At 33.8% G+C, this 54,192-nt stretch overlaps 9 protein-coding genes across 15 annotated transcripts; 6 read left to right on the plus strand and 3 right to left on the minus strand.

Annotated features, from left to right (window-relative positions):
* The first annotated feature begins 1,288 nt into the window (after positions 1-1,288).
* Positions 1,289-7,651, plus strand: LOC101215014 (protein REDUCED WALL ACETYLATION 3). Of its 2 annotated transcripts, none has more exons than XM_011659976.2 (17): positions 1,289-1,748; positions 1,883-1,934; positions 2,443-2,534; positions 2,740-2,883; positions 2,979-3,035; positions 3,120-3,192; positions 3,491-3,649; positions 4,231-4,380; positions 4,527-4,782; positions 5,421-5,536; positions 5,632-5,718; positions 5,817-5,905; positions 6,063-6,125; positions 6,226-6,282; positions 6,740-6,836; positions 6,936-7,094; positions 7,253-7,651. In XM_011659976.2, exons 2-16 carry the CDS (start codon positions 1,902-1,904, stop codon positions 7,089-7,091), a joined length of 1,629 nt encoding a protein of 542 aa, XP_011658278.1. In that variant the 5' UTR covers positions 1,289-1,748; positions 1,883-1,901; the 3' UTR covers positions 7,092-7,094; positions 7,253-7,651. The 2 variants fall into 2 exon arrangements, with proteins under 2 accessions (XP_011658278.1, XP_004134577.1); XM_004134529.3 differs by having other exon boundaries at positions 7,261-7,651.
* Positions 7,652-8,793: 1,142 nt separating this feature from the next.
* On the plus strand, positions 8,794-17,217 carry LOC101216214 (probable starch synthase 4, chloroplastic/amyloplastic). Of its 3 annotated transcripts, XM_011659977.2 has the most exons (16): positions 8,794-9,158; positions 10,889-11,084; positions 11,992-12,073; positions 12,164-13,214; positions 13,288-13,339; positions 13,756-13,878; positions 13,985-14,060; positions 14,134-14,318; positions 14,383-14,577; positions 14,651-14,722; positions 14,904-15,110; positions 15,638-15,763; positions 15,965-16,114; positions 16,309-16,370; positions 16,462-16,537; positions 16,628-17,217. In XM_011659977.2, the coding sequence occupies exons 1-16, from the start codon at positions 9,019-9,021 to the stop codon at positions 16,808-16,810; spliced, it is 2,976 nt and encodes a 991-aa protein (XP_011658279.1). In that variant the 5' UTR covers positions 8,794-9,018; the 3' UTR covers positions 16,811-17,217. The 3 variants fall into 3 exon arrangements, with proteins under 3 accessions (XP_011658279.1, XP_031743850.1, XP_011658280.1); XM_031887990.1 differs by lacking the exon at positions 8,794-9,158 and having other exon boundaries at positions 10,944-11,084; positions 11,468-12,073; XM_011659978.2 differs by lacking the exon at positions 8,794-9,158 and having other exon boundaries at positions 10,963-11,091.
* Positions 17,218-17,648: 431 nt separating this feature from the next.
* Positions 17,649-18,648, minus strand: LOC101221671 (chlorophyll a-b binding protein of LHCII type I, chloroplastic-like). The gene has a single exon (XM_011659979.2). The coding sequence runs from the start codon at positions 18,576-18,578 to the stop codon at positions 17,781-17,783; it is 798 nt and encodes a 265-aa protein (XP_011658281.1). The 5' UTR covers positions 18,579-18,648; the 3' UTR covers positions 17,649-17,780.
* Positions 18,649-20,043: 1,395 nt separating this feature from the next.
* Positions 20,044-21,108, plus strand: LOC101222687 (chlorophyll a-b binding protein of LHCII type I, chloroplastic-like). The gene has a single exon (XM_004134560.3). The coding sequence runs from the start codon at positions 20,160-20,162 to the stop codon at positions 20,955-20,957; it is 798 nt and encodes a 265-aa protein (XP_004134608.2). The 5' UTR covers positions 20,044-20,159; the 3' UTR covers positions 20,958-21,108.
* Positions 21,109-21,244: 136 nt separating this feature from the next.
* Positions 21,245-25,302, minus strand: LOC101215973 (LRR receptor-like serine/threonine-protein kinase FLS2). Its single transcript, XM_004134869.3, has 2 exons — positions 21,986-25,302; positions 21,245-21,716 (listed from the first exon to the last, which is right to left on the minus strand). Exons 1-2 carry the CDS (start codon positions 25,113-25,115, stop codon positions 21,376-21,378), a joined length of 3,471 nt encoding a protein of 1,156 aa, XP_004134917.1. The 5' UTR covers positions 25,116-25,302; the 3' UTR covers positions 21,245-21,375.
* Positions 25,303-27,840: 2,538 nt separating this feature from the next.
* Positions 27,841-31,490, plus strand: LOC101206908 (transcription factor bHLH144). 3 transcript variants are annotated; one of them, XM_004134580.3, is made up of 4 exons: positions 27,841-28,067; positions 28,640-28,779; positions 29,082-29,272; positions 29,933-31,490. In XM_004134580.3, the coding sequence occupies exon 4, from the start codon at positions 30,246-30,248 to the stop codon at positions 30,993-30,995; it is 750 nt and encodes a 249-aa protein (XP_004134628.1). In that variant the 5' UTR covers positions 27,841-28,067; positions 28,640-28,779; positions 29,082-29,272; positions 29,933-30,245; the 3' UTR covers positions 30,996-31,490. The 3 variants fall into 3 exon arrangements, with proteins under 3 accessions (XP_004134628.1, XP_031743511.1, XP_004134630.1); XM_031887651.1 differs by having other exon boundaries at positions 28,063-28,202; XM_004134582.3 differs by lacking the exon at positions 27,841-28,067 and adding an exon at positions 28,086-28,221.
* Positions 31,491-31,902: 412 nt separating this feature from the next.
* Positions 31,903-35,318, minus strand: LOC101214295 (probable beta-D-xylosidase 2). The gene is made up of 7 exons (XM_031887652.1): positions 34,643-35,318; positions 34,263-34,568; positions 33,999-34,168; positions 33,804-33,904; positions 33,351-33,692; positions 32,795-33,208; positions 31,903-32,711 (listed from the first exon to the last, which is right to left on the minus strand). Exons 1-7 carry the CDS (start codon positions 35,138-35,140, stop codon positions 32,104-32,106), a joined length of 2,439 nt encoding a protein of 812 aa, XP_031743512.1. The 5' UTR covers positions 35,141-35,318; the 3' UTR covers positions 31,903-32,103.
* Positions 35,319-36,315: 997 nt separating this feature from the next.
* LOC101209167 (mitochondrial inner membrane protease subunit 1) lies at positions 36,316-39,245 on the plus strand. Of its 2 annotated transcripts, XM_011659983.2 has the most exons (5): positions 36,316-36,524; positions 36,607-36,831; positions 36,995-37,105; positions 38,258-38,321; positions 38,900-39,245. In XM_011659983.2, the coding sequence occupies exons 1-4, from the start codon at positions 36,396-36,398 to the stop codon at positions 38,318-38,320; spliced, it is 528 nt and encodes a 175-aa protein (XP_011658285.1). In that variant the 5' UTR covers positions 36,316-36,395; the 3' UTR covers position 38,321; positions 38,900-39,245. The 2 variants fall into 2 exon arrangements, with proteins under 2 accessions (XP_011658285.1, XP_004134638.1); XM_004134590.3 differs by lacking the exon at positions 38,900-39,245 and having other exon boundaries at positions 38,258-38,631.
* A 134-nt stretch (positions 39,246-39,379) lies between these two features.
* Positions 39,380-42,433, plus strand: LOC101215731 (agamous-like MADS-box protein AGL29). Its single transcript, XM_011659984.2, has one exon. The coding sequence runs from the start codon at positions 41,263-41,265 to the stop codon at positions 42,133-42,135; it is 873 nt and encodes a 290-aa protein (XP_011658286.1). The 5' UTR covers positions 39,380-41,262; the 3' UTR covers positions 42,136-42,433.
* The last annotated feature ends 11,759 nt before the right edge of the window (positions 42,434-54,192 follow it).

The following is a 54,192-nucleotide window of genomic DNA, read 5'->3' on the forward strand; positions in this document are numbered from 1 at the left end:
AAGAATGTTGTATAATCTCTGTCGAAATGTATCGCAAATCAATCAATAATATATATTTTTTAATTATTAAAGAAATCTCGTAGCATGAGGTAGATTGAGAACAAATATTCTGAACGTTTCTTTTTAACATGCTAGTTTTACAAAAGAAAACTTAATTGTATTAGTACAAGTCAATTGCAATATGTATTAAATTATTATTATTTTTTTTTAAATTTTTTTATTATATAACATTCTTACACTATTTCTAGAACCGCAACACTATATTCTAACTTTATTCTATAAACCTTCAGACTATTACTTTGTTAGTAATGCTCATATTTATTTTTATCAACAGAACTTGTTTAACGTATTATGTTATTTCGTTTTAAAAAACAACGAAAGAATGTATATATTTTGAATAATTGGAAATAAATTATGGCACATACAGCTTCAATTAATTTTTGGAAAATCAATTATATGAATTTGTTATTTAAGTCATTATGCCCTACATGATGGTGCAATCATTGTCAATAATAAATAAGGAACAAATATATTTGATTGTTCCTCACATTCAATCTTAGTTATTAAGTGTTTATGAAATATTTATTTTCTTCTATATTTCAACAATAGTCATTCGTTTTTATTAAATATAAGAAAATAGAATATTGTCTCTCCAAATTACAACAGACATAATAAAATATTATAATAGTATATCGTAAATAAACTACGATATTTTTGTGTAGCTCTTTTTATATATGTATATTCAATAAGTTTGCTAACTACTATCGTGCTAGCATAAATATTGTTTACTCGAAATGCACACCTCATAATATTTAATGTATGCATTATTTGTTTTAATTCAAATAGGTGGAATATGATAGATTGGGTCAACGTAGATTAGATGAGAAATAAATATTTTACCCTCTAAACTGTTATTTTACTTTTAAAGCGTATACACTAAAATAAAGATTATTTTATATTAATTTTAAAAACGAAAAAACAAAAGAATTTTAAATAACTTTTATGTTTAATATTCCAACCCTAAAATTATTTTTTTAATTTAAAATCCAACCATAAAAATTGAAGAACTAAACATGAGAATTAAACTACAACACTAATTGTAATTTCTTATACAATTTTAAAAGAAGGTTTTGCAATAATAAAATAAATATATCTGAAATAAAAATAAAAAGAAAAATTGTCACAAAAGGTGATGAAGCTAAAAACCAAAAATGTAAATTTTGCGCATAAATTACGTTTGTTGTATTGTCACTTTCTTTTCAAGTTGCATTAATAACTTCTCAATCTGTAGCCGGAAAAAAACTTTTAAAAACTTTATTTAAAAAATCGCCGATTCGCCGGTGAGCTTTGGGAAAAGCGAAGCATTATATAAAATCTCAACTGTATATATTGTCGTCTTACCGGAACCGAATCGGTAATGGCGATCGCAAGATCTGTGGAACAGTGAAAACAACAAACCACCCACTGCAGAAACTACCGTCTCTCAACAACAACAACAATTACGACCCATTATCGACTTTCTTGGGGCCTAAAACATCAGTGGAGAACGACCCACCTTCCAACATCTTACTCAATCTTCAAGCAAAGGCATTCTCCTTACTTTTTCCTCTTCTTCTATATCACTGCGAGTGTTGGATTTCGATCTTTGCCCAACTACCCAACTAGGGTTTCTTGTTTTTTTCTCGCTAATTTGATCCCAGATGTGTTAGTCTCTCATTTCTGCATCTGATTGCGCTTTTGTATTCGTGGTATGTGCCATTCTCGATCTGCATTTCACTTCTGGGTCTTTTTCTGAATTTTATTGCTATTTTGGAGTTCGGGATTTTGTTTAATTCTATGTTCGGCGATGGATTCCTTTTCTTGATCAGTTTGAATTTTGCAGGTTTTATCAGGGATCTTTAATGGAGGATTTGGAGGGAATCAACCCCGGCCAGGTAGAATTTACCGCCATGCAATCTTCTTTAATTACTTTGTTGTTGAGTAGATTGATCGTTGAGAAGTTTTAATTCTTCACTCTGAATGAACTTTGAGTTCGTTGTTTCCGGGTGCTGATTAGTTGTATAATTGTCTATGTATGGTGTGATACTTATTCATTTTATCGGACGGGGAAGTATTTATTGTGTCTATGAATTGAGTTGGTGGTAATAATAATGTTTGAGAATTTGCAGTCATAGGTTCTACTTTTCAATTAGTGGGAAGTCTTCGCTTAATTTCTTCATCATGCGGATGGAATCAATGTATTTATACCAAACTTGGCGTGAACATTAGTTTAGATGCCACATGCAGAAGAACTAATTATGGGAACACTACAAACTACTCAACATGAACATACACTGAAAAAAATCCACGTCCTCTCCATATGTTTATGTTTATTATTACTATTTTATTTTAATCCGATACTTGCTTTTCTTAGTGATATGAAAAGCTATTGCTATGTTTCAGGTTTCTTTTTTGCTGGGCGTGATTCCAATTTTTGTTGCCTGGGTATATTCAGAGTTTCTAGAGTATCAGAAGTCTCCACTTCTTTCTAAAGTGTGAGTAGCTTTCTTCGTTGCCCACAATGAATGGTGATATAGATTGGTTCATTTATTCTTGAAATGCTGAGCTGGAACTTTGTTCTTTCTTTGTCACCAAATTTGAAATCATTGAATGACTAGGCTATTTCATATGTCAGTTTTAATGCTTTTATTGAATCATCTGGTTGTGGGGCTCTAAGTTTGGTGCTTTCTTTGATTACAGTCATTCAGACAATAATCTTGTTGAATTGGCCGAGGAGAAAGGAGATAAAGTTAAAGATGATGAGGCTGCTCTGCTGGAAGGAGGCCTTGCAAGATCAGCCTCTGTAAAGTTGAATAGTTCATCAATTAAAACAAACTTAATTAGGTCATTTCCTACTTCCTGCTATATACATATATTTTTTTATTTCATTTTCTCACACACCCTTCAAATACCATCCTTCTCAAATTTTTATAATTTAGGTTTTTGACATTGGACGAGTCCTTCTTGCTGGAAAACCGGGCTACATTGAGAGCATTGTAAGTTGTTAATTAAGCTTTTGGATGATGGTGACACAAAAACTGGTAGCTTACAACCATATACTCATTGACCATCATATGTAGGTCTGAATTTGGTGCAATTCTTTTCTATTTCTATGTATGTGACCGCACAAATATACTGGGAGATTCTACTAAGGTACTTGATCTTGATCTTACCTATTGTCCTATGGATTCCAATATCTGGATTTTATGTTTGCATCATGCATATAATCACCCGTCCTGCCTTTTTCTTGGTATTACTTGCACTAATTTTTTGCACCATGCACTGCTCAATTTATATTTGGACTTGATTTCAACCATTTGTTTTTTATATATATCCATATAATCTAACTGACAGCTTGAGAACAAGAAAGAATCTGACCGTACTTATTGATATATGGTTTTGATGGAATTTAGTTTAGCAAGCTAATCATCAATGGTTTTGTCTTGAGCAGAATTACAACCGGGATCTCTTCCTCTTTCTCTATATCCTTCTCATCATTGTTTCTGCAATGACGTCTTTGAAGAAACACACCGATAAGTCAGCATTTTCTGGAAAAGCAATACTTTACCTAAATCGGCATCAAACAGAGGAATGGAAAGGGTGGATGCAGGCAAGTTCTTTATGAACATGACTTTTTGAAACCATGGGTGCATAAGTTCTAAATGATTCTTTGTCATTTCTCGAATAGTTTAGCTGTCAAAAGATGTGCTCTTTCCTTAACTTAAGCTCATTTTTTTCTTTTTCTGAATGAGCAATATTCTTCTAGACCCTATAAGTATGCAAACATAAAAAATGCAGGATGATTAGTCTGGTTGGTTTCCCATCTCTTCTGTACAACGCTTCAACTTTTGTTAGGACAGTTTAGATGTTATTTCTATATTTATTTTTATAAGATAGATATGGGTTCGGATCTTTTAGGTCACAGCGTTATGGATAGGTATATCTTGAAGAGAAATTTCCACGCAATGGAAAATGAAAATGGTATTTTCCAAAGAGAAGTTACCATGTAATACAATTCAAATGATTATTTGTTCTTATTGCAGAACTTAAAACTTCAATATTTGTCTGATTTGACCTTGTGTCCGGGCATTTCTAGCATGTGCTTTTTGGTCTCTTTTGTACATATCAATCAGTTTCTTATGCTTGGCAACATTATGATGGCCTTCACACTGTTTTTTTGGGTTTTTGCAGGTTCTATTTTTAATGTACCATTATTTTGCTGCGACTGAAATTTATAATGCTATACGGGTATTTATTGCTGCTTATGTGTGGATGACTGGATTTGGAAACTTTTCCTACTATTATATTAGAAAGGATTTTAGCCTGGCACGCTTTGCTCAGGTAATTCCCTGCCTCCACTCCCACTGTTTCTCTTTTTCTAGAAAAAACCAGCACTGCAAAATCGTTTCACCAATCAAGTTTTTCTGGAACTTCCACCCCTAACTCCCAGGATACTGGCGCTTGACTTTTTCTAATTTGTCATGCAGATGATGTGGCGGCTAAATTTTTTTGTCGCATTTTGCTGTATTGTTCTTAATAATGATTACATGCTGTACTACATCTGTCCAATGCATACACTTTTTACTCTCATGGTGTATGGAGCTCTTGGAATCTTTAACAAGTACAATGAGATAAGATCAGTGATGATTGGAAAGATTATTGCTTGCTTCCTTGTGGTTATTGCCGTTTGGGAAATTCCTGGAGTTTTTTACATAATCTGGAGTCCATTTAAGTTCCTTTTAGGTTAGTTCCTGTTTTATTTATTTATTTTTTAATTCTTAAACAGATGAAGTATGAAGTTATTTTCCATTTAACGTGCTCATATTCTTCATTCATGGCATGTAAATTAATAGGGTGTGCAGGTACTAATTTGATAGAATCAAGTGTGAAGCTGTTCTGAATGTGGTTTCCTGTTTTGATTTTAAAGTTATTTTCAGATACTTGTGATTGAAATTACTATTCATTGCATGCAAAAGTTGATGTTTGCACGCATTGAAATTACTATTCATAAATCTATGATTTTGAAAATAATGAAACCCCATTCTTATGGAGAAAAAAAAAGGTGATTTCTGAGAATACACTGAAGGGAAAAAGAGAAACATTTGCTCAAGATATGTTTTCCCTTTCCATACATGGGTTGGTTAACTAGTCTTTTTTGTGTTATATGTAAGTTTTTCGTGAATTGTACCTAGGATTTAAAGTTGGTCTGGGCACTAACGAATATTAAAAATATTATTAATAATAAATTTTAGTGAATTGTGAACATATGGAATATGGTTGGTTTGGTATTCGAAGACAAATTTTGTTGCAAAGCAACTTATCCTGCTGATCTGACTATGTGAAGTATAATGAATCTTCTATTCTTTTTTTTTTAATGACAGGTTATACGGATCCTGCAAAAGTTGATCTCCCCAGACTGCATGAGTGGCATTTTAGATCTGGTCTAGATCGCTATATATGGATCATTGGCATGATATATGCATACTATCACCCCAATGTAAATTAGTAAACATTTGATGACATCAGAGTTTCATGGATCTTGTCTTCATTTGTTCCTCCAGAAGATAACTTTTGAATATTCTGAAATTCCAGGTTGAAAAATGGATGGAGAGATTGGAGGAAGCCGAAACAAGGAAGAGAATTTCGATCAAGACAAGCATTGTTACGGTTTCTGTAATAGTAAGTGGCATAATTTGGAGTGCTTTTATCTGCTCAGGTTTGATTGTCCGTTTTCGAACTATCAGTGCAATAGATCTTATTCTGATTTCCTTTACTAGGCTGGTTATATGTGGTACGAGTGCATTTACAAGCTAGACAAGGTGACTTACAATAAATATCATCCCTACACATCATGGATTCCCATAACGTGAGTTTTTCTTCTTTTTAAATTTTATTTATAATATTGTAATTACATTAATCAACTATAGTCATTTCTATCTTCTCATGATGGCTTGCAAAGACGGAATTTGGGTCCATTAAAATGGTCACTATCTTAATTTTTTTTTTGCTTTATGTGGTTTCAGTGTTTACATTTGCTTGCGAAACTTTACTCACCAATTGCGAAGCTACTCTTTGACCCTCTTTGCGTATGTATTCTCTCTTTTGTCTGTCAACTATAAAGCTCTGAGTTGATTGCATCAGTTCTCATTTTTGCACATTCATATAGTTGATCATTGTGTTGTTTAGATGGCTTGGCAAGATAACATTGGAGACGTATATTTCACAGTTCCATATCTGGTTAAGGTACATTAAGTGATTCTCTAACTACTCTGTCATTCACTTTTTTCACTGAAGCCTATAATCTTCATTAGATCCTGGAAAATACGAACTGTTCTATCATTATTCTACCTCTTAACTTGTTATCGCAGATAATTGACATTTGTTCACAAGTTCTTAATTTCACGCATTCAAGCAGTTACTACCACACTGTCAAAACCATCCTTTGTTTTGTTCACAAAAATCAACTTATTGAACTGCTAAAGTTTGTAAAGTGTTTAAATGTACGTTTTTTTTATTATAAGAAAATGTACGTGGTGATTTTTTCATTATTTCTTCAAGTTTGTAAAGTGTTTAAATGTCCTGCTTACCGTTCCACAGATATTGCTCAACTAAAAGGAAATAATATCGAGTGATAAGTTCTGAGGAATGTTCTGTATTTAGTTACTGTAGCTGCAGTCTAATTTATGCTCGTGGTGTACAGATCGAATGTGCCTAATGGGCAGCCAAAGTGGCTTCTCTCAATCATTCCAGAATACCCCATGCTCAACTTCATGCTTACAACTGCCATCTATGTCATAGTAAGAACGTTCTCAGTCTAATCTTCTCTTCCAGGGCCAGCATTGGTTGATACAACACTTGTGATGGAACTTGAATATGTTACCTTTTCTTTTTTGCAGGTGTCCCTCCGGATTTTTGAGCTAACCAATACACTAAAGACAATTTTTGTACCTACAAAAGATAATAGGCGGTTGTTGCATAATTTCATTGCTGGAGCTGCAATTTCTGTATGTTTATACTCCATGTCGCTGGTTATTCTTCTCATCCCTCATTAAATGGTAAGTCCATTTTCTACAATGCGTTCTCGTTTACTCTAAAAATCCATAAGGGTTGGATTTTGGATTTGTCAACGCATTCAAACTCCATATTCAGCTAGTTTTCGTTAAGAATTTGCGTATCCGCTGGTTGTGATGTGGGGCTCAGTATTGTTAATTAGTTTTACAGGCCAAACTAGTGAATGAAGACTGAAGACATATAGAAAGGAATTATATTGAATTTTTGCTTTTCGACCAAAAGGGAAGACTTATTGGAGGACATTGCTATTGCTTGCTGATAGATTATGAAAACAAGGACTCTGGTGCTTGAGGGAAAAAGACCCCTCAGTTGCTTCTAAGGCGGATGAGTTGCCAATTGTGTCTTCCTGTTGTTTCGTAGAGCCCTTTAATTTTATAGGAAAAGGTTTTGTAATATTGTCATCAATGTATCATTTCATTCTTTTGTTATCCCACCTCCCCCTCAAAACAAATGAAGAAAATGACGGTTTTGTGCATAGAGATGTGTTATCTGATGATCAGCTGAACTTTATTGTTTCTAATGCATTCATCATTTTCACTTTCCTCGTGCAAGCAGGAGAACGGTAAATTTAGGTTGTTTCAGAGACGAATATCTCATCACTATTACTTTACCATCTCTAGGATTTCACTGGCATCTTAACTCCCCTGGATGGTACTTCTACTGACTAGAGGGCTATCCGATCACCGACCATTGGATGTAAGCGATCGGATAGACGCTATGGTTAGAGATTGCCAACCATTGAATGTAAGTGACCCATAGCGAAAGGGGTTGGTCGTTTTTCATAGGTATGCGATCGTTATCATTTGATTAGCAATCACTTTACTATATTTTCAGGATAGCTAAGTTAAAGGGTATGTAATTGCTAAGCCAGTGACTAAACTTACTATAACGATCACTTTATTATATTGACTCAACTTACTCAATACCAAAAAAATTTCATATTTCAGGTGGAAACTCTTGATTTTGTTAATAAGTTGCTTAAAAATTTGGACTATTTGATATCTCAACAAATTACACAACACAAGCGAAAGCACAAAACTAACTTGTAGAGAAGTTGAAAGTGATGGATCGAGATGTTTACTTGTTCCATGCTTGTTATTAGTAATATTGACTGGTAATACAAAACGAAGAATAAATTTGAAAATTTGAAAATTTTTTATAAAGAGAAGAAAAAAATATTTTATATCCATCCAAATTCAAATTAGGACCAACACATCTCTCTCACTTTCCTTTTATTTAGATACAACATGTTAGACAGTTAAGTTGAACCATATCAATAAAAGGTCTTAACCAAATGAATGACCTTCCTAATATGTGCACGTGTATATGATTAAACTTTTAATAAACTATATGATAAAATCCACCAACTTCCTAAGGAAGTAAAATAACCTTCCTAATATTTGCTAAATTTGATTTACTTAATTTACTTAATCAGTCCTAACGGATTAATTAGTTAGGATCAAAGGTCTTAACAAAAAAAAAAAGAAAAAGAGAAAAGAATCAAAGGAATATATTCTGCAAATTGTCAAAATTTCTTTAGATCTCGCAAAACGCATCAGTACCGTTGGATTGAGATAAGGTTACTGATACTTTATGTTTGTTTTGGCCTTTGGGTTGGTGGCACGTGCGGAAGAGAAGTTTCTCACGTATGAGAATACTTTATATCTGTGCACTTTCTCGCTTACTCAAGTTTCTCGCTGTGATTCATTGGAAGTTGAAATGGAATGAACTGAACTCTCGCCGAACTGCTGGATCTTTCTCATCTCTATCGCAACTCTGAATGATCATTGAAGTATTGGCGAAGCAATTGTTTGATATTTCTATCTTTCTTTGAGGATTCATTGGAGTATTGATAATTGGAGGTGGAGATAGCAGAGAGAGCTTTTGGTTATTGGAAGTTTGAGCGTAATGGCAATGAAGCTCTCGACGTTGTTTCTGAGCTCTGGCTTTGGTTCTTTGAGTGGAAAAGCATTGGATAAACCACAATTTCCTTACTCTTCTCGTTGTTTGCTTAATACTTCATGTAAAATGCGGCCTCGCCGTCTCAGGTGCCGTTTTCCATCTCCTTTGCTTACTTATTCTTGTTTCTTTACTGATTTGGACGTCTGTAATTTGTTGGACGCAGGACTGGATTTCCTCTTGATTCTTACTGGATTCTTGATTTTCATTATAGTTTTGCTTGCTAACTTGCATTTATTTGCGTTTCTTGTTTATTTGAAAGTACTTAATCTTGTTTTCAATCTCCTTTGCTACTTAATCTTGTTTCTTGCTTTTCTTTTTCACTCTCTTTCTGAGTCAAATCAATTGGACAAGTCTCCTCTGAATGTCTTTGTCATTATTTTCTTTTGTAATTGCGGTTTTCACAAGAGTTCTTTATTTTCATTAAACGAGGCAAATCATAACGAATATCACATAGAGAAAACCACAGAATGGTTTCCAATATATTACTAAAAGAAGTTCGGCTACTATACTCTTTCCATGTAGGATTGAGTTTACTTCCTCCAGCGTCATCGAACCACGTTAGCAATCCAGAAGAACTGGAAGCTTGAAACGATTGGTGAAAGTTCTCCTTAGATTTTGCTTTTTCGTTAGATAACACACAATTCTTTAGATTTTTTAAAGCCTCGGGGGAGCTGCACTTGTGAAAATTTATTATTATTCTTCCTTTTATTTATTTATTTTTTATTTTCTAGTCATACATAATAGCTTTAGAAATGTAGCTATCGATTTCTTAATTCCAATAACCGATGATTTGATAATGCGTGTATTATGAACTACCTTGAAAATTTAAGGTAGAATAACATGTATAAGATTAGGAAGATCTAACCTGAGCAGAGTTCAATTACATGTGCATTTGGCATGGGGTCTTCAGTTTTGTTGTTATTTGATAGACATAAGATTTAGTAAGCTATATTTCAACACTACGTGTTCCTCAAGATAGTGCTTCTTTGAGTTCATTACTGATGAGGAGCATGTTGAGAAATGAAATTGGGGCTGGAGTTGATTGTTGGTGTCACCTTGTTGGTATAGGTCGTTTTTATGGTTCTCGACGTAGATTATTATTATTGCTTTTTGTTTGCTCTCATCGACTATGTACATTAATAAAATTCAAAACCATTTGATCCAACTATCTATCCAGTGTACCCATTATACATTCACCTTTGATCAAATTTCTTTGACATCAAAAGAGGCCTTAGCCTATTGGCTCTCGGCAATGTTTAGTTGATGTTCTTGGGGAGAAAATGGTTTGCAGATTTTGGTGGAGTTCCACTTTCACTTTAGACTCCCTACCTGATGGAATTGGTTCTCTTCCATTGGTGGTTGTCCTTTTTTCAACCATCAAGCTCTGTCATGAGGGTTCCACTAATAACATTTTGTTGTAAACCCTAAATGTGATTTGTTGATGAGAAGAATGCCGCCTTTTACAGCCTAAGCACTGGAATATCTATTAGTGGTGCAACTAACAGATGCCTAGCTAACCAAATAGCCAATTAACAGCTAGTATATCAACTGTTTAGGACTAACAGACAGCTTAACTATCCAGTAATTAACCAACTCAGCGTGCACACTGTATCAGGAAAGTTCATCGCACCAAGTATACCTCAAACTAGAGATGAAATATATATTTATATACATATAAGAAACAACTTTTTCCCAGTTCATCGCACCAAGTTGACTTCCGTTGTGCTCATCTGTATGTCTAAATGCAATGGATACATGGTTTTCCCAGTTTCTTGGACATTCTTTATTCAACTAATAGAATATAAACTTTGTACAGTTCTCGACGCAAGAGGAAATATTTGAAGAAAGCCTCGTATGAACATCTGTCGGTGCATGCTGATTTCCATCCAAATGATGACGACGACTCTGGCTCCGAAAATGTGGTGGAAGGAGTTCCAATTTTAAATCAGGAGAGCTTGTCTAGTGCTGTTTCCAACACTAGCTCAGCTGCTCAGCATAACACTGAGAAAGAAGTAAGTGGTATGATTGCTCCTGGTGAAATTGAACCTTCGATAAAGTAACTGCACTTGCTTATGACTATTGTCATGTTTACATCTTTGATCTTCCAACAGAATTGGTGCTTGAGAGAGGGGAATCTTAGGGGTAAAAAATTGTTGAGCCATGTATTGATTTCATTAGGAATTAATATAAGATTCCAACGTGATAGTTCTAATTAGGTTAATTTGAGAAAGTACTCAATAGATTTTGTAATGGATAACAAAAACCTTCGAGGGGAGCAGAGACCAGATGGACTTTTCATTTCTAAGTTTATATAAGATAATTCTTTTATTTCTTATCAATGTCTTATTTCGAAGGACATAACATTGGCAACATTTTCTGTGCTTAATAAATGAAGGTCTTGGATAAGAGAATCAGCAGAACCTTTTGATTTCTCTGCATACCTGGGTCACTCTGTTCAATAGCAACATGGAGAATTAGCTGCTTGTGGAACTTGTCTGATTTGTCTTCCAACAGTTCCCCTTGTACTCTCCTGGGAAGCAACTTTAATTCAAGGATCGGTTCTGAATTTTTTTTTCTTTTCGGTTTCAACCAAGTCTGAGTTCATTCCTCGCAGATCCTGGAAAAACCCTTACTGAGGAATTGCAGAGAGAGATGAATGCATGGAAATGAAATTAGTAGAAACTGATATCAAATTGAAGTTGGTGCCCAGGAGAAGGTACAAATGGAACTGCTTGAAAGCCTTCTGGAAAGTTGCAGAAGCAGCTGAATTTCAATGGTGGTACTGGATAGAGCGACCTTGATTGGTTTGCTGCTTGGAAATCAGAACAGTGTTCCTATGGGTTCTCCTATAAAAAAAAGTTCATTTATCGTCTTGTCTGGACATTTGATAAAGTTCCTATGGGTCTTCTGAAATTTCAGACCGGGGAAGTTGACACTGAAGGGCTGAATAAAGGCGTTCAACTTGAAGATTTGATTGGGATGATAAAAAATGCAGAGAAAAGTGAGTTTTTTCTCCCCTTTAATCTTAAAAACTTTTATTTGGCTCTGTTCTGTCTATTACATTCTGTATGAAACTGTTGATTTCTTACAGATATCCTTCTACTTAACCAAGCCCGGGTACGTGCCCTCGAAGATCTTGAAAAAATCCTTTCTGAGAAGGAGGAATTGCAGAGAGAAATCAATGGTTTGGAAATGAGATTGGCAGAAACTGATACTCGAATTGAAGTGGCTGCCCAAGAGAAGGTGCACGTGGAACAGTTGGAAGACCAATTCGAAGAGTTGCAGAAGCAGCTAAATTTCAGTAGTGGTACCGAACAGAGCATGAATGGAAATTTGAACGATGTTCCTATTGATTCTCTTACCAAAGAGCTTCATTTACTGAAATCAGAAAATATTGACCTAAAGAATGATATACAAACACTCAAGGAAGAGTTGAGCAATGTTAAGAATTCTGATCAACATCTGGCATTTTTGGAAGAAGAAAGGTCAGTTTTGGAGTCTTCGCTCAAGGACTTGGAGTCTAAGTTGTCAACCTCTCAGGAAGATGGTTCAAAATTGTCTGTCCTGAACGCTGAATGTATGGACTTAAGGAATAGAGTAGAGCACTTGCAAGTTTTGCTAGACAAGGCAACCGAGCAGGCAGATCAAGCTATTCGTGTTTTGCAACAAAACCAAGAGCTTCAAGAAAAGGTTGAGAAATTGGAAGAGTCTCTTGAAGAAGCTAACGCCTTCAAATTATCTTCTGAAAAGCTTCAGCAGGACAATGAATTAATGCAACAAAAGATAGGTTTATTGGAGGATCGCCTTCAAAGTTCCGACGAGGAACTACAATCTTATATCAAATTATATCAGGAATCTGTGAAGGATTTTCAAGATACACTCGATACTATCAAAGAAGCAAACAAGAAAACAGCTATAGATGAGCCTGTAAATGATATGCCTTTGGAGTTTTGGAGCCGTTTATTGCTATTGATAGATGGTTGGTTACTTGAGGAAAAGATATCGGGTGATGATGCTAAACTGTTGAAAGAGATGGCATGGAAGAGGGATGCACGAATTTATGATGCTTATATGGCTTGCAAGGAAAAAAATGAACTTGAGGCTGTGGCTTTGTTTCTGAATTTGACATCTTCTCCAAAACGGTACCTAACTGTAATTTTGAATATATTGCCTCAGAAGAAACTGTTGTTTAATCAGTATTCTTGTTATCTTTAGTTCGGGACTCTATGTCATCCACATTGCAGCAGAAATGGCACCAGTCGCTAAGGTGAATTGTTAGCTCAATAGCTCTTGGGTTTTAGCAAACTACAATGTGGTTTTCTGAACTTGAGAACAAAGTAGAAATTCTCTTTGCTTGCGCTCCTAAGTTTCCAGTTGCTCTATTCTATCTCTTTTCACAGCAAACAGGAAAGGAAATATCCTACTTTGGTTGCTGTGGAATGCGAACAGTTTGGCATTAAAGTAAATTTAAAATAGAGTGTCAATTTTCTCAAGGAGGAAAGGCTTTTAAAACGCATGAAATATTTATTACTGTTTTATCGAAGTTGTTTTTGTAATTTTGTTTTCTGTTTGTGGTTCAAATGTACTGTGCATTTTCAAATGAAATTCTGCATGTTTTAAATTGGTTTTTTATTTCTTATGTCAAGAGTAAAAGTAGTTTAAGGAATGAAAATTCTTTTGAAGGTTGGTGGTTTGGGAGACGTCATCACTGGTCTGAGCAAAGCGCTGCAAAGTAGAGGGCATCTTGTGGAAATTGTTCTTCCTAAATATGATTGCATGGAGTACAGTCGTATTAAAGATTTGAGGGTATGCCTGTGATTGAGACGTATGAAACTAATGAAGGGATAACCGTTTTCTCGTGTGCTACTTTGGTGTTTTATTAATGTTATATGGTACTTCCACTGCTTTACAGCTTTTGGATGCGGTACTCGAGTCCTACTTTGATGGGCGGCTGTTCAAAAACAAAATATGGGTTGGAACTGTTGAAGGTCAATATTTATCCTTTGTCTAATTTTTTATTTTTGTTAATGTTTTCTTAAATTGTCAATTTAACGTCTGCAGGTCTTCCTGTTTACTTTATCGAACCTCTTCACCCTGATAAGTTCTTCTGGAGGGCTCAATATTATGGGGAGCATGATGACTTCAGACGTTTTTCATATTTCAGCCGTGCTGCACTTGAGTTACTTACTCGGGCTGGCAAGAGACCTGATATAATACATTGCCACGATTGGCAAACTGCCTTCATTGTACGACTTTTAATGTCTGTTAATCATACTATCTTTTGGCAACTGACTTTAATTGCTTTCTCAGGCACCATTGTATTGGGATTTGTATTACCCGAAGGGATTGAATTCTGCAAGAATATGTTTTACTTGCCACAACTTTGAGTATCAGGGAACTGCCCCTGCTTCAGATTTGGGTTCTTGCGGTCTTGATGTTGACCAGCTAAACAGACAAGACAGATTACAGGATAATTCTTCTCATGAAAGGATCAATGCTGTAAAGGTATAGTGTTCACAGACTGTCCTATCTCTTTATTTATTGGCAAACTTTTATGATGATTGACATTGTTTTTCAGGGAGCAGTTGTGTTCTCTAATATAGTCACAACAGTATCACCTACCTATGCTCAAGAGGTGCGAAGAGCTGAGGTATGATTTGCATTAAAGACACCTCATATAAATAGAAATTTTAGGATGACCGTCAATCACAGAATTTATCGGTTCACTGCTATGGTTTTTGCTTAAATATAGTCGGGCGTGCAAAATTTTCTTTTGGTTTAAAGTTGCTAGTCTTCTGAGGCACTGAGATTGACATCCGTAAGGATTACAGGGAGGGCATGGTCTTCACTCAACGCTTAATTTTCATTCGAAAAAGTTCTTTGGCATTCTCAATGGAATTGATACCGAGGTGTGGAATCCTGCGACCGATTCATTTATCAAAGTCCAATATAATGCAAATGATCTTCAGGGGAAGGCAGAAAACAAAGACGCTTTAAGAAGGCATCTAGGGCTGTCATCTAATGTCAGAAAACCTCTGGTAATTACATTTTTTGAGAATGAATCATGTGATCGGTGTTTTCTATTTTCAAATATTTTGTAATCCCCGTTTGTTTTCTATTCAATCTAGGATTTAATTGTGCTTCATTTTCTACCTTGAGACTGACATAACAGTACGTCATTTCACGACATGTTATATGCATCATGATTATCTTTTCCCCTAGTGCTGGGTAAAATGGAGCTTCGCTTCACCCTTTTGGAAATTGAGCTAATTATTTTAATACAGTTGCGGTGTGGTATTCCAATTGTATTCGGCTCACCATTTTATGACTAATTCTGAATGTATATCATAATTCTGATTCCACTCGACTGTCAGCGTACATATTATAATTTAGCTTACCGACCTAGGACAGAATTATTGAAATAGTTTAGTTGTTGAGATATGATAACAAATCTGCACTCAAGTTTCGTTTCTGGTTTTCCATGAAATGGTAGCAGTGACGTAGGCTGCATAATGAAATTGGAGTTTTGATGGGTTTTTTTTTTCTTTTTTCTTTTTTGCAATAGGTGGGTTGCATAACGAGATTGGTACCCCAAAAGGGTATCCATCTTATCAGGTACGCAATATACAGAACGTTGGAGCTGGGAGGACAGTTTGTTCTTCTGGGTTCGAGCCCAGTTCCTCATATTCAGGTTATCTACTAACTTATGTGCCTCGTACAAAAAATTCAAATATAATTATTATCTGTTTATAGTGGGGGCTATGATCCGTTCACAATTGTTTCTCCCTACAAAAACGTAGATACTCTTTCTACTGGTTTCTTTGTCATTTGAGATTTTCGTGCACTCGTGTAATTAATGCCTCTTATAACGACTGCATTTTTGCCCATGCAGAGGGAATTTGAGGATATTGCGAATCATTTCCAGAGTCATGATCAAATTCGGTTAGTGTTGGCTTATGACGAGTCTCTTTCTCATTGGATTTACGCAGGATCTGATATGTTCATTATACCCTCTATCTTCGAGCCATGTGGCCTCACTCAGGTAAAAAGCTTGCATATCTTGCCTAGTTCGAGCTAACTAATAAGTTTTAACCAGAAACAACGAGGGTTGACCTGAGGGACAGTGAATGATGAATGTCTGCCCGCTCACATAGGATATAACACCGTTTGTGTCGCTTTGACAAATAATACATTGACCAAGTTAGAATTTGATAAAACTTTCCCCCTCTTTTGTAGATGATTGCAATGCGATACGGTTCTATTCCTATTGTGCGGAAAACTGGCGGACTAAATGACAGGTGCATGACCTTATCTTGTAAAATCTCTACTTATTTGAGTTTATTTCTTCGGAACTTTTTTGTTTTAATGACTTCAATGTTCATTGTGCAGTGTCTTTGACGTTGACGATGAAAGAACACCTACTGAGCTTCAAAACGGATATACGTTTTTAACTCCAGATGAACAGGTACCGCCTCAGAGAACGAATTTAACCGAACGTTATCTCATCATATGACCCCACGGGCCTTACCCTTGATAACTTATATTTATTTGGCAGGGGATGAATAGTGCACTAGAACGTGCCTTTAGCCACTACTTAAACAACCCAAGTAGTTGGAAGCAGCTGGTTCAGAAGGTCATGGACGTAGATTTCAGCTGGGAAACTTCAGCGGCACAATATGAGGAACTATATTCAAAGTCAGTAGCACGAGCAAAAGCAGCCGCCGCAGGTCGAACGTAAGGAAACTAATACTTCTTTATGTTCTTTCTTTCTGGGCAATCTGTTATCCATATTCTGAAGTTGCATGCGAGATTGCCTAAGCAATTATGGTGAATCCAATTCTCATTGGAAACTGAAGTTTAGACCAATTTGGTGGCTCAATCATATGCTTTTATGCTATATGCTTCCATGAAACCTCTGAATTGGTCAGTTGATAACATCATAGTTGTGGACACTGGACGGGACATTCATCCTCCCTTTCTTGCTATAAGGCCGCGGGAAACCTGCCATTTTTTCTTCCTATGTGTAGATAATATTTTGTTAAATAGTACTATACTCCGAAACTTTAATCTGAATATTGGAATATAATTTTTGTCCCATTTTTTTACACTTGTTCAATTTGACCTGCACGAGCAATTTTCTCATTATTTGGTTGAGTTTTTTTTTCCCCCAATTTGAGTTTTTTACACTTTAATCATTTCTCATTACACAAATAATCTTCTTCTTCTTTTTTTTTTTTTTTTGTTAATACTCAATGATTATATATTTTGAGTTTATCAACTTATGTAGGGGTGGGTGATTTCAATTTTGAATTCTATCTATTTGTCAAGAATGTGTGCTTAAACCATTTGAGTTGTGTTTAAATAATTGAAAGTGTGCCTTATTAATGAAAAAAAATTATATGTATTTGAGTTATTAGTAGTGATAGTATGGGTGTTTGTTTAGTTTTTATCTATAAAATGAGTAATGAGTAATGTCTATACAATTAACTAACTAACATAGTCCACTCGGTAAGAGTTCTTTTGGGGAATAATTCACCCTAAGAGTTAAATAAGAAGAAATGGTTGAACAAACGCAATTAGCAGCACAAAAGCACTTCATTCATTTTCAACTAATGTACAATACCACCGGTTCACCACAAATAATAATTCAACAGCATAGAAACTCTCTTTAGTCTCTCTCTCTCTCTCTTTCTTTCTACATATTTCTCTCACTTTCCAGGAACAAAGTTTGTAGCATAGGCCCAAGCATTGTTGTTGACTGGGTCAGCAAGGTGATCAGCCAAATTCTCCAATGGACCCTTTCCGGTAACGATAGCCTGAACAAAGAATCCAAACATGGAGAACATAGCTAACCTTCCATTCTTGAGCTCCTTAACCTTCAACTCAGCGAATGCCTCTGGGTCATCAGCCAAACCCAATGGGTCGAAGCTTCCACCTGGGTAGATGGGGTCAGTCACCTCTCCGAGTGGGCCACCAGCAATACGGTAACCCTCGACGGCACCCATCAACACAACTTGGCAAGCCCAGATGGCCAAAATGCTCTGAGCGTGGACCAAGCTGGGGTTGCCCAAGTAGTCAAGCCCGCCCTCGCTGAAGATCTGCGAACCAGCCTTGAACCACACAGCTTCACCAAACTTCACACCATTACGAGACAAAAGCTCAGGGAAAACACACCCCAAAGCTCCAAGCATGGCCCATCTGGAGTGGATCACTTCCAACTCACGGTTCTTGGCGAAGGTCTCGGGATCAGCTGAAAGTCCAGCAGTGTCCCAACCGTAGTCACCAGGGAACTCTCCGGTAAGGTAGGATGGTGGCTCACCAGAGAATGGGCCCAAGTACTTGACACGGTCAGGACCATACCACGGGCTGCCGGAAGAAACTGACTTGCTGGCAGTCTTCCTCATGGTGAATTTTGCATTGCCCTGAATTTCAGGGGCATTGGGGGAAAGTTTCACGGCTTGGCCGGCCAGAGTTGGGGAGGAGAGAGCCATTGTAGAAGCAGCCATTGTTGGAGGTCGAATAAGGCCTGTGATCAACGGTGGAATGTATTTTGTGGTGAGGAAGCTATGGGTGGGTTTGGTGAGTTTAAATAGTGGGCAAAGAGAATAGATTCTTATCCCTTGGTATCTGTATCTTCAATCCCATTGGAGTTCAAAGATTTTTCCTTTGTTTTGATGCATTCCTACATGGCTCATTCTCATCCACCAAATGCTTCAGATTCATATTAGTGTACACAGAAATCTAACGTCTACAGAGATTGTCCTTTCTTTAGATGAAAATTCATTTATGTGGCTTGAAAATTTAAGAGTTTGAGGTTTTGGTAACTGTAGATATTTTTGTTTGAGTTTGATGTGATGTATTTTCCTTTTGAGAGGCTACATTTTGAATAAACAGAAATTGATTACTTCCTAAGATTTCTTTGAGGAACTGTAAGGTAGATATGTGTAGGAATTGGGGCCCAATAATTAATCTTTGGGCTCTGTGAATTCACAAAGGTTGAGGATTTTAACCTTGTTTTACTCTACCAGGCAAATTAATTGCTATATAAGAAAAGAGAAGATGGGGAAGAAACTTTTTCTCTTTTTGGGGCAATTATTATCAATTAATGTCTCTGTCTTGATATTTAAATCTCTACAATTAGTGCAGAGTAAAGACATGATCAGTCTTCAGAGTCCTTATGTAACTCAAATATTGGCAAATTTAAAATTACTTCTATTATTGAATGAATTGAGAATGATTGAGAAGAGATTTTGGGCTTAAAATATTTAACAAATACATGTGTTTAATAGATCCATGAAATTGCAACTATGTGTCTAATAACTATGTGTCTAATAGATTCATGAAAGTATTCATTTAAAAAGAATAGTTGCTAGATATAAATTTGAATTTTAAGTCTAACAAATTTTAATTTTGTATTCAAATAATTTTAAAATATATCGAATATAAATTTTAAGTATAACAAATTTTAATTTTGTATTCAAATAATTTTAAAATATATCGAATAAGCCAATGGACAAAGAATAATAAAAAGTTACGGAATTTATTGCACATAAATTTCAGACTTTATAAACTTGTTGAGTGTAAAATTTTAAATTTTGAGATATATTAGACAGTTTTAAAGTTTATAAACAAATTTGATACAAGTCTAGAAGCTAAGAACTAAACTTGTAATTGAATTTACAAAAAACAAACTGGATTTACAAATATTGATAAAAAGGAACGTGTAATTCAATATCAAAACGCTCACAGTTATCCACAAATCAGCGAATGACAAGTGTATATCAAATTCTCAAAGGATATAGGAGCTATCAACAACACAGATGTCAAAATTTTATTGGAGAAAGAGGAGCCCAGGGAGTTTCCTAAGATTTTTAAGTGTTAAGTGGCTGAAGGGAAGCCAACTGGAATAAGGAAATCAACCATAGAAATTATTTCAACCAATAAGAAAGCTGATATTGATTTCCCTGGATAAGGACGCTTCTCCCAAATTAATGTATATTAAGCTCCATCATTCCTCTTCATCAAACTCATCCACCGCCTCTTCACTTAATTTCATACCCATTTCAACTTCTTTCTGAATCATTCCAATGGCTGCCTCTGCAATGGCTCTTTCCTCCCCAACTCTGGCCGGCCAAGCCGTGAAACTCTCCCCCACTGCCCCTGAAATTCAGGGCAATGCAAAATTCACCATGAGGAAGACTGCCAGCAAGTCAGTTTCCTCCGGCAGCCCGTGGTATGGTCCTGACCGTGTCAAGTACTTGGGCCCATTCTCTGGTGAGCCACCATCCTACCTTACCGGAGAGTTCCCTGGTGACTACGGTTGGGACACTGCTGGACTTTCAGCTGATCCCGAGACCTTCGCCAAGAACCGTGAGTTGGAAGTGATCCACTCCAGATGGGCCATGCTTGGAGCTTTGGGGTGTGTCTTCCCTGAGCTTTTGTCTCGCAATGGTGTGAAGTTTGGTGAGGCTGTTTGGTTCAAGGCTGGATCTCAGATCTTCAGCGAGGGCGGGCTTGACTACTTGGGCAACCCCAGCTTGGTCCATGCTCAGAGCATTTTGGCCATCTGGGCTTGCCAGGTTGTGTTGATGGGTGCCGTCGAGGGTTACCGTATTGCTGGCGGCCCACTCGGAGAGGTGACTGACCCCATCTACCCAGGTGGAAGCTTTGACCCATTGGGTTTGGCTGATGACCCAGAGGCCTTCGCTGAATTGAAGGTTAAGGAGTTGAAGAATGGAAGGTTGGCAATGTTTTCCATGTTTGGATTCTTCGTTCAAGCCATTGTTACTGGAAAGGGTCCTTTGGAAAACTTGGCTGACCACCTTGCTGACCCAGTCAACAACAATGCTTGGGCATATGCCACAAACTTTGTTCCCGGAAAGTGAGAGTCTTAGGATTCAGAGACTGAGAAAGGAACTTGTTTGGTTAAACCATTGATGGTGGTGTAAATTTCGGGTTTGAACAATTGAGTGTTTAATTTGAATGGATTTAATTCTGATTTTTCAGTAATAACACGAGACGATCTATTTAATGGAAGGGTGAGCACTAGAAGCTTATGCACTAATTTACATCGGCATTCCTCGAAATGAATAATGCATATAGTTTTGAAACTCTAGGAATCAATTCAACAATTGTAAAAGTATTAACTAAAAGCTTAATTTAAAAACTACTCTTGAGCATAAGAATCTATTGAATCCATTAGTCACTGGTTTATAACTAGAACTCGATAAGCTTGACTTGTTGCTCATTTACGAAAATACAATATAATACTGAATATAACTGTCAATACTACTACATTTAAATCTACAATTCATCCCTCTGCAGCTTCAGAAGGATGGACAGAACTCCATTCATGTCAGGTCTATTCTCAGGATTTTGGTCGGTACAGCTTAGTGCTAGTTTGAGCAGTTTTTCTAACCTCGTTTGCTCTTTCGAATCATTCAAGACCAACACAGGATCCAAAACTTGTCTAAGTTCCTCTTTTCCATTAGCTAGAGCTCTCTCTACCAGTTGCTGCAAGCTGATTGGGAGTCCATGGGCTTCAATGGTGGCAGTCGGCCTTTTCTTTGTCAGAAATTCCATCAGTATTACACCAAAACTGAACACATCTACTTTTGTTGTCACTTTCCCCATGTATGCAAACTCTGACAATACGGGATCAGATTCAAATATTTTACCAAAAAAAAAAAAGAAAGAAGAAAGAAAATAGTTTTATCTAATTCAAGTCATTGCTGAATCAACTGAAGTTGCTGCGGATTCAAATATCAAGAGAAGACACCGACCAAGTTCCCTCAATTCAGTTGGCTTATGCCGAATACATGAGACATGGAATGCCAGTTATGCGATTTATTATAATATTTTTGCATGTGGAGTAGTAGACCTTATAATATAGGAATGAACTTTAAAATAGTACCTGGAGCCAGATAACCGATAGTGCCTTCAAAAGCTGCTGAAGAGGAAATATTGCTTGTGTATTGGTTTTGCACCCCCAACACTCTGGCAGTTCCAAAATCGCTCACATGGGCTACCCAGTCTCCATCAAGAAGGATGTTTGAAGGTTTCAAGTCGCAGTGAATGATGGGGAAATCATATCCATGATGCAGGTATTGCATCCCACTAGCAATGGAAACACAAATATCAACCCTCTTTGACAATGGACAACTTATTTGATCTGTTCCGGAGTTATGTATTATCCTATCCAAGTTCCCATTTTCCATGTATTCAAGAACGATAGCCTTCAGCTTCTGACTTTCCCAAGCATACCCAAGTACTTTCACCAAATTCCTATGTCTAAGTTGACAAAGAATTTTGATTTCTCTATTGAAGTAATCATCTGATTCTGCAGCAAAATATTGCAAATTCAATCTTTTTACAGCTACAACCTGTCCATTGTCCAGTTGACCCTTGTAGACAGTGCTTAAAGTACTGGAACCTAGAATGTTTTTATTGGCGAAGTATTCTGTTGTGATCTCCATACCCTTCTTATCAAACCTCTTAAGGGTACATGCAGAATCCATTGATGGTTCAGGATTCTCAATACTTTTAGATTTCTCAAGCTTACAGTATCGTTTTAGAATTAAGAAAATTATAGCCAAGAGTACAAGAATAGACCCAACGGTTATGAGAATTAGTAAGTTCTTTTTTGTTAGAAGTCGCGAATCCTTCTTTCCACAAGGCGGTAAAGACTTGGATCCACAAAGAGCAGGATTTCCTTCCAAGCTAGAAGCATTTATTTTTTTAAATATTCCAGTGTCTGGAACAGGACCTTCTAATTGATTAAAGGAAAGGTTAACATACTTCAATGATGAAAGTTTTTGCGGGATTCTGCCATTGAACTGGTTTTGAGAGAGGTCCAAATAGTACAAATGCTCCAGATTTGCCAACTCTTCAGGGATTTCACCAGCTATTATGTTTCGTGAAAGGTTTAAGTTAGTGAGCATTTTCATTCCAGTAAAAGCATTCCCTGGAAGCCTACCAGAAAGATCATTTCCTGACAAATCAAGGAAGAACAAATTTCTACAACCTCCAATCGTTACTGGAATAGTCCCAATGAGATTGTTGTTTGAGAAGTCAATGGATTGAATCATTTGCAACAACCCAAGCTCAGCTGGAATACCTCCTACCAGGAAATTGTAGGACAAGTTCATATATAGCTGCATATCTTTCATACCTGAGATTAAAACCCCAGGAATTGATCCAGATAGATGGTTGTGGGACAAATCTAACATCACAAGTCGATGAAGATTCCCCATACTTTTAGGTACGGATCCGTTAAACATGTTTCCATGGAGATCCAAATAGGAAAGAAACTCTAGCTTTGAGATGGCATCTGGAATTGGACCTGTGAACTTGTTGTTCTGCAAATGAAGATGAACCAGTTGTTTCAGATCAAATATTTTTTCAGGAATCCTTCCTTCCAATGCATTGTCATGCAAAGAAAGAGCTTGAAGAAGAGAGAGCTTAGACAACTCCCCAGGAATTTGACCTGAAAATTTATTTTCTGCAAGTATTAAAGTGTTGAGTCTGCTTAAGTTGCCAATGTCCCCTGGAATCTCCCCAGAAAATGAATTTGATGCGGCTCTGAAAACTCGAATATTGGAAAGCTTGCCAATATTGGATTTTAACAATCCAGTGAAATTGTTTAGAGCTAGGTCTATGACCTCAAGAGATGAACAATCAAATAAGTCATCTGGGATTTCACCAAAAAACCTATTTGATCCAAGAAAGAGGGAAGTAAGATTTTCAAACTTCCCGAATCCCAGGGGTATTTTCCCTGTCAGCCTATTGGATGAAAGATCAATTATAGAAAGCTGGGTACAATTGGCAATACTAGACGGAATTGAACCCACTAAGAGATTGCTGCTCAATGTCAATCTCTTCAGATTATAAAGCAAACCTAAAGTGGATGGAATCTCACCAGTGAAAAAATTGTAGCTCAGAGACAAATGTGTTAAGTTAGACAAGTTTGTCAAAGATGAAGGAATCATCCCGGAAAATCTATTTGAGTGAAGGGTCAAAACCTGCAATGATCTCAGAGATTCAATATCAGAAGATATAGTTCCACTTAACTCGTTCTCTGATAGAAGCAAATGGGTTAAACCTTTCAACTGTAAGAGAGATTGTGGTATAGTGGAGTTTAACCTATTTTTATATAGACGCAAGGTTTGTAAATGAATCAGAGAGCCTAATTGTGAAGGAATTGGACCACTGAACTTATTGTTGTATAGTTCCAAAGAAAGAAGCTTCTCACATTTACCCATCTCCTCCGGAATCTTCCCAACCAAAGCATTCTCATACAATAAGAGATATTCCAAATTCAACAAATTCCCAATCTCCACTGGTATGTTCCCAGACAAGTTGTTCTGGCTAAGATCTAGACTTTGCAGTGCATCTAGTTTGCCAATAGAGAGGGGAATGGAACCTTCTAGCTTGTTGACATATGCAACCAGAATTTGAAGATTGACTAAGCTTCCTATGTTTGATGGGATTCTGCCGGTGAGATTATTAAATATCACACCGAATCCTAACAAGTTCGTGCAATTGCAAATGCTATCAGGAATGCTTCCCTTTAAGAAGTTATGACCCAAATCAACATATTGCAAGAACCCAAGGTTTCCCAACTGGGGTGGAATGTGGCCTGAAAGAAAGTTTCCGTAAAGAGTTAGCTGAGAAAGGTTGGAACACAAACCCAATTCACCTGGAATCGGCCCGGAAAACGAATTGTCCGATAAATCAAGAACCTGCAGAGCTGAGAGGTTCCCAATAAATGGAGAAATCTTGCCTTCAAGCTGCTGATCAATCAAAGTAATCGAAACGACCCTTTTGGATTCAGAATCACAGATAATGCCAGACCAATTGCAGTAGTGGTCGTTAAGGTCCGTCCAATCAGCAAGTGCTCCCAATGGGTCGAAATGGATGGAACTTTTGAAAGCCTTTAAGGCTTCCAATTCAACTTCCATGGCAGATTGGCGTTGGGCATATAGAACCCTGACTAGAACAAAACTAGCCATCATGAAAATGGCTAAACTAACGTAAGAAGCCATCGTTACTGTTTTCTGAAGGATGACTCTCTCTCTCGCTCTCTCTATACAGACACTTCTTAAGTTTATATACTACAACGACATAAAAATTTGACTTAGTGGAGTATCACATAGATCACAAGTATAGCTCATCAGAATCAAGCATTGACCACAGAGATACAAGAGAAATAGAATACGAAATTTCAAAGCATAAATACAAAAAAGTCGACGATTATGGAACTTACATAGAAAAGTCCAAGCTGTTTGAAATTGCTACTATGAATGTAAATCCAAATCATGGAGAGGTCGGCCATTCTTAGCAATCTGCAAGTAGGCAAGTCAATTGGTTGTAATATGAACCCCGGTTTTCAGTCAACTGCAAGAAGCTGCCAAAATTTGCGAACTCCATTGAAGAGTTTTGTCACCTTGCAGTTGCGGCAGTAGGTCATTGACTGATTTTTCCACGACGATGATTGAGACAATGGCTGCAAATTGGAGTTTATCTTTGCAGAACAGCGTATGTATCAATCAATTTCGGAAATGGTTTTGGTCACATTCATCTTTCAACAATACGTTAATAGAGTTATGAAACGGCAAAATGAAATATCATAATCCGTTATGAATTACGGGAGAGCGCGCCACGTTCCACATGTGTGTGCTTTTTTAATTAAAACTTAGGAGGAAAAATAAACTTTTATTCTTGTTGTTTTTATTAAACAAACAAAAAATAATTTAAGGACTTATTTGATATTAATTAGGGTTCTACACTTTTAGTTATTTTTTAAATTTTAAATTTGTGTTTTTCCTAAATTTTAATTGTGGTTTTTATTATTGTTAGATAAACATTATCGTTTTTAATCAAATCCTAAAAAAAAGAAAACACAATTTCATTTTTAAAAACTATACTTCTAAATTTAATGTTGTTTTAACAATGGTAGTAGGTAGAGAACGAAACATAAAAACGTTACACGAATTCATACATATAGTTTCTATTGTTTCTTTTTTTTTTTTTTTTTTTTTGCTAATACTGACTTTAGTGAAAATGTTTTAATATTGTCAAAATTTTAGTAAAAATAGATTAAATATTAAAGAATCATTGAAAATTAAAAGTTTGATAAAATATGTACAACAAATTTTTTTAGATTTTATCGAAATTAAATATACTTAGTTCCCTCGAACAAACAAATTAAAAATAAATTTTATTATACTTAGTTTTTGACTCAAAAGTCAAATAAATAATCTATGAAGTTGATGAAAACTATCACCAAAATATTATTATTATGATTTTCATTTGCCGACAAACAGACCCCGTGAACTTCCAACTCTCAGTTTGACCATAGAACGTAAACAAAAGTCTTCAAACTTTATAATTCTCAATTTTGAAATTATATTTGTCTCAAAACTCAAAGTCTTTGATCATTCAAAATGTCTTTCTTTTTACTGCTCCCCTCATCCAATCTCATAAGCATAAATTAAATTAAGAATTCATACAAATAATGTTAACAAAAGAAAGGCATGCATTCAATGAAACACGATTATTTAGACATGTTAAATGACACGTTTACGTTCGTATTTAATTGTTCAATCAGATTTATCATCTAATATTCTTTTTGTTATTATTTAAACAAAAGACTATCAATAAAATAAAATTTCAAAAAAATCGGAAATTCAGTTTTCTATCCATCATATTCTCAAATAACAAAATATACAAAATGTAACAAAGTCTATCATAAATAAACTTTAATGATGGATAGATTTTAATAAAATTTTATTATATTAATAAAATTTTAAAATGTAGTAAAAGTTTTGATACTTTAAATTTAATCAATATATTTACAATTCTAATAAAAACATCCCAACAAAAAAAAGTAATATTTTTTACTAAACTAATAGGGGAAAATGACCCATTGTTTAAACAAATTAGATATATCTAATAGACATCAATATTCTCTAATCTTTTAAAATCAATTAAACTGTGTTGGCCTACTAATTTAATAAAAAGTTATTAAAAACATATTATTTACTTTTTAAAGTATAGTTGAAAATAATACAGTTAAACACAAGTTGCAAATCTTTAAATTAAAATAAATTTAAAAGACAGTGTACAACAGTAGTTTGTTGTTTCAAATCACTCAATAAAAATATTGAATACGAAAACTATATATTTCAAAATTAAGAACAGTAGTAAACATAAAAATCATGCTGGAAGTAATGGTAGCATACTTAAAGTCCAACTCTCATGTGTATTAATGATAATATCCTATGGATATAAGTTGATAGAAGGAGAAAATATATGTATAATAAGAATATATATTAACCTGAAACAGGGAAGAATGGGTAAATGTGAGCAACAATGAATATAGGCATGCAGATGAAAGAGTGTTATGTGAAAGTAATAATAAGAAAAAGAATAGTGTAGTGAGTACTGAGTGCAATTAAACCTACTCCATATTCCAATACCTAAAAATGATCCATTTAGGGCCCAGGTTTAGTATTTAATATGGTGATTACAAAAAAGGATTAAGAAAGCATAGTCAAAACGGAAATGAAAAATTTGAATTAATTTAGAGTTTGATAAAGAAAAGAAAGAAAGAAAGAAAGAAAGAAAGAAAGGCCACACGAGGAGTTGTTTTCACGATACGCATTTGTCAAACTCCGTGGACCCCACTGCTCCATCCGATCACGCGTGATTGATCCAACGGTTGTAATAGCATCCCATAATATACGGAAATCATTTCCATCCAACGGCTCTCAGCTCTCTGGGTTTGACTATTGTCTGTCTCGCTATACATGATGCACAGATTCCAACAAAGAAAATTTTCTTAAATACTCTCTTACCCCTACTCTCTTTCTCTCTCCCATTCTTCCTGCCAGATCTTTACCTTGCAGACCAAATCTGGGCACTGATCTACCGAACTCTTACCAAAAATCGTCCGATCCTCTTCGTTTTTCTGCCTGATTCAGCTCTCCAATCACGTGGGTGAAATTTCTTGTTTCCTTTTTTCAGGAAACTTCGTTGATTTTCGATTCTTCTAGCTTGCTCTAATGGAGACCTAGGGCACCTTTGATTTGTTCCGCTTCTCTTAATTGCTGGGATGTGTACTGGGAGAAGTTAATTTTCGACTGATTTGTACTTCCTTCTGCTGTTTTTCTTTTTTCTTTTTCTTTAATTATTGTTCTTGTCTGGGGGGTTTTCTTTCCATTGTGCTTTCCTAAATTTAACTTGAAATTACTGTGTTATTGACTCTGATCTTTCTCTGTGTTTTTGGGTTGTTTTGTACTCGATTCCTTTTGTTATTGTGTATGATACTGAGAAAGTTAGATAATATGAATGATTTCGATGGTCGGTCAGGTTCTATTCAGGGGAGAGTGGACATCTAACCTAGATTAGCGAGTTCTTTTGTCTTTTAACTTGTAATTATGCATACAAACGTTGTTTGCTTAACTTTAATGCACTTTGTCTGTGGTCATTGGATGGGAGTTCGTGTTTTACATTTGTTAAACTGTACATAATGTTTCTCTTTTGCTTGCTTTCTTCTTCATTTTAGGATTGGGTTTGTCTTTGCAATTAAGTGGAATTGGAGAATAGAATCAAGATGCCGTGGACAGCCTCTTTGGTGAATTACAGCAGCAAGTGTGTTCGCTTGGTGGTCTTCTTTCGTGTCATTCTGTAATTTGTTTTGCATTGGTGAGATTTCTGGAACGAATCCAATTATGTTGATTACCGTACTTAAGTAGACGGTTAAGAAGTTGTGTAAGTCTTGGAGGTAGAATATTTCTTATTAGTATATCAAAACTATGATCATTCGTAGGCCTTGTATTCAATTTCCAAGGCTGAAAGTTGAGCTCTGATGGGCTTAACTTTTCGGTTTTCAAAGGTTAAGATCGCCCATGGAAAAATATGACTGATTTTTGTGTATTTGTCAATATTATTATCGTGCTTGTGAAATTTAGAAAGTGATTAAGCTATTTGCTTATGGTTATGTGCAGGGGGAAATTAAAACGTTGACTTTGTTAGTCTATCTTCCTTTTGCGGTTAATTCACTTTTATCTTACTGGTTGGAGGAGTGAGAATGTACATTGGTATTACGGGAAAGAGAAACAGAGCTGTTGAGGAGATTGGGAAAGTTAACATGAGTGTTGGAATCATTGCCTACTACCAAGTGATGCAAGTTTGCCAGGTAAACCACACTCTTTATATTTTACACTCCGGTGCTTTGTTTGCTGTCTACACTTCACATTACACATTTGAAGCGCCTGAATTTTGATGTTGTTAGCTGTCTCTTTGCTCGTGAAAAATATCTGTCAACTTCAAAGTTAAAATGATTAAGTACTTTCACCTTAGCTCCTATTTTTTCTCCAGCCTTTCTCCAGCCTTTCTCCAAGTAGCTATAGTTAACAAATAATAATTAATGACGAGGGGAGTTTTTACTTGCAACAATATTCTAGATACTGGTGTTTGTTTCTAATGTTCTTTCTTTTGATTGTTTAATAGCTAAACTAAGGCATTCCAAATATTAAGCAAGCATACACATGCATTTTGCCATTTCAAATTTAAGATTTTGTATTCTGATCCCATGTTTACTGTATCTCAAAGAAGTAACTTCGTTTCATAGCTGTTTGTTGCTACTTGTTTGGAATTGTAGTTTCAAAAATTGGTCACTGGTGAATTGTTCAATTTGCCGCAAATCCTTTTTATCCATCAGTAAATTCCCTGAGCACATTATTGAATAAACTAATACTTTATGTGAACATTTGATTGTCTTTACTGCTTCTGTTGGAGTACTAAAGTTCATCTTTAAGTTTCCTGTTATTGACGACTTTCAATTTGTTCCTTACAGGCTGAGTACTTCCGCCAGTTGCTAAAACCTGTCACGTAGGATAACATTGCAAAAAGTATTTGGACATTGGGGAGTTGGGTGGACTGGCCTCCAGTTGTGCTAGAGTGAAGAAATGAAATATTTCTTTCCTGTTTGTCTTTAATTTGATATAAAGATCTTGCTTAAATTTAAATGGCAACATATAGAGTTGCTGTGTAGTCTTCTCGTTAGTTAACATCCCATTTTAATTTTCGTAATATAATAGCAAGCTCTCCTGGGAGAAGACACGATAACCTGAAGTTTGGAGAGTTTCCCGTTTGTTTGTTTCTTTTCAATGGACTTCATGCAGAGTGACCTCAACTTTTACCTCAAGAAGGCAACGCATCCCACAGCAACCCAGGGGGACGATAATCATATGCAGATTCCTCTGTCATCTGCCTTTCCTTCTGTTTTGCCTCCTGGGAGAAAGAACTTGGGACCTTTCAATACTGTTGAGTTTCAACCTTCTGAAGTTTGTCCCCAAAATTTCATCATCTTTGACCACACTGACAATCGAAGCCAAATCATGTTTCATCCTGCACTTGCCAACAAACTCAGTGGTCCTACTGCAAATATGTGCTCAAAGTATATCCAAAAGAACTTCTGCGTCAATGACAAGCATCACGAAGATAGAGAAATATCATCTCCTTTGATGGAGGATTTGGACGATATCGATGCATTATTGAGCTTGGAAAACGAAAATCACGAGGACCTTGATGGATCTGAAGATGACGAGGTCAGCACTGCAAGATCTCATTTGAATTATGGAAATCAATCCCCCGATTCTTCATCCTCCTCCACTTACAGCTCAAAACCCAGGAAGAATCACTCATTTAATCCTGTCCACAAGTCGTCAAGCAGTGGAAGCAGCTGCAACAGCGACGTGAAACAGTTAAAACTGAAGAAAATGGTGAGAAAACTGAGAGAGATTCTCCCCGGTGGTTACCAAATGACAACAGTTGCTGTTCTAGACGAAGCTGTTAAATACCTGAAGTCTCTGAAGGACGAGGTGCAGAAACTCGGAGTCGGGGGCTTGGAGAACTAAGGCTCAAAGTACGCCTTATGGTTGCATCAGCTATAGAACTCTGTATGGATTCTCATATCCTGATTTTCTCTCTGCCACCTATTACAAAATAAAAAGGATTCCCATAATGTTTCACGTCACAAGAGATTACTATCTGTCTTCTGAATGTTTCGAGTTTCATACACCTGTGTGAATGTGGAACCAAGATTCCTTGTCAGGCTCCAGGACCTATGGTTTTCGTGTTTTTGCTTCCATCTCGAGAAGTTCTGGGATTGATCTGCTGTTTCTATTGGCATTTGTTGTGTTTGCCGAATGTTATCTTTGATTTAAGATTGCTGTGTACTTTCTATTTTGCTTTGAACGTCTGCCTATTATCTTGATATCTAATCCAGAATCCCTATCAATGGCTTCTTCATCTGTATTTGGAAAGATATTGAAAGATCCTCATCATAAATGTTACTCTTGTGGTTTCAGAGAATCTAGCTACAGAAAATTATAATATTTTGGCTCTTCTTATTCTGGAGATATTGATTTTTTATTGTTAAATTAATTTATTGCACTGTAGGTATTCGATTAATATAGAAAGAACTTCTGAACTGACTTATGAAAGGCGAAATTTTTTGATTAATTGAAATTATTGTTACTCAATTAAGATGAAGAACAAGATTCCGAACATAGTTATAAAAAAAAATCCCTTACTAAATTAATTATAATACCTTTCATACCAGTGATAGATGCCTTTATTTATGTTACAAATGGCTTAGGTTAGGACAGTGCGGAATTGAACTCCATCTCTTTGTTTGAACGAAGAACCTCGTGACTTCCAAACTAACATCCATTGCATATAACAAAATGCATATTGTTAATTTCATGGAATTATGAAGTCTGAAATTGTGTATGGTCTCAGTTTGTAAAGAGAAATAAAAAATAAAAAAATTCTATCAGAACAATATTTTATTTAACATCATCAATCACTGAAAAGAAAAGAAAATGGTGGGTACATCACAAGGTTACAAACTCGTCAGATCTAACCGTCTTCTTCTCATCTCTACGTCCATACCAAAAAACCTGACCTACCCTCTATGCAGAAACCCTAAACTCCCAGATACCAAATAACCTAACCCTAATTCTAATTAAAGCTAAGCTCCACTGGGAAAGATACTTCTCCATCTCCGACCACAATGGTGTGCCCACCCGCCGGCAGCAGATTGTACCCTGTAAAATCAACAAGCCCCAAGCTTTTACAAGCATTCAACTTAAACGTCACCGTTTCGCTATCCCCGGCTTTCAGAAACACCCTCTGGAATCCAACCACCTGCTTTATATGTGTCGAAGAAATTCCACCTGGCGGAACCGAGTACACTAGCAGCACCTGGCTGCCGTCTCTCTCGCCGGTGTTCTCAACTTCCATTTGGAATTCGATCTCCTCGGTGCAAGTCAGGTCGTCCACTAGGACGGCGGGGCATTCGGGCTTGAAGGTACCGTTGGTGTAGGCGATGTCGCGGCATTGAGTCCTGTTGCTGAGATCGATGGCGATGGACCGTTTGGCGGAAGTTAGGTTATGGAGGAAAAAGGTGTAGCTGAGGCCGTGGCCGAATGGATAGACGACGGGACCGTCGTAGAATTTGTAAGTTCTTCCTGGATATCCAAGGCTTTTCACTGGCCGGAGCGGCATTGATGTCATTGGAAGCTGGTACACGTAGTCGTTTTCATACCATGTCAATGGTAATCTTCCTCCTGAAATGAGACAACAAAATCTTAGCTCTAATTTCATTTATCTCCTTGGATTGATAAGTTAGGGTATATTTGATCTTTTTGACCTGGGTTGAATTTTCCGAATATGACGTCGGCAATGGCACGACCGCCCTCCTCGCCTGGATATCCAGCCCAGATAATGGCTTTGATGTTGGAGTTGTTCTTAGCAAAAGATACGTCAATACCGCCGGCGGACAAAATGACAAGAACAACTGGGCCCTTAGAGACAGTTGCAACTTGTTGAACGAGTTGAGTTTGGTATCCAGGAAGAAGAAGATCAACTCTGTCCAAGCTCTCTGCTTCAATGGACAAATCAATACCAACAAAAATCACAGTTGCATCAGAGGTCCTGGCTGCCTCCATGGCTCCAAATATGAAGGTATCGTTTTTGCAAGCAACACTATCACACCCCATTTGGTATTTCACTTTTGCATATTCTGATAGCCCATCCATTGGGGAATTCATTCTGCATGGCACTCCTGCAATAGAACAAAAACAGAACATTTAGATTATTACGAAATTCAAATGTTTTAAGTTAATGGGTTAGGATAAATTTCATATTTGATTGAAGAACATTGAGTTAGAGAAGGAAAAGGTAGAGTTTTGAGCTTATAATTTGACCTGCATAGTTGCCAAGCATGGCAGAAGTGGCATTGGCATGGGGCCCAACAACAGCTAGGGTTTTATAATTAGAAGGATCAAAAGGCAAAGTGTCATTATCGTTCTTGAGTAAAACAGTTCCTTGTCTAGCAGCTTCAGTGGCCAATTCAATGTGTTCATCAGAGCAAATATCTGGTTTTCCAAGTGATTCGAAACCAGTGTTTCCATCAAAGTACCCAAGTCTCATTAGAACAACGTAGAGATTGTTTAGAGCATTGTCAATGTTTCTCATCCCAACTTTCCCTTGCCTTACTGTGGATTCTGTGTAATTTGGGTAAATTTGACCACAATCCAAATCCAACCCTGAAATTTTACATTGGAATAGTTTAAATTTGATTCATGGGGTTTGATAAAAAAGCAGAAAAGGATCCACCCAGAAGAAGGGACTTAAAAGTGTAAGGTAGAAAAATTTACCTGCTTTGAGAGTTTGAGCAACGGCATCTTCATTTGTGTCTTGTAGATAATGTGCATCTTCTACCATAACTTTAACTGAGTCACAGTCTGAAACAATGTATCTGAAAAGAGAAGAAAATAGAAAAATATTATAATTCATCCACCGGAGTCTAAGGGACATTTATGTGGTTTGTTATCATCAATTAATTATTATACCCATGAAGACCCCAATTGCCTCTAATGGTGTCCTTCAAGAGAACTGGATCAGCACAAGTTGGAATGCCATTAACTCTGTTGTAAGAGCACATTACGCTGCTAACATCTCCCTCCTTAACACACATCTCGAATGGCTTATTGAATGTCTCCAACATATCTTGTTCAGTCACCTAATTCACATTGTTTGAAAACGTTAATATGGACATAAATTATGTTTATTGTTTCTTATCCATTTCTATTGATTTGTAACAAGTTTTTTCTTACCCTAGCATCAAAACTGTAACGTTCAACACCGAGCCAATTGTCAACATCATAAGCAGCATAGTGCTTGCAACACGAAGATACTTTTAGAGGCCTAGAGTTCAAATCTGTAACATTCTCAGATCCTTCCACATCTTGGAGACCTCTAACGTAATTCTTAGCATATTTGCCAACGACAAAAGGGTCCTCGCCGGGGGTTTCAACAGTTCGTCCCCATCTTGGGTCTCGAATCACATTGATGGTTGGACTCCAGTATGTCAATCCAGCTCTCCCTAGGTTGTACATTGCTCTTGCTTCCGTTGAAACTGCCTAATCAAACCAACACACCAAGTTTTCAGTCAAGCCATTAAACATGCTCTAAAGGTTGAGCGTTCCAACTTTACCTGCCCAATTGTTTTCCAAAGATCTTCATTGAAAGAAGATGCAGTGGTAATGACATTGGGGAAGCTTGTAGCACCTGGCACAACTTTGTCAAATTGGGTACCGGGACCGACGTTAGAGACGCCATGGAGAGCCTCACTCCACCAATTGTATGGTGGCAAGCCAAGGCGGTCTACTCCAGAAGCTACATGTCCAAGCTGAGCAGCTTTCTCAGACAATGTCATTCTATCTATAAGATCCTTAGCTCTCTCAGGGAAAGAGAGAGATGAATCGCAGAAGCCAAATGAAGAAAAGTCTAAGCCAAGTTTGTCATATCTAGAGGGATCACAAACAAAAGTGAAGTTGTTAACGGCAGGAGGATCATCAAGGAGACTTCTTCTTGGGAAAACTCTCGCATTGGCTGTGAAAATGAAGAACAGAGAAAGAACTGAAATCATCATGATTGGTGAGCTCGCCATTTTGGCTGTGTTTACTGTATAGACACAGAAAGAGTTCTCCATTTATAGTGAAGCTTCAGAAATAGTTTGTTATTTAGTTAAAGATTATTTTTTGTTGAGATTTCAATTTGGTTGTTATGATATCAAAGCTCAAAAATCGCTTACTTCTTAACTGAATAAAATTTTAGTTCTAAATTTTGGCTATATTATTTAAACAAATCCAACCCATGTTGATACATTCAACATACTCCATACACTAATTGGTGGAAAATACATGCAGAAAAAGCACCATCTATATATATAAGCATCAAAATCGAATAACTGTTTAATATATTTTTATATGCTTTAATAGTTTTTTTCTATATAGTTAACCAATTGACTCTCAAATATTGAAGAGGGTTGAGAAGAAAGCTTTGAATTTGAAGTTTTACAATGGAGGTAGGTAAAGTGGGACAAAGGTAGTGATAAACTATTTTTATGATTTTGTAGTTATTCTTTCACTTATCTTCGTATGCTTCACAAGATTTCAACAATTTAAAGATAGACAAAGATAGTGATAAACTATTTTCATGATTTTGTAGTTTATTTTTCATTTATAATCTTTGTATGTTTAACAAAGTTTCAACAATTTGGAGGTAGACAAAGTGAGACAAAGATAGTGATTAAGTGAGACAAAGATAGTGATTAATTATTTTTATGAATTTGTAGTTTATTTTTTATTTTTAGTAAGTATAGGGTTTATAGTTTTTTTTTTTTTTTTTTTTTTTTTTTTTTTTTTTTTTTTTTTTTTTTTTTTTGTAATCTACCCCATAAAGATAACTAAAAATTCACATTTATCAATTAATGTGTAACCTTAAATCTATACTAATTGGACCATCGGAGTATTAATAAATGCACATCTCAATTCCAACGGGAGGTTTGGTCATTTTTCTATTTTTTTTATGGATTTCTTACTTCCAGTTTTTTGGTTTATCAATTATTAAGGTTGGTTAGTTATTTATAAAAAGGTTTGCATATTGTAGTGTGGGTATTTATTACATTCAGAAATTATCAATTGGCTAATTAGTTTTCTAAACCTAAAATCAATTTGTCATTTTTTTTAATAATACTTTAACAATTGCTATTCGTCTGTAGCCCCTGGAAATTTTATTTGGGCCGATTTTGCCTTAGAAACCCAATTTGATTAATTGGGCCTACATTGGCCCAATAAAACCAACTGGGAAAGCAAAACCGTGACCAACCCCGACGCTGAGCTTTGACCAATGGTTACGATTCTTCTTCGTCTGTAGACTGCAAAAGCTAAGGTCGATAGTTAAAAATGGCGGGACTGAGAAAACTGGCGCGATTGAAACCCATAGTTAATGAAGCATTGGCCGGAACAATTTTTGTAGGGAAGTTATTCTGTGGCCTTCATGTCATCAACACTTACATCTGCACAGCCACTTTCGTAAGTTCAAACTTTTTGCCTCTGTGAAATCAATGTCTCAGAATCCTCATTTTGAGGGCTTAGTTGATTTTTCTATGTGTAGACCTACGGTCCCAGCATGCTTCCTACTCTTAACCTAACTGGTGATTTCGTCTTGGCCGAGCGACTCTCCACTCGCTTTGGCAGAGTCGGTGTTGGAGACATTGTCCTCGTTAGATCTCCTGAGAATCCTCGTAAAGTAGTGGGTAAGCGCTTGATTGGAATGGAGGGTGATTCTGTTACCTATGTTGTAGACCCGAAGAACAGTGATTGGAGCGAAACTGTTGTGGTATGGATTAGGTGATTAGAATTGTTATTCCGTGCCTGAATTTGGCTGAAGTTTCTTAAATTGTGCGTGTTTTTTTAATTAGTTTGCTAAGATTTGTGCCGTAATTTGGCTACTTTGGTATTAACTTTCACTTATAATATTGATGTGGAATGTCTTTTTGTAGGTTCCTAAGGGGCATGTTTGGATAGAGGGAGATAATATCTATGATTCGAGAGATTCAAGAAATTTTGGGGCCGTTCCATACAGTCTTCTACAAGGGAAAATATTTTGGAGGGTAAGTGGGATGAATTTCCTTTTTTCCTCATTTGGTTGCGTCTTGAAGGACAAATGTTATAATTCAGTGTCATCATGCAAAATGGTTGTTGATTCCGTAAGAGTGTGCACGGGTTTTATGGTTGCGTTCTGTTTGCATTCAGAGTATAAGGTGATAATGGAGTTGAAAGTGTGAAATGTTGGAAGAAGTCCTGGATGATGCATCCAATTGTACATTCAAAGATCAACACTAGAGGAATTACCCTATACTAATAACACTCATCATTTTTTGTCCTATTACGGGTTGTTTGGCCCACTGAATGGAGTTAATGTGTTAGATTTAGTCAGTTTATGTTTGGAATGTAGAGTTATAAGATGAAGTTCCTAAATATGTGAAAAGTATAAAAAGATAGGGAAATGAAGCTACAATGTGAAAAGTAGAAAAATCAAAGAAGATGATGTTACTCTATAATAGTGTTTACAATTGAAGCTAAGTTGTGTACATAACCTTAGATGTTGGGTGGCCCTTAATTGTTCGAAATGTAAATGGTCTAGTGGTAAAAAAGAGACTAGTCTCAATAACTAACTAAGAGGTCATGGGTTCAATCCATGGTAGTCTCTCATTTAGGAATTAATTTCCTACAAGTTTACGTGGACACCCAAATTTTGTACGAGAGAAGTTGGGTTTGTATGGGAGAATGTGAAACTGCTAGTGAAAACACTTTTCTTCTTTCAAAATTGCAATTAGAAACTTCGATTCGAAGGCATGTGTAAGTTGAAACTATCCCATTTGCAAGAAAATAATTTTGGAAAAAACGGTTGAATCGTTTGTTGTCTTGGAAATTCATGAAAACAAACTAAAAGTTGTAAGCGAAAACTAGTCCTCAGGGGTCTAAAAGTTAGCTCATTTGATGATATTTGCGCAATAGATGCATAGGAAACATTTGTAACTCACACAAACATCTTCCCTGTGTTATGTATACCACTACTCATATATCCAGCCCTATATTTCAGTGAAAATATGAAGGACACAGTAGTTTTTTACTTGTCAATCTTTTACGTATTGTTGCTTTAGTGTTTATCAATTTGATCATCGACTTTTTGTTGTAGTTATGTTAGTACATGTAATTGCTTACATAGTCTTAAAATAGCTGTCAAAATCTGGTTTGTGTAGATATGGCCACCAAAGAGTTTTGGACAGTTGGAGAAGAGAAAATCAAACGAGACAGTCTTATGAGGTGAGCTCAGCTGCTCTTCAACCATAGATGCGTTAACGTCCACTTGTTGTATATCTTTTTCATTTCGGATTTTTTCTCTGACATTCTCATCTCATGCTTCTTGTTGTTTGGGCTAAATATTTGAGCACTTGGCTGTATCAAATATGGCAGGCAGTTAGATTCTTGATCCTTTCAAAATATTTCAAATTTTATTTGAATTCTGGACAGAGAAATAGTTTGATAGGAACACTACTAAGGCTAGCTTGTTTATTGAAACTAAAGTATGTTACAACTATTATTCTATTTCAATCATGACTTTTATTATAGTAAACATAAAAATCAAGAACTAGGCAAACTCCCATTAAAACTTGTGAGAATTTGCTCTTTTCATCGAACCAAATTAGTAGAAATAGTTTTTTATCACATTTTTTTCCCTTTAGTTGCAAGTCAAAGGTATTCTCATTTGTTTGTTTGTGGAGGAGGGTGGGGTGGGGGGGAATAATAGAGATGGTTTCTTGTGCTCTGATGTTGGATAATAACACTTGGAAAGAAATTTCACAAGTGCTTTTTGTGCTCTTCTGTTTTTTCTCTATATTCAGAAGTTATGCTGATGTGGTCACTCAAGGTCGTCCTTGTCGATATTGATGATCCACGCAGTGAAGGTAAATTCTTCATTAAGCATTATTAACCTTTTGAAGGAGCTCCCTTTTATGGATCTTCATGCATTGGTTCTTTTCAGAAGTCTTTCTAGATTTCTTACTGTATACTATTGAAACTGAAGCTTTTGCTGACTAAACATTCCCAATCACTTCACTTCGGCATAACAAATCATCTCGTAAATGTTTTAAAGCTTTGAACAACAATTGAACGGAATTGATGAACAGATTCTTGAATAATGTTTACATGTTTCCATTTTTTAGTAAGAGGATGACAGTATTTTGAATCGATGGCAATGTATGATGTTTTTGGGTCATGAAAATTGGTAAATTACATGGAAGGTAAAAAGTTTTCTGAAAAAAAAAAAAAAACTATTTAATTCTTAAAGATATTTAAGTAAATTGTTTATGTTTTATGAAAGAAAAAATTTACTGATTACATCATAATTTTAAAACCGTGGGGGGATTACTACTAGCCCATAGAAAACAGCAGTATACAAGGATAAAGATTCCTTCTACGAGGAACAACTTTTATTTAAAAAAATAGGAAGAGGAAAATAACTTCTAAATTGAAATTGTGAATAAATAAAAATCAAATTATACTTGGCTTAGAGGTTTGTATCACTTAAAATTCTAAACAATTAGTTGCATGATCTTGTTTAGTAATAATTTCTATTTTTTTAGACACACTGTCTAATGTTACTTTGCTTCTATATTTCTTACTTGTTATTGACCTTCTACCAATATTTTAGAAAATCAAAGTTAATTATTTAGAACTAAAAAAAACAATAAAATTTATTTTAATTTTTGAAATTTGGCTAAAAGGGTTGATTTTCTTTAGTTTTCAAAATTGAACAACATTGGTAGAAAAATATCTAATAAAGTAAAGAATAATTCTGAGGTGGGAGGGATGCATATAAACATAATGACTTGATTATCAAAAATTAAAAATTGAAAATCAAATTGTCACCAAAACAATGCCTGAGGTATTAGGATTTATTTGTACTTGAAGGAATATTAGAGATAAAGGTTAGAATCTAATTGTCATCTTAGATTTAACATTTCCGTTTTACTAAAGTAAATCTTAAACTTGACTAATGAACTTTATATATATATATATATATATCTATATATATATTCGTAATCAAATGGTTAGAGTTCTTTGAATGAGTGGATGAAATTATTTTTGCATGTTAGTTAATTTATCAATTTTCTTTCTTCAATCACTGGGACAATATGAGTTGATGAATTCGAAAACGATACCTTTTGATTATAAGATAAATGTCATTTGACCAATATAGACTGTGTACATAAATTTCAATTATGCCAAAGAAATAACCATTTATTGTTAATAAAATATCAAATCATAAGTTTAATCAATGAAACTTTCATCATTCTGATTAATTAGCTATATCTCTAAATTAAAAAAAAAAAATCTAGCATCTTCAAATTTCTGTCTAAAAAATATTTGACATGTTCAACCTTCTACAAATGACCTAAATATTAAACATGACATCAAATGTTGTGATGAATATGGATATTCACCTTAAAATTCAAGTTTTCACATCAAAAACTTCAACACTATGTGTTCATTAGTTTTGTAAATTTGAGATTATGTCAAATTGTTAATTGAATACAAATATTGTTAAAGAGATTTTATAACAAACATTTTGGGGTGTTTGATGCATATTATTATAGTTTGAGTTATTATAATCTATATTTAGGAAAGTAAGAAACATTGAAAGGAGGGAGTGAAGTATAGTGATATATATAAGAGACGAGAGATGAAGAATAATGAAAAGGAGTGAGGAATAGAAGAAATAAGGAAAAAAGTAGAATTGTGATAATCTTTAGGACAAATATGGAGTGGGCTAAAACGACTCTTTAGGATTTTGAGACAACTTTAGACCCAAAATTTAAAATTTTAAAACTAAATTAGATACTTAGAATACACAAGCTTGTACAAAAACTAGATTTAATTTAACCTAGATTAATTAAGAAAATAAACAAAATGAGTGAAACATTTTGAATGGGTGGCTGCCCATTGTATAGAAAGAGAGGGCCAAATAGTATGAAAACCCACTAAGAAATTAGTGTAGAGTGTGAGGAAGAAGAGGCCAACTCAGATATTTAAATGCCTTAACGTTGTTACAACACAAACCTCACTCCTTTCCACTACTTGCTATATATGTCAATCCAAATCCAACACCAGAACATAAAGATAATATCATAACATTCAAACCAAAAGAATAATCCCTCAAATTCTCCATCCCCATCTTCCTCAAAACACAACTCTTGTTCCTCTCATGGACTCCTCCGCCCCAAACGCCCCCGTTGCCGGCAACAAGAAGCAAACAAAGGGACGACAAAAGATCGAAATGAAGAAGATCGTAAACGAAGACGATCGGTTAATTACATTTTCCAAACGGAGGTCAGGCATCTACAAGAAGGCAAGCGAATTAGCTACCTTATGTGGGGCTGAAGTTGGAGTTGTTGTGTTTTCGCCTGCAGGAAAGCCGTTCTCGTTTGCACATCCATGCATTGAAACCATCGCAAACAAATTTCTGAATGGCAACAAGAACAACAAGGGAAACAACGATGATAACAATAACAACGGCGATAGTAGCAGCAGCAACAACAACAACAACAATAGCAACAACAACAACAACAGCAACGCAGCGCACCCGCTCGTAGAGGCTCACCGACGAGTGAGAATCAACGAGTTGAACCAGCAACACAATCAACTTCTAAGCCAACTAGATGCAGAGAAAGAGAAAGGAAAAGCACTTGAGAAGCTAAAAAGGGTAAGAGGAAATGGGAGAGGTTGGTGGGAAACTCCTACAGAAGAATTGGGAATAGAGGAATTGCAAGAAGTGGATGCATCATTTGGAGAAATATATTCAAATGTGTGTCATCAACTGAAACAAAGAGGAGTTATTGGATGTTGTTCTTATAATAATTATAACAACAATATGAATAATTCCTCTATGGGATTTCCATTAACTAATGATCAATTAGGGGAAGAAACAATTCCTTTTAACATTTTGGCAGGAAACGTTCCTCCTCCTCTTTTTCCTCTTCCTCCCCCACCTCCTTATCTTCCTCCTCCTCCTCAATTTGATTTCGGAGAACAACAACAGCATCCTCATCCTCATCCTCCTCCTCATCCTCATCCATGAAGTGAAAACGGGAAGGATCACCATCAAATTTGTCAAAGTCTTCGTGTTTGGGTTTTTATTTCATGTATCAATAATAATCATGTTGTGTTTTCTTAATTGTGTGTTTGTGTCTTTGATCAGGTCTTCTATGAGTCTAAAAGTTGTTTACTTCTTTTGTGTGTTTGTGTGTCTGTGAGTGTTTTAGGGGAAAGGAGAGCTAGGGTTTGTGTTTTCATGACACCTTTTCTCTGTCTTCCCATTTGACTAATATGCACTATGAAACATCTTTGTTTTTCTATAAGCTAGTTTATTTGTGGTATCTACTTATCTACTTTAAATTTGTCGACTTGAACATAGCTTAACCGATCCTTTTTAACATATGTTGATCTTGACCTAAAAACATCCTTGAACTCTTATTTTGATGTAGTAGATTTGTGATTACACCAAATTCATTGTCAAATAACTAGGAAACATGAATGACCGAATCACATTTGAATGAGAAAGATCTCGAGGACATGAAAGTAATGTTAAAGTAAAACTTAAAATAATTAAAAGTTACTACCTATACCAATTAACAAGGTGGATTTTCCTTTTCGATAGCTTGATTATAGAAACTCAAAGTTAAGTACTCTTATCTTAGAATAATTCTATGTTGGGTGACCTTCTGGTAATTTTTCTAAAATAAATGTGAATGAGGGCAAAGTATGCTGAAATAACTCGTGTTGATTTGTGAGAAACTTTCACTTCAATAAGCTTTTGAAACACGTAAGGATGATGCTGTTAGGTAAGAGAGAATGACAGAAAAATTCCTCCTTCAAGTTGAGAGAGAAAGCTCTATATTATAAAGACTACGAGATCTCCTCTGTATTTTCTTTTACAGTTAAAGTGTGGAGATCAAACATCAAACTCCACTCCATCATACAATTTCCAAAGAGAAGAAAAAATGTTAGAGGTATTCATATTTTGGTTTTTTTTTTAAATGTATTTATATTATTCTAGTTTTTTTAGAGCAAATATTTATATATATTGTTGGTTGTTGTAGTTATAGCATTAATAAAATTAAGAAATGATGCTATATTTACATAACATATAATAACATATAAAAGAGTATCAATTTTTGCCAATTTTGAAATTTTTTAGGAGACTACAAATTTATCACAATGTTTGAATGCATAAATCATAAATGAAAGGAGTAAAATAGTATACATTTATAATGAAATGGTTGGGGCAATTATATACTTAAAAACACCTTTAAATGTTCTAAATAGATATAATTATTTCGAACGAGTGATATTACTAACTCGTTTGATAAAAGAGGAATTCTTACTCTTTTTAGGTAAACGATAATCGGCTAAAGTTATGTTTTGAATGTTCAAAAATAGAAAGAACATGACGACGACAAATTCACAACCATTCTAAAAAGTTGACGTTTACAAAATCTATTTGTATTACCATAATATACGTAAACCAAAAATCCTATTACGATACTTCCAAATTTCAACGTATGCTATACGTTAAAAGCTTGAATGATAACTAAAAAAAATCCAAAACATAATTCTTAATGCGATTTTCTTGAAAAATAGCTTTGGTGTCACTGATAATTATTAATTCATATATTATCTCGTGGATTTATTTGTTTAATTTAATTTAGATAATGATAGATATATTTGGTAACCGTTATGTTTGTGTTGTGGGTGTTAACACCTCCCGATTCCCGACACATTAAGTAATCCAAAGCCCCTGTCTGTATATATAAAATTTGAATGTATGACCTTTTTCTCTCTACTATTGGACCAGAAAAACCCTAACCAAAATTTCTGCAATGTCATCCATTTTTTTAAGTTTCAAATAAATGTGTTTTGTTCTTAATCATAACTTTTTTACATCAAAATTAAGGAAAGTCAAAATTTACAGCAAAGCAGTCTTAAATTTCTGTTGTGTTTATTCCTTCATGCACATATTTATCCCCTAATTCTCATTTTAGATTGTTGTCTTTTTAAATGATAATTATATTTATATTTTGATTATTTCATTAATTTTACTTTTTGATTTTAAACTATATCATAAAATTAAGAATGAGTTCTAAGTTCATTGTGATTGACATGGTTGAGTTTTATGCCGTAAAAATAATTTAATTGTCATTCAAATGTGCAATAAATTACTAATAAATTTACCTCATTTCAAACAATTGTCTCTATGTTGTTGAAAATTTGGTATTAAATTCATACCTTTGGAATAAGCTCTAACATCTTTCTGTGTCAATCAAACTCATAACATCCCTTTCAACATTATATATTGTATTGATGAACATAATTTAGATGAACTTATTCAGCAGTCGAGCACCTGGGAAAAGGAGGCAATATCAAAAAGTTTCGTCAGCTATTACGTACGAATGTTCAAGTCTATGTATTTTGGATTGAGTTAGATCGAAAATTATAATTATTATATATTTGTTGGCTCACTCATCTATGTGTTTCACTATTTTACATGGACTAAGGGATTAAGAAGGTAAATTAGGGTTTGCATTTACCTTTTGTTAGAACACTACCTTCAAATTAGATTTATTTTTTTAAAAGAATAGCTAAAAAATCCCTCATCATAAATTTTTCAAAACTTACTAAGTTGTAATTAACTATTTTGTTGCTACTTTCTTAACTAGTAAAAATAAACATTTTCTTTTCGGTTGGACAAAGGCTTCACCGAACCAACCTAAAAATAGAATTGAGTTGGGTTACCTTCACTCATAAGATTGATTGAATTGAATATTTTATCAACTTGAAACTTTGGTTATGCACACTTTAAAGTTTAAAGACAATATATAAACACCAATTTAGAGTTTTATAGATTAAACTTTAATCTTATGATAGAGAAGAGTGTGCTCCCTAACTCAAAGTTCTGGCTATGCCATTGACTCACTTGTGGTATAGTTTTTTTTTCTTAGAAAAAACATCACCCAAATACATCATCACTAAAATGAAAATGGAGTGAATTGAAATTAAATTTGAATTTGTTTTCGGTTTTTTTTTTTTTTTAATTACCCATTTGCATTCTTGGGAGGGAAAAAATGAACGTTAGAACTTCAATTTAACTCTCTTTGTTTTGCTTAAGCAATTGACTATATCCACAACAAATATATTCAACCAGTTTAACTTTGTTATGGAAATGAATTAACTTTTAATAATGACCATAGTAAAAATAATGCCATTTACAGATAATATACGTTTTTTAAAAAATTAAAAAGAAACTGTGATAATATATATAATATAGGAAAAATTGCAACGAAAAAGAATCATAATTGAAATCTATAGAAATTGCTGCAATATCACTTCAACCCAATTTTGAGTTTGATTAATTAACCTAATCTCTTTAATTACATAAATTTTTTGTGCTCTTAAATTAAAACAACCATAACCCAATATTTTTTATTTATAGGCTTTTGATAATATTGTAGCAAAAATTATCGTAATTAATGGGATACTTGTGTATTTTACCAGAGCTAATAAGTTGTGTAAAAATTCATAAACTTAGAGGTGTGATTGATCAAATTTTAATTTGAAGATCTACTTATTAATTTATTACCAACTTTTGAGAATAACTTTGACGTTTCACCTCTATTAAATCTATGTTTTTACTTAGTTTAAACTTTTAGAAGTGTTAAAAAAACATACCTTATGCTTTTTCAATTTTGTGTTTAGTAATAAGTGTATTTTAAATTTTGTGTTTTAATACATCTCTTAATTTTTTATTTTGTATCTACAAATAACGTAAATGACAATTGGATTGCATTATATACATTTTAAATTTCAATTTCATCTTTAGTAGATATGTGAATTTAAAACAAAATGTGTCAAACATCAGCAAATTGACTTATTGGATAAAATGTAGGAACTTGTTTGCTCCATGTTAAAACTTCTAAGTATAATGAATTTTGTATTTTAATGTTTTGTTTGAATAGTTTTTCAATTTTTTTATTTGAAATAAACCTCTCTTTTTTTAATTCATGATTTTAATTAACTTCAAATTATTAAAATATCATATACAAAAATCTTTGGTTTTCCATGAGGACAAATTGTCAAGATATGTTTATAATTCCTTGACTGAAACTAACGAAACCCTTTTAGAATATCTCATAATAACATTTCAAAAATATCTGAAAGTGATATAAATTATATTTAAAAAATCTAATTTCGGTAAGCAAGAATGAAAATATCTATTGATATCGATATATCCATAAATCAAAGTGTTCGACGTCGATGTTAAATATTTATGGATATCTCCACTACCTTTTAAAAATGTTTTCAAAACATTAAAAAAATGTCACTTGTTCTTAGTACAGTATAAATATGAACACATACAACCATATCAATAGTTTAGGGTTAGGGTTTGTTTAGAATCATTATAAAATAAAAACTGTTTTTAAAAAATCATTTTTATTTAAATTCTTCTAAGTTTCAAAAGTGATTTAATTGTTTTTCAAGTACTTAATTTAATTATTTTTCAAATTAAATATTTAGAAAAATTAAACAAAACACACCACTTTGAAATGGGAGTAAGGAATAACTTTAAATCTAAATAAATTATATAAAATTTCATGACTTATAAAATATTACTCGATATCTATATATCAATAACATTGAAATCGAGATAACAATATGGATATTTTAATTTTTCTTTTTTATGAGTGGCATACTCTCCAACTTTTTTTCCTATACTTTTTTAAATTTAAAAGAAACTTTAGCAAGGATTGTTTTTTTGTATATCTATTAATCTTTCAGGTTAAATATTTTATTATAATCAAAATCACGTAAGAACGTTGAAAATATAGTGAATTTTTTAATATATAATAAAAAATTTAATTAAGCCTCCAATAAATTCATCAACAAATTTAACATATTATTAGTTCTAGGTTTTCGAATTAGTTGTAATTACATAGCTAAAAAAAAATAATACTATATTATTATATATTCTCTAATCAATAGTTTAATAGTACAAAAAAATTTGAAAAATCCAACTTGTTTTACTATTTTCTTTGAAGAAAATTGATGATATATAATTTTTAAGTTTAAAGTATAATTAATTAATTGAGTTTTCTTTTCAATTCAAAGAACAGACAAAATAACCCACTTGATGCTGGAGTTCAATTCACTCCGTTCATACATCTTCCAAATAATAACAACAATATCCTTCAAATAATATTCTCCCAAAAATGAAAAGTTTAATTACTTTTTTTTATAAACAGTTTTAATGTAAATAAATTTTCAAAAGTGTCCAAATCAACTTACAACTTTTAAGTATTAAAAAACTTGTAAAAAATTAATTATTAGGTAAATGACTATCATAAATTGAACCATGATATATTCACTTATATAGATTTAGCAAAGAGTTTGGAAGATGTTTGAGTTCCCTTTAATTCTAAAAATTAGTCCAGGGATAGAACTGTGCTTGGTTCGTACCAAGGTGAACTCCTCTACTTACCAACAGACTTTCAAATTTGAATAGTTGTGTGTTTAAAATAATTATGTTGTTGAAATTGAGAAAAAGAAGGAATATAAATATGTGTGTGTGTATGTATGCAGTGTAAATGGAATATTGTATAATAAAACAAGGTGTCACAAATTCCAAAATTCATTCCCTACCTTTTCGGATTTTTGCAAGAAGCCATTGCATGCATGATACGTGTATTATTAAATTCCGTGTATGTATATATATTCTCTCTTTCTAGTTTTTGTTTTTATTATTTTTAGAGTGCTTGTTTAAATAATACCTTGATTATATAATAAGCAATTTGTTTGTAAACACGAATAAGCTTTGCAACAAATTACCAAAAGTAGAATTTAAATCAATGTGTTTAAAATATCGTTTTAATTCAAAATTTAAACAATATCGCCAATCATATTTAGTGGAGTGATGTAACTTCTCTTCTATTTTTCAAAAAATGGTTGATCTTATTGGATGCTTCCCCTAAATTTCCTCGTGTGCCGTTTTAAATACAACCTTTTTTTATAATAAATTATAAATTTACTTATTTACTCTATATGTCTATTTTATCCTTTAAATTAATTAATGGTCGAATTATGAGGTCACAAGAGAATATATCTGAAAACAAAAATTAAAATTCAAAATAAGTTTTTACCAAAAGCCCAACATAAAATTGCAAATTGCAATATTCAGTGGACAACACAACGAAAGAAAAGCAATACAGTGTGAAGCCTTTGCCCTTTAGAATCGAACTTTTTTAAAAAAGTAATTTTAGAGATTTATCTTTTTAGAATATTTATAAATTTGTTTCGGTTTTCCTTATAAGCAAATATTACGCCAGCTCAATTTAAGATCGGCAAAATTGATACATAGTAATTTTAAAAGGATTATATATCGATATTCTTAATATATAGCAATTATAGAGTTGATGGTTGGTTTAATTTATACATTACGATCTGCTTTATTAACTAATCGAGTTTTATTTGGGTATGATCAATATTATATTTAACCTCTAAAATTTTAAAACTAAGTCCGAGAAGTTATATAAATACTACTACTGGGATTTAATTAACATGAAACCAACGTCATGGTATCCGTTAGTCATCCTTTTTAAGAGAAATAAAATATTGTGCGATTTACCTACTCCTTTATAATAATTAAACACATATTTAACTCATATATATATATATTTTATTTTTCATTTCATATATTCTATATTTTGTGTGTGTATATATATATTTGGTTCATAGATGGACCAATAAATTTGTTTAATATAAATACGAAATAATTAATTAAAAGTTTTTTCAACGACTATAATTAACCTGCAAGTATTGCAATCTTTATTATTTAAAAAAATAATACTGAGATACTAAAATAAGGAAAACGTCTACAAAATAACTTCAATGTATATTCGATTAATGCTACCATTTTTTATAGAGTGAAGAAAGGGGAAAATGGTCCATGCAGGTGTATGCAAGTATGGTTTGAAAATACTTGAAAAGGAAATAGTACAAGAACAACATTAGATTTGAAAACAAAAAAAATTATTCCATATTTTTATATAGCTTTAGTGAGAGTAAAATGATAAGCAACTGTAAATAAACTAACTACCACAGATTGATAACTATATCTAATTATATCCCCTCAACTTGGATGATATAAATCAACAATTCCCAATAATTTGGACAAAATAGAAAAATGAGGGGAAGTTGCCAGGAACTCTGTGAAGATATCAGTTAACTGAGAGCTTAAATATACTGATAGTAGTTTTAGAGATCCATCAGCAAGTTTGTCTCGGATGAAGTGGCAATAGAATCTAATGTGTTTAATTGGTTCTTTTGTGGAAGGTGAGATGGCTGGCAAGGTGAATGCATGGCTGCTTGATTATCACAATATTGGATGGAAGCTAAGGTTGTTTTGTGGGTATGGAAAGGTCTTTGGAGTAAGGAGTTCAGGCGCAGGATCTTGAAACAACATTTTGCTTTTTGGATTTCCAAGATATTAGAGTTTCTTCCACTAAATTCAAGTTATCCTTTGGAACTTTTAACTTTAATGGTTTGAAATTATTAACCAAGTATTAATGATTCATTTAACAATGAAAAAAATAAATAAGTATTGATGATAAATTAAATATTGAAATAAAAGTATGAAGGAGAGAGAGAGAAAGAAGTAGGGAGCAGAATCATAGCCAGCGAAAATATAATTTTCTTCCCAAAGACTCAAAATCCACCCATCTCCAGCCGTCATCTCTCACGAATTTCGCACGGGCCCTACAAAATACAATTCTTCTCCAACATTATACCGCCACTCTCTTTTTTTATTTCTTTATTATTTCAATATATACACACACATATTTGCAATTACTCACAAGTTTACACCAATGATAAAATCTTAATCCATCATGGATAAAATTTGAATTCTCAAACTTATATAATTGGGATAATTTTTAAATTTAAATATTTTAAAAAATAAGTAATAGATTAAAATGTATTTTTTTCTTATTATTGTTATTGTCATGGTTAAATCTAACTATATCTTTTAAGTATTGATCTGTGTAGGCTTTTATTGAAAGCATGTAAAGTCAAAAGGCAAATTTAGGAAGGTATATGCACAATATAGATGATGTCTCAATTCAAAGGTTTGTAAAGATTTAAGTATTGTTGATTAAATAAACACTTATAATTTTTTGATACAATAATGGATTAAGCTTCTTAACCCCTAGAAATGGAACCCATTGTCATACCCAAACCAAACTCACTTTTGAGCTTTCATAAAATATGGTGTGTGTATATATAAATTAATTAAAATAAATTTTCATCATTGATTTGACCTAAAAAAGGATACGGTTGACATAATATTTGAAAACATATGATTGTATTTAAAATTAACTACCGCGTCGTTTATGTAATTCATCCAAACTTTATAAGGCCAACGAGTGGAAAGAGTAAAGAGTCTAAAAACTGGAAATAACAAATTCTACACATTTGACCAATCAAAATCGCGGAGACCGATCCAATAACACCCCGTCCAAACTCGAAATTACGAGAATACCCTCGACGAATATCAAGAAACTCTTCCAAATCCCCCCCGCGCACCCAATTCATTATTTAGGCATTTTCCTCACCATTTTCCTTTTTCTTTAGTATTGAACAGTGTTTAAAATATTGATATTGACTCGTAAGCCTCAAGCAAATGCCTCAACCTCCCACTTCCTCCTCTGTATAAATAAACAACCGTATTCAAACCGAGTTGATACCGAGTTCAAGAGAGAGAGAATCAGAAAGAGAGATTTTAGAGAGAGAACGGATGGATGATGCAATTGATAGGAAGAAAACAAAGACGATGAAGAAGAGAGTGTTCAGCTTCCAGAGGCTCAGAGATTCCTGGAAGTGGAAATTTCTTAAGAATTTCAAGTGGAAGCGATTGAATCTCCAGATGGGTTTCTTTGATGCTATAATTTTCCGAATCGTTTCTTTGTTTGAGACTGTTGCGTTGGTAGGCATCGCCAGTTTCTTCTTCCTCTGTTGTGGCGGTTGCCGCTTTTGATTATTCGATATGAAACTAACCGAATTCTGTATGTATTTGTTAATTTGTTATAAAAATTTCCTTCCTCTTCAGTTTTTTTTTTCTCTTCGAGTCGTTATCAATTAATTCTCCTTTTGAATTGTGTTGATCTCTGTGGCTTTGAATATCTGTGACGACTGACGAAGTACCCATTAATCAATCAAGCAAAACTCTTGAGTGTTTTCGAATAGAATTCATTGGTTATAACATTGCGTTGAATATAATTTGGAAAGGGTTTAGAAGATTTTGAGTATAATTTTTCATGAGATGATCAGCGTGAGAGATAATGAATAAATTAGGTTAGAATAATTTTGATAAGTGAGAAGGCGGAGTTGGTCATCGACGGCGAAGAAGGAAGGGAAGAGTGATTGTGATGGAAGGATTGAATAATCTTTTTTCCAACTGTCTCGAACTATTATTCGAATATTAGAGCCTTTCACGTTTGTGTTTCTCTGGCAATATTCACATCTTTTTATCTTCTATTAAAATACTATTTTACATCAATTTTAGTTTTAATAATTTCAAATTAGAAGAATTTTATTTTCAAAATTTTCGAGTTTATAAAAAAAAAGTTATAAACCCAAAACCTTTTTTTAAAAAATAAAGTGGGATATCTAAATTTAAAATTTATAGAAACGGTATACATTAAAATTGAACAAACTTAAAAAATATTGATCGATATGTTTACTTAAAAGAACGTATCTCAAACAACAAATATTATTTTTGTTGTATTTATTTTTGCAAGACACATAAAATTATTCGATCAAAATCTGTCCGTGGAGAAATTCTTCTTACTTTTTCTTTAAAAAAGTATATTTTAATCGGTGATTTAGGTGTCAGTAAGAGTATGATAGCGATTTGATGTGTCTCAAGATGTACGTATGATCTATACTCAATTATTATTTTATTTTAAAATATGTCCATTTTGCAAAAGTGATTAGTAGTCACTATATTAAAGCTCGAGAATAATTCCTAAAAATTTAGATATTACTATAGTTTTTCGTTTTATTTTAATATGCAAACTTGAACCTCAATAATTAGAACATTAGTAGCAACATATTTGATAGGACAAAGGAAGGAAGATCTAATAGTACTCTTCAAATGGAGAGGGAATGCTAAAATTTATCAAACTAGCTCGAAGTTTAAATTTTATTGAAGCAATAAATTAAACGTTTCATAACAAAACGTTGATATATAAAATCGATATGAATTAAATATTTTCTGTTGTTGTTTAATTCTTACATGCATATATTGGAGGATTAAAACTATAGATAATTTTTATTCACATGTATTTATATCCTAGTTAAACTTATGCTCGCCCTAACAATCTACATATTCATTAGTTGTGGTGCAATGTAGCAAACTGAGCATGTGTTCCAATAATAATAAATAACAACTAGCATCAAATAGATTGTTTTTATAAAAAAAGGTGATAGAATTTGATTGTCAGTTTTAAGAAATCACACCATTGAAAAATTAACTTTTCAAGTTAAGTTGACGAGAAATTAGAAAAAACAAATATGATGGAAGAATCTTACAGTGATGGAGACAATAAAATAGTTTTTGCAAACTAAACCATACGGTGTAAAATTAAATGCATAAGACCAACGTCAATCTATAGAATTTCGGTCACTGTCAATTTGATTTTTTTTTTCTGTATTAGATATACATTTAATTTAATGACATATCATTGCATTAAATATCAAACTCAAAATGAGATTATATATATATATATATATTAACATAATATATTTTGTTAATCAAAATTGTACTAAAATTACTGTTAGAAGTTGATTTAAAGACTCAAGTGTCCAAATGGAGAAAAAATCCACTTGGTATAAGATATTTTCATAAGATATTCTTCAACAATATCAACATCTAGTAATTCAGTCTTAGATATATGATATGAGTTTGGGTTACATTTGAAACTTTTTCAGATTTTTCTTGATTGATAATGATTTTTCTTTTCAAATATGGAGGTAAAATTACGTATGTATGTATGCATACATTATTAATGTTAAGACGAGGTTGACAAATAAATTAGTAGTGTATATGAGAAACACAATGATGTGTGGTTATCAAGACTAAAAAAGAATTCAAAGAAAGTCGGCTTTATTGAAAGTCAAAAACATTTTTTCTAGATTAATTCTTGAAATAATACTCTTGAAAGCTTGACCAAAGAGGAAGGATAGCTTTCATTACAAGTTAATCAGGTCAACTTTTAATGAGTAACAATTTTTTATTGGATAATTTGTATATATAGTTTGTCAAACTTTTCCATAACACATCATTAATTAAAGGAATAGTTGTAAATTTAGCAACTAGTTTCAAAATAATTGAGTATATAACAATATTTTTAAAAAAATACAAATATAGTAAAATTTGTTAAATTCTATCAATGATAGATCATACGAATATGTGAGCGATACAAATCCATCAGTGATAATTTTGCTATATTTGTAATTCTTTTTTAAATATTGTTATATTCTTAATTATTATTTATAAAATAGTAATAAATTACGATTACCATTGTTATATAATTTAGCCATCTTCATTTCATATGCACATGGCACAAATGCCACAAATTTTGTTTGAAAGTCACATTCTAATTGATATTTATAATGTTTTAGTTTAGTTTATGCAATCCTAATTATGTTAAAACCTCACGACAAAATAATGTCATAAATTAAAAAAAGTCTCTCTTTCTCACAATTATAAAATTAAGATTAATTTCAAAATTTCAAATATTATAAATAATCATGAATTAGAGTAATTTTGAAAATGAAAAACTAGGGTGACTTTAACTTTTTTGTTTATTAGAAAAAAAACTATTGATTTTATTTTTGAGATATTTTCAAATAAAACATAATAAATAAAAAATATTTACAAAAAATTTTCAGATTATAGAGGGGGACATACTTCTACCAATGGATTTAATAAATGTTGATAGACTTTGTTGATCATTGATAGAATATTATATTTTGCAAATAATTTCAACAATTTATCATTTCAATATTTTTCCTTTATTTTTCAATA

Source organism: Cucumis sativus, chromosome 6, assembly GCF_000004075.3.
Source record: "Cucumis sativus cultivar 9930 chromosome 6, Cucumber_9930_V3, whole genome shotgun sequence".
Taxonomy (NCBI): Eukaryota; Viridiplantae; Streptophyta; class Magnoliopsida; order Cucurbitales; family Cucurbitaceae; genus Cucumis; species Cucumis sativus.

Coding starts and splice junctions, on each gene's coding strand:
- LOC101215014 (XM_011659976.2), top strand. CDS start 1,902: ATGGAGGATTTGGAGGGAATCAACCCCGGCCAG. Junction 1,935..2,442: donor AGGGAATCAACCCCGGCCAG/GTAGAATTTACC, acceptor GCTATGTTTCAG/GTTTCTTTTTTGCTGGGCGT. Junction 3,193..3,490: donor TACTGGGAGATTCTACTAAG/GTACTTGATCTT, acceptor TGTCTTGAGCAG/AATTACAACCGGGATCTCTT.
- LOC101214295 (XM_031887652.1), bottom strand. CDS start 35,140: ATGGAGAACTCTTTCTGTGTCTATACAGTAAACACAGCCAAAATGGCG. Junction 34,569..34,642: donor TTTGGAAAACAATTGGGCAG/GTAAAGTTGGAA, acceptor TGGTTTGATTAG/GCAGTTTCAACGGAAGCAAG. Junction 32,712..32,794: donor ATTCGGAAAATTCAACCCAG/GTCAAAAAGATC, acceptor GTCTCATTTCAG/GAGGAAGATTACCATTGACA.
- LOC101221671 (XM_011659979.2), bottom strand. CDS start 18,578: ATGGCTGCTTCTACAATGGCTCTCTCCTCCCCAACTCTGGCCGGCCAA.
- LOC101209167 (XM_011659983.2), top strand. CDS start 36,396: ATGGCGGGACTGAGAAAACTGGCGCGATTGAAACCCATAGTTAATGAA. Junction 36,525..36,606: donor ACATCTGCACAGCCACTTTC/GTAAGTTCAAAC, acceptor TTCTATGTGTAG/ACCTACGGTCCCAGCATGCT. Junction 37,106..38,257: donor AAGGGAAAATATTTTGGAGG/GTAAGTGGGATG, acceptor TGGTTTGTGTAG/ATATGGCCACCAAAGAGTTT.
- LOC101206908 (XM_004134580.3), top strand. CDS start 30,246: ATGGACTTCATGCAGAGTGACCTCAACTTTTACCTCAAGAAGGCAACG.
- LOC101215731 (XM_011659984.2), top strand. CDS start 41,263: ATGGACTCCTCCGCCCCAAACGCCCCCGTTGCCGGCAACAAGAAGCAA.
- LOC101222687 (XM_004134560.3), top strand. CDS start 20,160: ATGGCTGCCTCTGCAATGGCTCTTTCCTCCCCAACTCTGGCCGGCCAA.
- LOC101216214 (XM_011659977.2), top strand. CDS start 9,019: ATGGCAATGAAGCTCTCGACGTTGTTTCTGAGCTCTGGCTTTGGTTCT. Junction 13,340..13,755: donor AAATGGCACCAGTCGCTAAG/GTGAATTGTTAG, acceptor ATTCTTTTGAAG/GTTGGTGGTTTGGGAGACGT. Junction 13,879..13,984: donor GTCGTATTAAAGATTTGAGG/GTATGCCTGTGA, acceptor ACTGCTTTACAG/CTTTTGGATGCGGTACTCGA.
- LOC101215973 (XM_004134869.3), bottom strand. CDS start 25,115: ATGGCTTCTTACGTTAGTTTAGCCATTTTCATGATGGCTAGTTTTGTT. Junction 21,717..21,985: donor TATCGGTTATCTGGCTCCAG/GTACTATTTTAA, acceptor CCGTATTGTCAG/AGTTTGCATACATGGGGAAA.